Here is a 70,141-nt window from a genome sequence, read left to right on the forward strand (position 1 = left end):
CTTTTGAACTGGACAGTCCAGTAAATGAACTGAGAAAATACAGAATGCATAAATGTCTGGTGTTTTCTAATTAAGTAAGCCCGCTGCAACAGCTGCCGCCCAGCTCCACTCACGCACTTCTTCTTTCCCCTGCAGTATGATAAAGTGGCAGCGCTCCAGCCTACTTCTTCTCCGTTGCAGCCAACAAGGTTTGAAAAGAACCAGATCCACCCTCAGCAGCTCTTGGAGAAATCCTATGGGCTTGGCTGAAGAAAGCTGAAAAGGCTTTCATAGCTGACCAAATCAGCTTCCCATATTAGCTCCAGCCAACGGTGGGGGTAGACAGTGGCAGGATTGAATGTTCTAAAGCAGGGGTGGCAAAGGGTAGCTCTCCAGATGTTTTTTGCCTACAACTCCCATCAGCCCCAGCCAGCATGGCCAATGGCTGGGGCTGATGGGAGTTGTAGGCAAACAACATCTGGACAGCTACCCTTGGCCACCCCTGTTTTAAAGCAAAGGGAAAAGGAGATATTGGGGGGGGGAGTTAATACTGAGAGGAAAAGGCTGAAGAATTTAGAGGCGGTGAGTCCTGCTAAGGGTGCTTGAGAGGCCAGGCTATCTGCCTTGCATTTGTATCTTTTGCACAGCTCTGGTGACTACTGGCAATTTGGAAGGATGGAAGGCTGAGTCAGCCTTGGGCCGGAATCGAACTCAGGTCGTGAGCAGAGAGTTCAGACCACAGTGCTGCAGTACTGCTGCTTTACCACTCTGCGCCACGGGGCCGCTATTATGGTGGGAGGGGCCCAAGGCTGACAAAAGGCATAACACGGCCCTGCAACCCATGTCCTGTTTTCAATGAGGTCCGGCATGGGGAGAGCAGAGATGCTTGAAAACATAATCCAGTGGGTCCCTGCAGCCAATCAGGAAAGAGCAGAGTAAGAGAACGGCCCGGGAAGAACCTGCTAGCAAGGGGACAGAAGAACACTGCATAGCCTTGGCTGGATAGCAAAGGTTTGGTGAATGGAACCGTTTCCCAACAATTGGTTCAACTGCATCAGCCATGCTGATTTAGAGGTGAATATCGGCATGAGGAAATCTTTGGCCACCACTGTCCTCATGGTTTCTTCTCCTCCTTTTCCTTCTCCTCTTCTTCTTCTCCTCCTTTTCCTTCTCTCCTCCTCCTCCATCTCCTCCTCTCCTCTTTCTCCTCCTCTTCTTCTCCTCTCTTTACGCTCCTTCACCTCCTCTTCTCCTGCTCTTTCTACTCCTTTTCCTCCTCTCCTCTTCTCCTCCTTCTTCCTTCTCCTCTTCTCCTCTTTCTGCTCCTCCTCTTCTCCTTCTCCTCTCTTTCTGCTCCTTCTCTTTCTCCTCTTCTTCTTCTCCTCTTTCTGCTCCTCCTCTTCTCTTTCTGCTCCTTCCCCTCCTCCTCCTTCTCTTTAACCAGCAATTATCAAAGCTCCTGTAACATAGTTCTCAGTTTCATGTGGTGCTGAAACCCAGTTCTCTCTCCAGGCCTATCTGCTGGCAAATATTTATTTTAGTATATTTCTATTCTGCCCATTCCCTGTAGGGCTCAGGGCAGAGTACAACATATGATAAAACAATAAAATACAATAAAGCATTTTATAAACGAACAAATCAACAGCACTCAGAAGATTTTCCATATCATCACAATATTTCCCAGCCTGGCCATCTCACATCATGATAAGAGGTTATCCCACAGAGGTGGCAGATGTGATTCCATTTCATAGCGCAGGTGACAGTGCCGGCAGGGGAGGCCAACGAGATCAAGAACAGATCAAGATGAATTGATGGGCCAGACTTTTCCACCATAAACACCAGGCAGGACAATATATAGTTGTAACGGTCAAAGTCCTGATCCTTGGCAGCTGCTAACAGATCTTCTGAGAGAACTAAACATGGGCCCATCATAGTTGTAATCCTGGATGGTATTCTTCAGGATGTCTTCCGTTTTCTTCCTCATTACATGAGCCTCAAATGTTATGTATTGTTCCGTTCTACATGTGTTGGCATACTTGGGCCTCGAAAAGCTAGCCTTGAATCCCAAAAACTCGCTTTTTGCAACATCTGTGGCAGAATCTTCATCTCCTGGATCAGAAGCCACTCGGCTTCATGCAGGGGTGGAATTCTAGCAGGAGCTCCTTTGCATATTAGGCCACACTCCCTGATGTAGCCAATCTTCCAAGAGCTTACAAGGCTGGGTTTTTTTTTTTATAAGCTCCTGGAGGATTGGCTACATCAGGAGGTGTGGCCTAATATCGGGTGGAATTCTAGCAGGAGCTCCTTTGCATATTAGGCCACACCCCCTGATGTAGCCAATCTTCCAAGAGCTTACAAGGCTGGGGGTTTTTTTATAAGCTCCTGGAGGATTGGCTACATCAGGAGGTGTGGCCTAATATGCGAAGGAGCTCCTGCTAGAATTCCACCCCTGGCTTCATGTCCTCCATCTGTAAATTTGCTAAGGCTGCTGTGACGCTCCTTCATCAGGAGGGCCACTATGTTTCTTTGGGCTGTCATGTAGTGGGAAACAGAGATGCTTAGCTTCTTCTTAAGAACATAAGAACATAAGAGAAGCCATGTTAGATCAGGCCAATGGCCCATCCAGTCCAACATTCTGTGTCACACAGCGGCCAAATATATATATATATATATATATATATATATATATATATATATATATATATATATATATATATACACACACACATACACACTGTGGCTAATAGCCACTGATGGACCTCTGCTCCATATTTTTATCTAACCCCGTCTTGAAGGTGGCCATGCTTGTGGCCGCCACCACCTCCTGTGGCAGTGAATTCCACATGTTAATCACCCTTTGGGTGAAGAAGTTCTTATTGTCCATGGCACAACTATACCCTCCCTGTAAAAGCCATAAGGAGGGTGGTGGGTGAGAGAGGTTCCTTCAGCAACAATACAAATGTTTTCAATCGATTGCTGGATTTGAGCATTTGTTGACAGTGGAGGCAAGTCTTTTCCCTCCTGGATCAGTAATTTCTAAACTGAATGGTGTGGGGGCTCAATCTGGCCCAGAAAGCCCCAAATATTGGGTGCAAAAGGGCTGCAATTGTCCATCTGTGAAAAGAAATGCTTCGTGCTGCTTCACAAATTGTAAGGTTCTGCCTTAGCATTCAAAATAGGCTGTAGGACTCACGTTAAATCCTTTCTCTACCCAAATCTAGGATTTTGGGGGGTTTTTTAAGGTTCAAAAGCAATGCTTTCCAAAGCAACAGAAGCAATAGAAATAATTTCTAGAATGTTTGTGTGGGAGGGGGGGAAGGGGGGTTCTAATTAAGACGCTGCTTGAACCACACTGCAGAATAAAACTGCAATGCAATGTATGCGAATCAGGAAAATGAAAGTCAAAAGGACTTCTAAAAAAAGGCATCTTTTTTGTTTTAGTATTGTTGTATGGTAATTTTCTTTCTTTTTTTAAAAAAAAGAATTGCACCACTTCCATAAAACGAACGCACACTTTCACACGTGACCAGGCTGTGGGGGCAGGTGTGAAGTGCACATTTTGAAGGAAAAGAAATATCAGCCAGGAGTTCCATAAGCTTTTCTTGCACAGGTAGTAATCCAGTCTCCTTAAGCAGGAGGCCGCTGTTCTTGCCCATTCTTATCATTACCCTGGTGGGTACAAACCGGTCCGTAGGAGGTAGGTACCGGATTCGCAAGGTAAACTCTACTTTTACGCACTGCAAAAACCAAAGGCTCCCTCTGTTGGTCAGCTTTGCAAAGTGCGCCTTGCTGACATTTTCCATTTCCAGGGATTTCATCAGCAATGCACAGCCATTTGCATCCTCACTGTCAGGCCTGAAGTCACAGGGGAAGGGGCTGTGGAGGACCGGCCCCCCTGACTTCCAAGGAGCCCTCTGGGGTGCAGCCAGTTTGGTGTAGTGGTTAAGTGTGGGGACTCTTATCTGGGAGAACCGAGTTTGATTCCTCACTCCTCCACTTGCACCTGCTGGAATGGCCTTGGGTCAGCCATAGCTCTGGCAGAGGTTGTCCTTGAAAGGGCAGCTGCTGTGAGAGCTCTCTCGGCCCCACCCACCTCTCAGGGTGTGTGTTGTTGGGGGAGAAGATAGAGGAGATTGTAAGCCGCTCTGAGACGCTGAGATTCAGAGTTTAGGGCGGGATATAAATCCAATGTCATCATCTTCTTCTTTTTTGCCATGGCTGAGCCAATGAAGCGTCATCAGCGGCAGCCGGAGCCAGGAGACCAGAGCAGCAGCAGAAGCAACAGGCAGAGAGGAGGGAGGCAGAGGAAGTCACTAGAACTGCCAGGCTCCCGCCATGGAGGGTCCCAAGTTGCCAGCAGGGAGCAGGCCACCGGGGGGGGATCCCTACCCCGGAAGACCCCCTCAGTGATGACATCATCTGGAAGTGACGTCATCACGCTGGGGACGATCTAGGACTCGTGCTAAAAACTCTACGGCACCATTGTTCTACCGCAAATCCTAGAGCATTTCTGGTGTGACGCTCTAGGACTCGCGCTAAAACTCTATGGTATCATAGAGTTTTATCACGCGTCCTAGAGCATCCCTAGCACAATGTCCCTGGAGCCATGACATCACTTTTGGGTGATGTTGTTGCACCACGCACATGAGGAACAAGTCCCCCGCCGCAGCAGAAGAGAGACTTGGCTACCTAAGAAGCCAAATGGAATGGGCTGGAGGCAGGGGGGCAGATGGCGCTGCTGGCTGCAAAGTGTCGGGCTGGGGGAGAGGAAAGTGGAAGGAACTCCCCCACACACACACACACCGCTTGCATGCAAGCTGTAGTCCCTTCTTGATTCCAAAGTTTTAGGGTTGGCTGCCTCGACTTGGCCACTTTCAGAGCCTCCAGCTTTTGCCCATACCCTAGAACAGGGGTGGAGAACCTCCGTCCCGAGGGCCGTATGTGGCCTTTGAGGTCACTTGGTGTGGCCCTCGGGGATTGCTGGGCTGAACCGAGCCACATGGCAGCTTCCCTGGATCGTGGAGCCCAGCTGCGCTGTGCAGCAGCCTCCCCACGGCCAGGCAGGGATCACAGGGCCCAGATGTACCATGCGGCAGCCTCCCTGGGGCCTGGCTGGCCGGCCAAAATTGCTGCAGGGCCTGGAAAAGTTACTGTCATAGTTCAGTTTGCACTTGATTATCACTGAGGGTGTGGCCTAATATGCTAATGAGTGGATGACCTTATATGCTAATATTAGGGGGTGTGGTCTAATATGCTACTGAGTTCCTGCTAGGCTTTTTCTATAAAAAAGCCCTGGACCTATGCATTTGCCTAGGGCGGCGAGCCAGGGGTGTGTGTGTGTGTGTGTGTGCCAGATAAGGCTCTCCCCACATGACTTCAAATAGAAAAACATCTGCATTAATTTTGCTGGCCTGAATCATTCTCCCTCAGTGGAGCACTGTTGTTTAAGTTGATATATTTTTTTATGGCCCACGAATGATGTTATAAATATCCATATGGCCCTTGGCAGAAGAAAGGTTCCCCACCGCTGCCATAGAAAGCTTCTGAGCAGTGGCAAGCCCTGCAGTGGATGGGAAATGTGCTCCTCCCCTGACTTTTAAAATCCTGGCTATGCCCCTGATCACCGTCCTCCTCCTAAAAGCACCAGTCCTGAAATTCTCAGCTCTTTGTCGCTTGTGGTTGTTGTTTTTTCCCCCCAGGCAGTGCGGCAACACCCAGAGAGAACTGCACTTTCGGCATGAGCTCCCCTACTCCTAGTGGCTTTGTGTGGCAGAATCATTGGTTCCCTGTTTCCTGCACCATGCTCAGGCTCAACACCTTGGATCAGATGACCACTTGCTTGAAAAGGAAGCTGATTTACTTCATGGGAGACTCGACCGTTCGGCAGTGGATAGAGTATCTCACGAAGAAAGTGAACAGTAGGTTCTCCTCTAAGCCCAGAGAATGTACATTTGCTCAGACACACATTAGGTGCTCACCCCGAGATCCTGTTTCCTTCCCCATCAACAGCCAAACACCTGCCTCTCAAATATCAGTCTTCCCTTTTTCTAAGGGAGCCAATTCTACTGAACCCAGGCTGTAGCATTTTGCCTATTTGCCCCCATCGGCTCCTATCGTTGCTCCACAGGAGGTGGTGGTGGCTACAAGCATAAACAGCTTCAAGAGGGGATTGGATAAGCATATGGAGCAGAGGTCCATCCGTGGCTATTAGCCACAGTATATTGTTGGAACTCTCTGTCTGGGGCAGTGATGCTCTGTATTCTTGTGCCTGCGGGGGGGCACAGTGGAAGGGCTTCTCGCCCCACTGGTGGACCTCTTGATGGCACTTGGGGGTTTTGGCCACTGCGTGACACAGAGTGTTGGACTAGATGTGCCATTGGCCTGATCCAACAGGGCTTCTCTTATGTTCTTATGTAACACAGAGTGTTGAACTGGATGGGCCATTGGCCTGATCCAACATAGCTTCTCTTATGTTCTTATGTGACACAGAGTGTTGGACTGGATGGGCCATTGGTCTGATCCAACAGGGCTTCTCTTATGTTCTTATGTGACACAGAGTGATGGACTGGATGGGCCATTGGCCTGACGCAACATGGCTTCTCTTATGTTCTTATGTGACACAGAGTGTTGGACTGGATGGGCCATTGGCCTGATCCAACAGGGCTTCTCTTATGTTCTTATGTAACACAGAGTGTTCAACTGGATGGGCCATTGGCCTGATCCAACATGGCTTCTCTTATGTTCTTATGTGACACAGAGTGTTGGACTAGATGGGCCATTGGCCTGATCCAACTTGGCTTCTCTTATCTGGGAGAACCGGGTTTGATTCCCCACTCCTCCACTTGCACCTGCTGAAATGGCCTTGGGTCAGCCATAGCTCTGGCAGAGGTTGTCCTTGAAAGGGCAGCTGCTGTGAGAGCCCTCTCAGCCCCATCCACCTCACAGGGTGTCTGTTGTGGGGGAGGAAGATAAAGGAGATTGTGAGCCGCTCTGAGACTCTTCGGAGTGGAGGGCGGGATATAAATCCAATATCTTCTTCTTCTTCTTCTTATGTGACACAGAGTGTTGGACTGGATGGGCCATTGGCCTGATCTAACATGGCTTCTCTTATGTTCTTATGTGACACAGAGTGTTGGACTGGATGGGCCATTGGCCTGATCCAACATGGCTTCTCTTATGTTCTTATGTGACACAGAGTGTTGGACTAGATGGGCCATTGGCCTGATCCAACATGGCTTCTCTTATGTTCTCCATAACCAAAGGGGCAAAATTTGCACCAGGAGCAAGGCACAGGGGTGTGCACTAAGTCGGCCTACTACTAGGGCTCTCCATCTTTCTGAATTCCAGGTGAGCCGGAATCTGGGCCCCAGTACAATTCCCAAGAGCCTCTGCTCCCATTTTGCAGAGAGACAATGGCTGTCTTGACTGCAAAGAGTTTGTGGGCAATGCTGGCAATTCACTGGCAACACACACACTTCACTGTTTGGCACACAGGCTCCCTTGCTCCTCTCGGTAACTTCATTAAGTAGATTAATTCAAAGACTGATGGTTGCAGTTGTTTAAACTGGTTTGGTTTTGAGTGATACAGACCATTCAGCGGCTCTTTGTGTACAATTTTGCATTAACTATCAGTAAAAATTTTATTTGTGGGCAAAATCCATACAGAACCCTCCTCATACCAGTTCCCACATTAAATTCTCTTCTGGGAAAGTGAACATTTTATTTATTTACACTTATATCCCGCCGTCCCCTGATGGGCTCAGGGCGGCTAACAGCAGTTAAAATAACATAAAATTAAATTGTTACAATAAAATCACAATAAAATCCTTAAAACATCCTTAAAGAAGACGACGACTGCAGATTTATACCCTGCTCTTCTCCCTGAATCAGAGACTCAGAGCGGCTTAATCTCCTATACCTTCTCCCCCCACAACAGACACCCTGTGAGGTGGGTGGGGCTTAGAGGGCTCTCACAGCAGCTGCCCTTTCAAGGACAAGCTCTGCCAGAGCTATGGCTGACCCAAGGCCATGCCAGCAGCTGCAAGTGGAGGAGTGGGGAATCAACCTGGGTCTCCCAGATAAGAGAGCTGTGGCTGACCCAAGGCCATTCCAGCAGGTGCAAGTGGAGGAGTGGGGAACCAAACCCAGTTCTCCCAGATAAGAGTCCACACACTTAACCACTACACCAAACTGGTTCTCTTAAAGTACTGAACATAGTCAATACCTCTACTTAGCAGTACCCACAGAAGGAGATATCTATTCAGCAGCTATCTAAATTCAGACAGACACACGAAGGTCCTTTTGTCTTGGATGAACACTGTTTGTAGAAGGAAAACAATTAGCACAAACACATGCTCACAAAGTTGCCTTAGACCGAATCAGACCCTTGGTCCATCAGGGTCAGTTACTGTCTGCTCAGACTGGCAACAGCTCTCCAGGGTTGTAGGTAGAGGCTTTTCACATCACCTGCTGCCTGATCCTGCTAACTGGAGAGGCCAGGGATTGAACCTGGGACCTTCTGCCTTCAAAGCAGAGGCTCTTCCACTGAGCCACAGCTCCTCTCCATTCACCTGCTCCTACCAGAAGACCCTTGTGGTGGTGACAACACTAGTATGTTGCCCACATCTGGATCATATATGACCAAGTAAACTAATATATTGCCTACATCTGGATCCTGTGACCAAGGCAACTCTAGTGCGCTGCCCACATCTGGATCCTATGTGACCAAGGTATGCTGCCCACATCTGGATCCTATGTGACCAAGACGACTCTAATATGCTGCTCACATCTGGATCCTATGTAACCAAGGCAACTCTAGTATGCTGCCCACATCTGGATCCTATGCAACCAAGGCAACTCTAATATGATGTCCATGTCTGGATCATATGTGACCAAGGCAACTCTGATATGCTGTCAACATCTGGATCCTATGTGACCAAGACAACTCTAATATGTTGCCCACATCTGGATCATATGTGACCAAGACAACTCTAATATGTTGCCCACGTCTGGATCCTATGCGACCAAGGCAACTCTAACATGCTGCTCACATCTGGATCCTATGCGACCAAGGCAACTCTAATATGCTGCCCATATCTGGATCTGACATGTCAGGGAGGTGTTGCAGTCATCAGCATCAGTCTACAACTGAGGTGGGCAGTCACATTAGTTTGTCTATGAGCAAGAGAAAAGAACAAGAGTCCCGAAGCAACTTCAAGACTAACGAAGTTTGTGGCAGGTGAGGAGTGTTTGAGTCACTGCTCACTTCTTCCCTGGCTGATGAGACCCAGGTTCAAATCCTCACTCTGCCATGGAAGCTCACCGGGTGACCCTGGGCCAATCACACATCCTTGCCCTCCCCCACCACATAGCATTGTTGAGGATTAAAAAGAAATGGAGATGGGCAGGCAAACCACCCTTCTCCGTATCCGCTTTTTTCATGAGGGAAAGCAAGAACAGTCCAACACTCTGTGTCACATAAGAGAAGCCATGCTGGATCAGGCCAATGGCCCATCCAGTCCAACACTCTGTGTCACAGAAGAACATAAGAGAAGCCATGTTGGATCAGGCCAATGGCCCCTCCAGTCCAACATTCTGTGTCACATAAGAGAAGCCCTGTTGGATCAGGCCAATGGCCCATCCAGTCCAACACTCTGTGTCACAGGAGAACATAAGAGAAGCTATGTTGGATCAGGCCAATGGCCCCTCCAGTCCAACATTCTGTGTCACATAAGAGAAGCCCTGTTGGATCAGGCCAATGGCCCATCCAGTCCAACACTCTGTGTCACATAAGAGAAGCCATGCTGGATCAGGCCAATGGCCCATCCAGTCCAACACTCTGTGTCACAGGAGAACATAAGAGAAGCTATGTTGGATCAGGCCAATGGCCCCTCCAGTCCAACACTCTGTGTCACATAAGAACATAAGAAAAGCCATGTTGGATCAGGCCAGTGGCCCCTCCAGTCCAACACTCTGTGTCACATAAGAACATAAGAGAAGCCATGTTGGATCAGGCCAGTGGCCCCTCCAGTCCAACACTCGATGTCACATAAGAACATAAGTGAAGCCATGTTGGATCAGGCCAATGGCCCATCCAGTCCAACACTCTGTGTCACATAAGAACATAAGAGAAGCCATGTTGGATCAGGCCAATGGCCCCTCCAGTCCAATACTCTTTGTCACACAGTGGCCCAAAAACCCAGGTGCCATCAGGATGTCCATCAGTGGGGCCAGGACACTAGAAGCCCTTCCAAGCACGAAGAACAGAGCATCACTTGCCCCAGACAGAGTTCCAAGCACTTGTAGATTATGTCATTACCCCATAACATTTATATTGTTCTACTTCCTTTGGCATTAACTTGCACTGATTTTGCGCCTCTTTCCTTGATAGCCCTAAAGCTCTTTGAGTTGCATGAGTCTGGAAAGCTCAAGAACTTGTACGCTGTGGATCTGGACAGAAACATTTGGATCCAGTGGAAAAAGCACGGCCATCCCATAATCACTGTCATAGACTATTCGGTGAAAGATCACAGATACGTTCCTCGGGACCTTGACCAGGTGGCAGGCGACAGAGACACGGCTGTTGTCATCTCCCTGGGCCAGCATTTCCGCCCCTTCCCTATGGAGCTCTTCCTCCGAAGGATGTTAAATGTCCGCGCAGCCGTACGGCGCCTCCTCTTAAGGAGCCCGCACACGAGAGTCGTCCTCAAAGCAGAGAACATCCGGGAGATGAGCGCAGACCCGGAGCGATTTGCAGACATCCACGGCTACACCCAATACCTTGCGCTGAGGGATATTTTTCGGGATCTCAGAGTGGGGTTTGTCGACGCGTGGGACATGAGCATCGCTTTTGGTGTAAACAGTGTTCACCCACAAGAGGCAGTGGTTGAGAATCAAATTCACATGTTTTTGACTTATATCTGTTGAAATGGAAGGCCAACACAGGTTTGCCCGCTTTTGCCTTTTTGGTTTGGACAGTTGGCTACCTGCTTGGTAATTAATTAATATGTTTTTTTAAAAAAAACTTTTCTCTGTTGATATAGGAGGGGAAGGGAAGCAGGATGAAAGGGGGAGTTTTAGGCTATAGACAGCATGTGACCTGGAGCTACATTCCCCAGTTCCCCAGTCCTCGAAGGAGTTCTGGGCTCGTGTCTTCTTCTGTTAAGAAGCCAATCACTCACCCACACAGACACCGCATGCTGCTCTTTTGAAAACGAAGAGCAAAATTTGGAGGCACTCCAAAGGGATCTGCTGAGGCTGGGTGAGTGGGCGTCAACGTGGCAGATGAGGTTCAGTGTGGCCAAGTGCAAAGTAATGCCAAAAATCCCAGCTACAAATACAAGTTGATGGAGTGTGAACTGGCAGAGACTGACCAAGAGAGAGATCTTGGGGTCGTGGTAGAGAACTCACTGAAAATGTCAAGACAGTGTGCGATTGCAATAAAAAAGGCCAACGCCATGCTGGGAATTATTAGGAAGGAAACTGAAAACAAATCAGCCAGTATCATAATGCCCCTCTATAAATCGATGGTGCGGTCTCATTTGGAATACTGTGTACAATTCTGGTCACTGCACCTCAAAAAGGATATTATAGCATTGGAAAAAGTCCAGAAAAGGGCAACTAGAATGATTAAAGGGTTGGAACACTTTCCCTATGAAGAAAGGTTAAAACGCTTGGGGCTCTTTAGCTTGGAGAAACGTCGACTGTGGGGTGACATGACAGAGGTTTACAAGATTATGCATGGGATGGAGAAAGTAGAGAAAGAAGTGCTTTTCTCCCTTTCTCACAATACAAGAACTCGTGGGCATTCGATGAAATTGCTGAGCAGTCAGGTTAAAACGGATAAAAGGAAGTCCTTCTTCACCCAAAGGGTGATTAACATGTGGAATTCACTGCCACAAGAGGTGGTGGCGGCTACAAGCATAGCCAGTTTCAACAGAGTTAGATAAAAATATGGAGCAGAGGTCCATCAGTGGCTATTAGCCACAGTGTGTGTGTGTGTATATATAAAATTTTGGCCACTGTGTGACACAGAGTGTTGGTCTGGATGGGCCATTGGCCTGATCCAACATGGCTTCTCTTATGTTCTTATAGTATTGAAGAGGAGAGGAGACAGGTTAACGCTTAAAGTTCCCCCGGGCATGCCTAAAACAGCTCTCTGGATCCTCTGCCACTCTCAAAAAGCTGCCCCTACAACCTTTCGTTGCCTGATGGTGTCAGTTCAGACAAGTGAGGGTTGTTTTGCACAACATCAGAGCAGCTAGAAGCCACGTTATGTGGGCTCTTGGAGTGACCTTGGCTAAATTATTATTTGTCAAATCCTGCCTCCCTATCTTGTCATTAGGGGAAACACACACACACACACACACACACAGAGGAACTTGGCAAACTGCACACCAGTCGTCGCAACTGTAGCAAACACACAACTGCTAAGCTAAGTGGAAAAGCTAAGCTAAGTGGAAAAGGGACAGAAGAGGAAAAGGGAAAGAAGAAGCTCCAGCTAGAAACAAGAAAGCGGCCATCACTGTTTGGCAGAGTGGCTTTATTCTGTTGCAAAAGAAAGTGCCCAGATCAAACCAGAAGGGACTCTTCAACCACAAACGGTTCTCTCAAAGCAAGCAACTGTGGAGGCTTCAAGGGCCACCGCTCAAACACAGAACAGCCGTTGAATCTGGGACTGGGTCGCTCTGAACCACCTCCGGGGAGCCAGGGAGCGGACGGAAGCTGTCATCTTGGATGGGCCTGGAGTCTCAGACTTCTGCAAAGGAGCTAAGAGGGTGACGAGATCAACTGGTGGGGTTCTCGTTGTCACCGTTTTCCACCAGCTTCCTTTTCTTTTCATCTGTTTTCCTCTTGAAGATGCTGCCTCTGTAGAACTGAAGCTCCTTGATGCTCTCCCGGATATCGTCAAGAGCTCTGAAGAGAATTACAGAGAGGTTGCATGCATGCGCGTTTGTGTGTGTACTTCATTGTCTCTCAAATACTCACACAGGCTAAATACGGTATCTCAAGGGAGTGTCTTGGCACAATCTGGACCCAAATTCCTGCATTCTCGCCCGGCTTGTTTACGCCCTTCCCTGATGAAGACCCTCCTCTGGAGGGTGGGGGGACAGCCAGCATGTCAGTCACCTGGTATTACAGTTATTATGCCGTCCTCCATCTCTCCTGGTGTTTGTGGGTGGGGAGGGAGTTAAATTAGATTTAACTGCATTAAAGGATGGTTTCAATTGAGAACCGTAAGCCACAAGAGAAAGGTGGGGTATAAATAGTTTAATAAATGAATGCATCGTGGGGGCAGGGGGTGGGGTGGGGAGAATGCTGCAATGCAATGAAAATGTGTTCAAAGTAGCCTGGTGGTAACTGCGGGATGCTTCTTGTAGCATCAGACCTGCGATGCCTCATGTCCACTTTGACTGACCACCAGGGCTTTTCTTGTAGCAGGAACTCCTTAGCATATTAGGCCACACCCCTCTGATGTAGCCAGTCCTCCAAGAGCTGACAGCAATGAAGGTCCTGTGAATTTAGGGGGAGGTGTTTGTGAGTTTCCTGCATTGTGCAGGGGGTTGGAATAGATGACCCTGGAGGTCCCTTCCAACTCTAGGATTCTATGACTGTTAGAGCGATTCCTCAGTGGAACAGGCTTCCTTGGGAGGTGCTGGGCTCTCCTTCCTTGGAGGTTTTCCAACAGAGGCTAGATGGCCATCTGACAGCGATGAGGATCCTGTGTATTTAGGGGGAGGGATTTGTGAGTTTCCTGCATTGTGCAGGGGGTTGGGCTAGATGACCCTGGAGGTCCCTTCCAACTCTAGGGTTCTATGATTCTCCTTCCTTGGAGGTTTTCCAACAGAGGCTAGAAGACCATCTGACAGCAATGAGGATCCTGTGAATTTAGGGGGAGGGGTTTGTGAGTTTCCTGCATTGCGCAGGGGGTTGGGCTAGATGACCCTGGAGGTCCCTTCCAACTCTAGGATTCTATGATTTTCCTTCCTTGGAGGTTTTCCAACAGAGGCTAGATGGCCATCTGACAGCAATGAGGATCCTGTGAATTTAGGGGGAGGTGTTTGTGAGTTTCCTGCATTGCGCAGGGGGTTGGGCTAGATGACCCTGGAGGTCCCTTCCAACTCTAGGATTCTATGATTCACAAATCTTGAGCAGCAGAAGACACTTATTTCTTATTTTTTTTAATGCAAAGGCTAAAGGGACTGAGACAAATTTTGCAACTGCTAGAGTGTTCTTAGGATCCTAATCGTTGAGCAAAAGAGCCAGGGTTTCTGGAGCATGGAGGAACAATGGGTTGAATAAAAATTTAATATAGCAATTCCTCATAATCTCATAGAATCTGCATTCCAGCAGAGCACAAAAGGATGTAATCAATCCTGTTAAAGCCACAAGGGCAGATTCTAAACACTCAGCAAGGACCCAGGCAGGGAAATCTCCCCCACCACCTTTAAGGTCAGAGGAAGCGGACCGGACTCTGACACTTTCCACAAGCAGAACAGGTGCCTCCCTGGAATCCCAGTGGAGCCTCTAGGAGGTGGTCTTTAGCATGCAGCAGGAGGCGGGGAAAGACCCGTTCCTCTGTGCCAGAAAAAGGTCATTCTTGTACGAGTCCAAATCCAGAGAAGGAAGCAAAAAGAATGGGTTCTATGATAAAATCTTGGGAGGAAAAAGATGGCCACAGAGCAAACAACAAAACCCTGCCCTTTTCCCGTAGATAGGAGGTTTTCTAAAAGTGGCGCTGAAATGGTTCTAGCTAACAAAAAGATGCTTCCATTTTTCAATGGGTGAATTTCCTGCAGTTATTGCTGGGTCGCCACACGGTGGCGCCTTTGTCAAAAAGCCGGAACCAGAGACCGGAATCTTTTTTAAAACCGTTTTCGACTAGCGCAAGTCATAACAAAGTTCACAACCACTCTAAATAAGAAAGAACTTTAAAAAATCAATTCCCAGACGCCAGCTCCCCCACACTGGGGTTTTATTATTTAAGAAACGGATTCTTTTCAGTGATACATGTTCCATGAACTGTTTGGGCACCTTTACGAATGCCATTTCTTGGTAAATAGAGGGGTTCCTTGGCCTTATGAAAGGAACCCTGTGCTTTTAAATTAATTTATTCATTTATATCTCACCTTTCTCTCCGATGGGGACCCAGAGTGACTTACATCATTCTCCTCCCCGGTTTTATCCTCATGAGAACCCTGCGAGGTAGGTCAAGCTCTGCACGGAGATGCGATTCATCTCAGAGAAAAAACTTACCTGTGAGAAGCAGCCTTCTTTGGGGCAAACTTGTAATCCTCCGGGAACCAGCGTCTGCACAAACACATGCAAAGAATTGCAGATCTATCGATCGGTTCTCAACTCTCTGCACTCCAATCAGATACCAAGCGCAGGGGACTCACTGTGGGCTTGAAGGAAGTTCCACCATAGTGCAAATGTGCTTCCTCCATCCCACAGAAGCCCCGCAATCCCCTGCTGGAAAGCTTGGCATCCTGAAGTGGTTGATTTTCATACAAAAACAAATAAAACACAGTTCCGGCCTCTGAAGAATGTGGGTTGTTTTTTTAAAAATATATATTATTGCAAAACAAACTACAGAATGAATTATGTGAATATAAACAAGCATGTGGCAAAATAATTTGCATCACTTGTAACAGCAAAACCTGAATTAAAGGAAGTCTCCAGTTCTGACCACGGGTCTTCCGGGAACATATCCCACAAAATGCCTGCAAGATCACCTGACTCTCCATTGGCCAATATTCTCGGGGCAGGCTTGCTAGTCATAGAATCATAGAGTTGGAAGGTACCTCCAGGATCATCCAGTCCAACCCCCTGCACAATGCAGGAAACTCACAAACACTTCCCCCTAAATTCACAGGATCTTCATCGCTATCAGATGGCCATCTAGCCTCTCTTTAAAACCTCCAAGGAAGGAGAGCCCACCACCTCGCGAGGAAGCTTGTTCCACTGAGGAACTGCTCTAACGGTCAGGAAGTTCTTCCTGATGTTGAGCCGGAAACTCTTTTGATTTAATTTCAACCCGTTGGTTCTGGTCCTACCTTCTGGAGCCACAGAAAACAATTCTGCACCATCCTCTATATGACAGCCCTTGAAGCACTTGAAGATGGTGATCCTATCACCTCTCAACCGCCTCCTCTCCAGGCTAAACATCCCCAGCTCCTTCAACCTTTCTTCATAGGACTTGGTCTCCAGACCCCTCACCATCTTTGTCGCCCTCCTCTGGACCCATTCCAGCTTGTCTATATCCTTCTTAAAACGTGGTGCCCAAAACTGAACACAAGACTCCAGGTGAGGTCTTACCAGAGCAGAGTAAAGCGATACCATCACATCACGTGATCTGGACACTATACTTCTGTTGATACAGCCCAAAATTGCATTTGCCTTTTTAGCCACCGCATCACACTGTTGACTCATGTTCGGCGTATGGTCCACTAAGACCCCTAGAACCTTTTTGCACATACTACTGCTAAGACAAGTCTCTCCCATCCTATAACCATGTATTAGATTTTTCCTACCTAAATGCAGAACTTTACATTTATCCCCCCACCACCCCCCATCTCCAGCCCCTTTCTCCCTTCTACACCCACAACACCTTGCCCAGTTCTGCAAGGCCGGTAAGACCGCTCTCTTCCGGTTGGCGTTTAATTGATGTGGAGCTTATACTGTAGGAAGCTGAAGAAATACCGTCGCCACTGGAGAAATATGTATTACCAAAGAGATTAGCACCAAAATAATTTGATTTTTTTAATTACAGAATATGTTTTATATGTAATGTAATTTTATAATGTTTTGATCCGTACAGCATCTCATCTGAGCATGGACACCGGTACCAGAGCTTGCAATAAACCCAAGTGCCAACTTTGCTGCCACAGACACCCAGACAACACAGTCACTGGGCCTAGCAACATTAACTACACGATCTCAGGCTCATTCACTTGTTCATCTTCCAACATTATATATGCCATTAAATGCCAACAATGCCCTTCAGTTCTCTACATAGGGCAAACAGGACAAACCCTACGCCAAAGGAGAAATGGACACAAATCTGACATTAGGAATCAAAGAACTGAGAAATCTGTGGGAGAACACTTTAACCTTCCAAAGCATTCAATGGGTGACCTTAAGGTAGCAGTTTTACTGCAAAGGAACTTCAGGAACAGAATGGAGAGAGAAATTGCTGAATTACAAATTATTGCTGAATTACAAATTAAGAACCAGCTGACTATCCCCGGGCCAAGGGAGGCAAAACGTCAAAATACTCGTACACGGGCCTTCTCTATTGCAGCGCCACACCTTCGGAACCAGCTCCCGGAAGAAGTGCGGGCCCTGCGGAGACTTGAACAGTTCCGCAGGGCCTGCAAGACCATCCTTTTTAAGATGGCCTTTGCCGATTGAATGATCGAAGGATTTGCTTAAAGTGACTTGCCATCATATTTGCTGATAGAATAGCACCAGAAATGTTGATTTTTAACTTATAACTAGAATGTTTTAAGATTAATGTTGTTTTTAATACCCATTGTATAACTTAGTGTATGAAATACCGTTAGCCGCCCTGAGCCTGCGGGATATAAATAAAATGTTGTTGTTGTTGCTATTATTATTATTATGAAACTTGGAACAAACACCTCCCCAGGACTGAACAGGGATATTGGTTTTTTATCTCATTACAAATGCTAAACCCACTCTCAGTGAGTACAGCTATACATCCACAGTATTCCAATGTGTTTCTCTTTTTAGAATTGTGTATCAGTATAATTATTTGTATTGACATACTCAAAATAGGGATATTGGTTGTATATCTCATTACATATGCTATACCCATTTTCACTATATTTTATTGTATTCCTTTTTCCTATGGCAAACTAGAATTATGTTTACATGTTAAAAGGTAAATTAGGTGGACAAGAACATCACTGTCCAATGTATTTCTTTTAGCTGTATTGACACATTCAAACAGGGACTTTGGTTGCTTATCCCATTACATATATTGAACCCATCTCCCATAGTTATTGACAGACAATCTCACATTCTGACATACTACTGTTTTGTTGCTTTCGCATGCTCATGCTCCTCAGATCAAAGGTTTACACCATTTGTTAAGTTTACTATTCTGTCGTTGTACCATTTTACCTTCTAAACCACTGCCTACCAGATAATTTTACTTCACTGTCATTGGTTCTTAAATCTGTACCATGTTGCATTCTGGGCCACTGCCTAGCAGCTCTGTATGGCTCTGCTCAGCTATGTATGGCTTTGCTCACTGTGCCGGGGTTTCTCGTCTGATGAAGTGTGCTTAAGAGCACACGAAAGCTTCCATTCTAAATAAAAATTGGTTGGGTCTTAAAGGTGCCACTTGACTCCTGCTTTGTTCATATATTGAACCAATCTCCCATTGTCATTGACAGACAATCTCACATTTTGACATACCACTGTTTTGTTGCTTTCGCATGCTCATGCTACTCAGATCAAAGTTTTGCTCAATGTGTTAATTTTACTGCATACTGCTGTTTTGTGCTTTCGCATGCTCATGCTACTCAAAGGTTTGCTCAATTTGTTAATTTTACTATTCTGTCATTGCATCATTTTACCTTCAAAACCACTGCCTACCAGATAATTTTACTTCACTATCATTGGTTCTTAAATCTGTACTATGTTGCATTCTGGGCCACTGCCTACCAGCTCTGTATGGCTCTGCTCAGCTATGTATGGCTTTGCTCACTGTGCTGGATTCCTCGTCTGATGAAGTGTGCTTAAGAGCACACGAAAGCTTACGTTCTGAATAAAACTTGGTTGGTCTTAAAGGTGAAATTTGACTCCTGCTTTGTTCAGCTGCTTCAGACCAACATGTTTTATCATATGACCACAACCAGTTTGAACTCTTAAACAAACTGCATGTATTTCAGCCGACAATACCTGATCCCCTCGCCTGCTGAAGTGTGCTTAAGAGCATACGAAAGCTTACGTTCTGAATAAAACTTGGTTGGTCTTAAAGGTGCCACTTGACTCCTGCTTTGTGCAACTGCTTCAGACCAACACAGCTGCCCGCTTGGATTGATCCACTGTTTGTTTGTGATTTTATGCTGTGAGCCGCCCTGACCCTGCTTTGGCGGGGCGGGGGGGGGGGGATATAAATCAAATAAAATGAAAATGAAAAATGAAACACACAGAGAGCTTTCTGATGCTTCCAAGCCACCGACTGGGGTCGGGAATCCCCTTCGCCAAATCATCATTCCCTGTCAAGGCTCCAAGCAGCGGCAGGGGGAAATTAAAATAAAATATAAATATTTTTAAAGCCCACTAACGTCACCAGTGCAATGACATCACTTCTGGGGAACACCAGGTAGCAACAGGAGTAGCTCTAGGAATCAAAGATCTCAGGTTTTCACGGCTGGCATCATCATTAGGGTTTGTAGAATCTTTCGGGCTCAAGTGCCGTGTTCTACTGGAGAAAGTTTTTCTTCCAGACGTTTCGTTCTCAGCTGCGGAGAACATCCTCAGTGGCGTTGCAGTCAGAACGCCTGCTCCGGCTGCAACGCCACTGAGGATGTTCTCCGCAGCCGAGAACGAAACGTCTGGAAGGAAAACTTTCTCCAGTAGAACACGGCACTTGAGCCCGAAAGATTCTACAAACCCTAATGAGCTCTAGGAATCTCTGAAAACTCTACGGCAAAGCCACAGAGTATGCAGCCATCCCCAGAGCGACTGCTGTCGCTTCCAGTTATTCCTCATAAGTGATGCCACTGGGCTGCTAAGACAACTCCACACACACACACCCCATATTCTTCTCTCCCCACCCCCCTAGCTGTCACTCACCTGCACAACTCTTTGACGGTGCTCACATCAATGATTCGGTAATGAAGATGCTTCATGAACTGTGGCATGTGTTTGTCGAGGAACTTCTTGTCCGCATGAACTGAGTTTCCTGAAACACATGCAAACACACCAGTGAGGTCAGACCCCAGTAGTCCATGGGCAGCATTACCCACCCAGCCACCCACGAACTCCTGGACTCTGCAGTTTTATGCTGTACCTCTGTGGAGCCACTGTCTTCCAAAGTCCCCTGACCCATATTAAACCCCCTAAGCAGAACATCCAAGTGCAGAGATTCTGCAGATCCTGAATATGAGCTCCCTTTAAAGACCCAGGCACATCAGGAGGGTGAAAGACCCTCAAATTGGGAGAGAGCAGGCCTCAGATTCAGTGGGAGCTCACAGGAGCGCATCTCCTGAACCTTCCTGAGAGTTCCACCTCCTCCTTCTGAGAGTCCCATCTCCTTGTCCATTGAATAAGCAGGTGCAGCTGCATAACAATCCCTGGATGAGCTCCACCACCTATTTTTCTACAAAATGATGGCTGGGAGAAAGAGCTGCATTTGCTAGAGGGCTTGGGAGTTCAACCACTACATCGCCGTGCTTGCTTTTGGCAGCTGATGCTACAAAGCTTTGGAGCTCACAGAGCCAAACAGATGTTCCCCGGGCAGGCCTGAACAGCAGGGCTGGTGGGCAAAATGCCTTGCAAGGCTGAAGCCCCCCAATGCATAGATTCGTGCTGCCTAAAATCAGTAAACAACAGCTGTGCCAGTCCAGGCACTGATCTTCAGGGCAGTGGCTCGTGAAGTCCGAGAGGAAGTCTACTAGCCTATCTAGTGAACCAGCATTCACAGCTCTTAATGAACTGTCATTAACTGCCACATAATAAACAATATTAGGCACTTTATCATGCCAATATTCCACGCTCTTCAATGCAGTATGATATCTCCCAGCTGCATTTGGGGGGGGGGTGTAGAATGAGGGCCCCCAGACTATGCTTTGCCCCAGGTGACCTCTAGGTGGCACTGCTGGCCCAGAGCCAGAAGCTGAGCTCTCCAAACTGCCCACCTCCTACAACACAAAAGTCAGGCTTCATCCCTTGTATTATTTCGGTTTTGTTCCCCGCTCCGTGGCGCAGAGTGTTAAAGCTGCCGTACTGCAGTCTGAACTCTGCTCACAACCTGAGTTCGATCCCAGCGGAAGCTGGTTCAGGTAGCGGCCCGAGGTTGACTCAGCCTTCCATCCTTCTGAGGTCGGTCAAATGAGTCCCCAGCTTGCTGAGGGGAAAGTGGAGAAGACTGGGGAAGGCAATGGCAAACCACCCCATAAAAAGTCTGCCATGAGCCCAAGGTTGACTCAGCCTTCCATCCTTCTGAGGTCGGTCAAATGAGTCCCCAGCTTGCTGAGGGGAAAGTGGAGAGGACTGGGGAAGGCAAGGGCAAACCACCCTGTAAAAAGTCTGTCATGAACCCAAGGTTGACTCAGCCTTCCATCCTTCTGAGGTCGGTCAAATGAGTCCCCAGCTTGCTGATGGGAAAGTGGAGAAGACTGGGGAAGGCAAGGGCAAACCACCCCATAAAAAGTCTGCCGTGAACCCAAGGTTGACTCAGCCTTCCATCCTTCCGAGGTCGGTCAAATGAGTCCCCAGCTTGCTGAGGGGAAAGTGGAGAAGACTGGGGAAGGCAATAGCAAACCACCCCGTAAAAAGTCTGCCGTGAAAACGTTGTGAAAGCAACGTCACCCCAGAGTCGGAAACGACTGGCGCTTGCACAGGGGACCTTTCCTTTCCAATAAACAATATTAGGCACTTTATCATGCCAATATTCCATGCTCTTCAATGCAGTATGATATCCCCCAGTTGCATTGGGGGGGGGGTGTAGAATGAGGGCCCCCAGACTATGCTTTGCCCCAGGTGACCTCTAGGTGGCACTGCTGGCCCAGAGCCAGAAGCTGAGCTCTCCAAACTGCCCACCTCCTACAACACAAAAGTCAGGCTTCATCCCTTGCATTATTTCGGGTTTTGTTCCCCGCTCTGGAGTGCTGGAACCTGGCCAAAGCAGCAACTCGCTGATTGTCCAGTGTGGGGAACCCACCAGGCAAGGGGTTCACACAGACCTCCACTTCCCCTAAGAAAGAAGCAAAGTGTATGTGTGGGGGGGTTAGGGACAGACCCCCCCCAACACCTAGACTATGAAACTTGTCTCCTAGCGAGGCCTACGTTGAAAGACCAGAGGTGCTTGCTAAAAATGCTTGGAGACCTCCACAACAGATGCAGAGAGGAAACGTTGTGCATCACCAGGGGTTTTTTTCTAGCAGGAGCTCCTGTGCATATTAAGCCACACACCCCTGATATAGCCAATCCTCCAAGAGATTATAGGGCTCTTAGTACAGGGCCTACTGTAAGCTCCAGGGGGACTGGCTACATCAGGGTGTGTGGCCTAATATGCAAAGAAGTTCCTGCTACAAAAAAAAAGCCCTGCAACAAGTGTAGCCAGATGAACCAGCAATGCAGGAGAGCACTGCAGAGCACAAGCGTCAGAGAGCCAGTCTGGTGTAGTGGTTAAGTGCACGGACTTATCCGGGAGAACCGGGTTTGATTCCCCACTCCTCCACTTGCAGCTGCTGGAATGGCCTTGGGTCAGCCATAGCTCTTGAAGAGCTGTCCTTGTGAGAGCCAGTTTGGTGTAGTGGTTAAGTGTATGAACTCTTATCTGGGAGAACCGGGTTTGATTCCCCACTCCTCCACTTGCAGCTGCTGGAATGGCCTTGGGTCAGCCATAGCTCTTGAAGAGCTGTCCTTGTGAGAGTCAGTTTGGTGTAGTGGTTAAGTGTATGAACTCTTATCTGGGAGAACCGGGTTTGATTCCCCACTCCTCCACTTGCAGCTGCTGGAATGGCCTTGGGTCAGCCATAGCTATCGCAGGAGTTGTCCTTGAAAGGGCAGCTTCTGGGAGAGCTCTCTCAGCCCCACCTACCTTACAGAGTGTCTGTTGTGGGCGGGGGGAAAGATACGGGATATTGTAAGCCGCTCTGCGACTCTGGTTCAAAGAGAAGGGTGGGGTATAAATCTGCAGTCTTCTTCTTCTAAGTCCACTTTTAAAGGAATCGACAGTTTCCCGACGGCCAACTCGAACTAATGAGCAGGACAGCTGCAGGTGTTTCGGTCCAGGGAAGAGCAAAGAGAACTCCAGAAGAGAAGGCTGTGGGACAGCTGTACGTGGAGCAGGAATGTTCCTGGCATCAAGGAAGAGGCGCACTCCAGCATCGGTAAAGAATGCTAAGAACGGCCTAGCAGGACCCAAGAGATTTGGGGAGGAAACCAGCATTTCAGTTGTAGGGGAGGATAGAGGGCTCAGCCCTGGGCAGAAGTCCAACTGGAACAAATGTCCCAGGCTTGGAGAGAAACGGAGATGAGTGAGAGGCGGCATTCCTGCCGAGCCACCGTCAAGCAGGACGGAAGCCGACGGAAGGGTCAGCGGAACACGCCCCCTTTGCCTGCCAATCAGGGTGCTTTCCAGACCCACCAAAGCAAGGGCTCCGCAGATCACATCACAGAGCCAAAGTGTCCTGCCTTGTCATTTATCAGTCCAGGAACCCGCAGGGTCACCCTGGTCCTTAGGGTCAACATAAGAGGGGTTATTCCTAAACCCAAAGCTGACGACGTTACTTGACTGGACGAGGAAAAGGGATCGCTTTTACGCAAAACCGTTATCTACAATTCCAGCACAAAACTGCTGAACTAGAATTCACCTCCGGGGTGAAAGTGCAGAATATGAACTAATCCTTCTTCGGCCAAAGAACTTCTCAGAGGTGGAACTCAGCAAGAAAGCGATGCATAAGAATTCATCAGGGTGTGTGTTTCTATTTCGGGAAATCTGGGCCCGAGTTTGCTGTGAGCCCCTCTATTTCGTGACCATCAGTTGCTTATTTCCTCACTTCTGCAGAGTTGGCCTCCCACCAGGGGTAGAATTCTAGCAGGAGCGCCTTTGCATATTAGACCACACATCCCTGATGTAGCCAATCCTCCAAGAGGTGACAAAATCGAGCCCTGTAAGCTCTTGGAGGACTGGCTACATCAGGGGTGTGTGGCCTAATATGCAAAGGAGCTCTTGCTAGAATTTCACCCCTGCCACCCACTAGCCCAGAATCCAGGAGACGACAAAGCTGTTTCCATTTGACTACTTAGGAACAGCGAGGGCTATATAATCCTGCAAACAGCATTTGGAGGCAATGCCACAGAGGGACGCGACAAGAAGGGCTCAGCTCTTTGCCAATTTGGCTTTGATAAGCAAGCCAGAAGTTATGCATCACACAATCCTCCCCAGAGTTCATGGAGATCTATAACACATGCTCCATTTCCTGGCCAATACTGAGGGACAAAGCTAAAGCTTGTGTTTGTCACTTGTTGGCCAATACATCTCATTTCAGAGTTATATACAGTGCCTAAAATTAAGCTATTTCAGGAGATGCAATGGTTCTTACGAAATGGTTCTTACGGAAATTCTCAGATAAAGCAGTTTTCCTTGACAAGGACTAGTCTGATGAAGCCAGCAGATCGATTCGGAGCGATCCTGCATTGCAAAGCGCCCCGAGTCCGTTCGTCGGGAGAGCAGGACAGAAATCAAATCAAGAAATAAAATCAATGAAACCATGACAAATGCTATCCTGCGAAAAGGAACGAGACCGACAAACCGCTTGCGTATAAACGAACGGGGGGCTGGGGGGGGGGGGCAGGATTTTATTTGACAACTTTGATGGGGAAAGATGCTAAAAACGACAGTGAAGCAAAAGTGGAAATCATTGTGTTTTGTGAGGGCCCTTACGCTTCTTTGTTAACAGGAAGAATTTGTACTGAAATTCAAGGAGAAGCTCCTTCATAGCTCTGGGTTCTGACACACATCCGCGGCCGACTTCCTTTGGCCTTTCCTCCCACCGCTCCACTCTCCTCCCATCTTCTTCTTCCCCCCCTTAACTCCTTCCCTCTCCATTTACTCCACATGCGCAGAAAGCGGAGCTCCTCCATTTGTGGGCATTCAACCCCCCTCCATTAGAGGAGCCCCGTGGTGCAGGCAATGGGCATGCTGTCTAGGTCAGGGCACAGGTGCGCTACACATTACAAAGCAATCAACACACGGAGGTTCTTTCTAAGAACGAAACGCCTCTTACCTGCAAGAGGGCAGAGTCCCGGCGGCGTCTGCTGCCGGACGAAAGACAGAAATTCGTACTCCGCCTGCTGCAGAGATATTGCGCTTTCTTTCACCGCCTTGGTAAGGCCAGACTGCAAGAAGGAATCAGCCAACATTAGAAGACGACGACGACGACTGCAGATATATACCCTGCCCTTCTCTCTGAATCAGAGTCTCAGAGTGGCTCACAATCTCCTTTCCCTTCCTCCCCCACAACAGACACCCTGTGGGGTGGGTGGAGCTGAGAGGGCTCTCCCAGAAGCTGCCCTTTCAAGGACAACTCCTACAAGAGTTATGGCTGACCCAAGGTTGTTCCAGCAGGTGCAAGTGGAGGAGTGGGGAATCAAACCCGGTTCTTCCAGATAAGAGTCCACTCACTTCACCACTACACCAAACTGGCTCTCTACGAGAGCTATTACAAGTTGATGGGGTGTGAACTGGCAGAGACTGACCAAGAGAAAGATCTTGGGGTTGTGGTAGATAACTCACTGAAAATGTCAAGACAGTGTGCGTTTGCAATAAAAAAGGCCAACGCCATGCTGGGAATTATTAGGAAGGGAATTGAAAACAAATCAGCCAGTATCATAATGCCCCTGTATAAATCGATGGTGCGGTCTCATTTGGAGTACTGTGTGCAGTTCTGGTCGCCGCACCTCAAAAAAAATATTATAGCATTGGAGAAAGTCCAGAAAAGGGCAACTAGAATGATTAAAGGGCTGGAACACTTTCCCTATGAAGAAAGGTTGAAACGCTTGGGACTCTTTAGCTTGGAGAAACGTCGACTGCGGGGTGACATGATAGCGGTTTACAAGATAATGCATGGGATGGAGAAAGTAGAGAAAGAGGTACTTTTCTCCCTTTCTCACAATACAAGAACTCGTGGGCATTCAATGAAATTGCTGAGCAGACAGGTTAAAATAGATAAAAGGAAGTACCCAAGGCCATTCCAGCAGCTGCAAGTGGAGGAGTGGGGAATCAAACCCAGTTCTCCCAGATAAGAGAGCTATGGCTGACCCAAGGCCATTCCAGCAGCTGCAAGTGGAGAAGGGGGGAATCAAACCCGGTTCTGCCAGATAAGAGAGCTCTGGCTGACCCAAGGCCATTCCAGCAGGTGCAAGTGGAGGAGTGGGGAATCAAACCCGGTTCTCCCAGATAAGAGAGCTCTGGCTGACCCAAGGCCATTCCATCAGCTGCAAGTGGAGGAGTGGGGAATCAAACCTGGTTCTCCCAGATAAGAGAGCTATGGCTGACCCAAGGCCATTAAAGCAGCTGCAAGTGGAGGAGTGGGGAATCAAACCTGGTTCTCCAGATAAGAGAGCTATGGCTGACCCAAGGCCATTCCAGCAGCTGCAAGCGGAGGAGTGGGGAATCAAACCCAGTTCTCCCAGATAAGAGAGCTATGCTGACCCAAGGCCATTCCAGCAGCTGCAAGCGGAGGAGTGAGGAATCAAACTGGGTTCTCCCAGATAAGAGAGCTATGGCTGACCCAAGGCCATTCCAGCAGCCACAAGAGGAGGAGTGGGGAATCCAACCCGGTTCTCCCAGATAAGAGTCCGCACACTTCACCATTACACAAAGTGGCTCTCTAGGGAAGGGCCACACTTCCAAATGCTGCTTGTGATTTAAAAGAAGATGTCAATCAAAGGGGATACCAGTCAATAACTCCCCGAGTCACGTGAGAGATGGACTTCCGGGGGGAAGGGACTGTTCTAGAGGTGACTTTGCCACTCTTACACATGAGCCCCACATGGAGGAATGCATAAAACCAGGGCAGTCGAACAGGTAACCTGAATGAGGAAGACCCCCTCCCCCGCCCGCACACACATGGTAAGGGAGGGGAATGGTGAGTCGGGTGCAGTTTCTGACATCAGCACGGGGGGCCAGACGGAGGCCTGGCTGGAGGGCCAAGGAGCTCCCACAAGATCAGGAACACAGAGATCAGCTCTGCCAGGAAAACAGCCCCAAAAAATGGAGGCAGGAGGGCCACCCAGGAGGAGAATTCCTCGGCCTCCGGGAAGTTCCCAGACAAGTATATCTAAATCTAACAGGATGCTGGTCGGTCCCTCGAGTTCAGCACAGGGAGGGGCAGTTGCTCAGTGAAGAGCCTCGGCTTGGCATGCAGGATGTTCAGTCCCTGGCAGCATCTCCAATTAAAAAGGCTCAGGCAGGAGGTGATTCAAAAGACTCTGACTAAGTCCCTGGACGATGCTGACTTTATGGACCAAGGGACTGGTTCAGTTAAGGCAGATTTCTGGTATATCCATGTATTCTCGCTGCCTACAGCAAGAGCTGGAAAGGAAGAAGAGAAGGAAGGGGGTGACGTTGCTTTCACGTTTTCATGGCAGACTTTCTACAGGGTGGTTGCAAGGTCATCTACACTTTCCCCCCAGCAAGCTGGGTACTCATTGACTGACCTCGGAAGGATGGAAGGCTGTCATCCTCGAGCCAGCTACCTGAAAACCCAGCTTCCACCGGGGATCGAACTCAGGTCGTGAGCAGAGGGCTCCGACTGCAGTACTGCAGCTTTACCACTCTGTGCCACAGGGCTCTCAGTGGCTATTAGCCACAGCATATTGTTGGAACTCTCTGCCTGGGGCAGTGATGCTCTGTATTCTTGGTGTTTTTTTTTGGGGGGGGGGGGCAAAGTGGAAGGGCTTCTAGTCCCACTTGTGACTCTCCTGATGGCACTTGGTTGGTGGGGTTTTTTTTTTTGGCTACTGTGTGACACAGAGTGTTGGACTGGATGGCCATTGGCCTGATCCAACATGGCTTCTCTTATGTTCTTATGTGACACAGAGTGTTGGACTGGATGGGTCATTGGCCTGATCCAACATGGTTCCTCTTATGTTCTTATGTGACACAGAGTGTTGGACTGAATGGGCCATTGGCCTGATCCAACATGGCTCCTCTTATGTTCTTATGTGACACAGAGTGTTGGACTGGATGGGCCATTGGCCTGATCCAACATGGCTCCTCTTATGTTCTTATGTGACACAGAGTGTTGGACTGGAGGGGCCATTGGCCTGATCCAACATGGCTTCTCTTATGTTCTTATGTGACACAGAGTGTTGGACTGGATGGGCCATTGGCCTGATCCAACATGGCTCCTCTTATGTTCTTATGTGACACAGAGTGTTGGACTGGAGGGGCCATTGGCCTGATCCAACATGGCTCCTCTTATGTTCTTATGAGTGCCAGACAGATTTGCACTAATCTTGATCATAGAACATTGTTGAACTAACCTGCCTTAACTCTAATCACAGAACCTGCCTTAATATACATGACATAGGCCTATAGTGGTCTCTGCATTAAGCCTTTGAGAACAAAGAGAGAAAGCACATTCCATATTAGAAAGCAATGACAAACCACCCCGTAAAAAGTCTGCCCAGAGTCGGAAACGACTGGTGCTTGCACAAGGGACCTTTCCTTTCCTTCCTCTAGCAAAAGCACGTTATCAAAGTATGTTCTGTAAGCATCTTCTAGGAGAAAGTAAACAATTCTGCTATCACCAGGGAAAAGAGCAGAATGGCCCCACGCAGTAGAGATTTCGCTTACTAACACATTTCCTGGAACCAAGCCAAAAAATCTAAAATGAAAAACTTGCACAACATCCCTCGGCCATCCGCACATTCTTACAGGAACACCTAACCACAGAGTTCCATCTAGACGCTAGATGCCAGGAAGACAGGAGATCGGGGGTAAAGATCATGAGAATTATTGCATCCTGAGTAATCTCCTCCTCCCAGAACAGAGATAGGTTTCTTTGAGCCAATAGGGAAAGGCTAAAACCTAGAAGCGAGAACTTTGTAATCAATTCTCAGACCGGTCTTTGTTATCAAAATTGCATAAGTGGTATGGCTTTGTAAAGATGGCTTTGAGGAAAAACGCAGGAAGGATGTTAGTACAGAAAGGGAGAGAGTGTTGCTTTTCCTCCTGCCACCGGTGGTAACAAAGGAATCTCTAGATCAACCCACTTGGAGTTCTGGCTGCTGAGTCTCTTGAAATTGGGCTGGGGACTCAACTCTTTGCACTGACGGTGTGTGCAATGTGGCTCATCCAGTCCAGCACTCTGTATCACATGGTGGCACTCTGAGAGCCACAGCGGCCAAGAAAGGGGCACAGACCTTGAGAGGGAATGTGATGGGGAGAAGAATGCATAAATCAGGTGGGAGAGACTGCGGGTGGACAGAAGGAATGGGAGGCATGAGGGGGGACATGGAGGTGGGGGTGAAGGGACCTTGAGTATTGTCTGCACCCAAAACACGGTCCCCCCCTCCACTGAGATAGACAAATTCATCCACAGCCCCACCCCAACCAGCAAAAGACCTAACGCTGTGACAGAGAGGCAGAGCATTCCCAAGTTTTGCCCCCACCATAACAACACCCCCATAACGTTGTCTCGGGGAGGGGCAGCGCCTCAAAACTACAAACTCCTAGCTCCTACATATACAACATGTCTACTCTCCCCACCCCCCCAAAAAGGACTCCTACCCAAGGCCTGCAGCTGTTTCTTCAAGGCAACAAATTAAAGTTTAGAGCTGGACAAAATGCCTGAATTCTGCCTTTTGGAAAGCGGAAATGTGAGGCCAAAAACAATGTTCAGCGGCTGAGCCAGAATTGCGCAAACAGTTGGCGTGCTTGCACGAATGCCATCAAGAAACACACTTCGTTTTCCAGATGACAGTCTGAGAAGGCAACAGGAAGGCGGAAATTCAACAGGAAGATAAGCCTGGTACTTAGAGGAGTCGGAATACGCGTCCACAGGGGTGGCAATGTTAGAATACAGGCAGGTGCTTTTAAAGCGTGGGAGGGATGCAAAGTGACAATCCCCCAGGCCTCCCTCACGACGCGGGTGACACAAACAACAGTGTCATGTTCTGGTGCCTTGGAGCAATTAAATACTTTTCTTCCCCAGCTGGTCCACACCCACAGCCAACAGGAACACTTTCTGGCTTAGCCCAAGTACTGAACGTGGCAGGCATATGTCAATCTGGAAACCTTAAGGCTGAATTCTGGCTCTGACTGCCTTCCCCTTGGGAAGGTCACCGCACCTCAAAAAGGATATTATAGCATTGGAGAAAGTGCAGAAAAGGGCAACTAGAATGATTACAGTTTTGGAACACTTTCCCTATGAAGAAAGGTTAAAACGCTTGGGGCTCTTTAGCTTGGAGAAACGTCGACTGCGGGGTGACATGATAGAGGTTTACAAGATAATGCATGGGATGGAGAAGGTAGAGAAAGAAGTACTTTTCTCCCTTTCTCACAATACAAGAACTCGTGGGCATTCGATGAAATTGCTGAGCAGTCAGGTTAAAACGGATAGAAGGAAGTACTTCTTAACATGTGGAATTGACTGCAGCTACAAGCATAGTGGTGGCGGCTACAGGCATAGCCAGCTTCAAGAGGGGGTTAGATAAAAATATGGAGCAGAGGTCCATCAGTGGCTATTAGCCACAGTGTTTGTGTGTGTGTGTATGTGTGTATATATATATATATCTTTTTTTTTGGCCCCTGTGTGACACAGAGTGTTGGACTGGATGGGCCACTGGCCTGATCCAACATGGCTTCTCTTATATTCTTATGATGTATGGAAGGAGTGGAGACAACTGATACCACCAACTGCAGAATTAGTGTATGTTTTTAGACTGTGATATTGCCAGTTTGGTGTAGTGGTTAAGTGTGTGGACTCTTATCTGGGAGAACCGGGTTTGATTCCCCACTCCTCCACTTGCACCTGCTAGCATGGTCTTGGGTCAGCCATGGCTCTGGCAGAGGTTGTCCTTGAAAGGGCAGCTGCTGTGAGAGCCCTCTCAGCCCCACCCACCTCACAGGGTGTCTGTTGTGGGGGGAGAAGATATAGGAGATTGTGAGCCACTCTGAGGCTCTGATTCAGAGAGAAGAGCAGGGTATAAATCTACAATCTTCTTCTTCTTTTAGATTGTATATTGTTTTATTATATGGATCTGATTTTAACCTTGCATTATTGAATATTGTTACCCACTCAGAGCCCATTTGGGAAAGGGCGGGCTACAAATTGAAAATAATAAGTAATAATAAATAACTTCATTAGGGTTTGTAGAATCTTTCGGGCTCAAGTGCCGTGTTCTACTGGAGAAAGTTTTTCTTCCAGACGTTTCGTTCTCAGCTGCGGAGAACATCCTCAGTGGCGTTGCAGCCGGAGCAGGCATTCTCACTGCAACGCCACTGAGGATGTTCTCCGCAGCTGAGAACGAAACGTCTGGAAGAAAAACTTTCTCCAGTAGAACACGGCACTTGAGCCCGAAAGATTCTACAAACCCTAATGATGTTGCCAGCCGTGAAAACCTGAAATCTTTGATAATAAATAACTTATCTGAAAAAGTGGGCAGTGACTCACAAAAGAGCCTCCCGCCCACAAATCCTGTTACTTTTGAAGGTGCTCCTGACTATTATCTTTTCTACTGCTACAGACAAACACGGCTACTTATCTTAATTCTTTGTGACAGAATCCCACTAAATGGATGTCCAAAAACCCACTCAAAGCAGAAGGGCCACGTTTCCTGACAGCGCGGCTGTATTTTGCAAACGAATCCCCTCCCGCAATTGAGACATAAAATCTTTAATAAAGAACTACTTAAGAAGACGAAGAAGAGATCGGATTTATGCCCCGCCCTTCAGAGTGGCTTCCGATCTCCTTTCTCTTCCCCGCCCCCCAACAGACACCCTGTGACAGGTGGGTGGGGCTGAGAGAGCTCTGACAGAAACTGCTCTTGAGCAGAACAGCTCTGAGAGAGTTATGACTAACCCAAGGTCACTCCAGCAGCTGCACGTGGAGGAGTGGGGAGTCAAGCCCAGTTCTCCCAGATAAGAGTCCACGCACTTAGCCAGTCCACCAGATTGGTTCTTTAAATAGAGATGAAAAGTAGATTTTTTTTTAAAAAAAATATCATATATATGTTATTTTTTTCCATCTTGGAAAAAATATTGGCTCAGTAAAAAAGTGGGAGCGCTAATGAGCATCCACCACCCTTCCCTGCAGCTGTAAAAAGGGCCTAAAGACCAACCATTTCTCTGAAGAGCCCTAGAAGAAGCTGTAGCTCCCCCACCCCTTTTACCTTCCCATGATGCTCTTTGCACCAATCCGACATGCCGTCCAACAGCTCATCCGGCTGGTTTATTATCAGGTTGGGACCCTGGCAGTGAGGAAGAGACAAAAGACAAGAGACTGCATCACGGCCCTCCAGCAGAAGAATCGCACGCTAACCCCTCAAGTGCCACTTTGCCCAGGACAAGGAAATATTTCGAGGGACTTCTGAGCATGGCTTGGAGCCACAGCTCAGTGGCAGAGCATCTGCTTGGCATGCAGAAGGACTCAGGTTCAATCCCCGGCATCTCCAGTTAAAAGGACCAGGTAGGAGGTGGCGGGAAAGACCCTTTTCCGTCTGAGACCCAAGAGAGCGGCTGCCAGTCTCAGTAGACAAAACTGACTCTTGATAGAATTGGTTCAGTGAAGGAAGTTTTATGTGCGTTTATGCACCAAGTGCCTTCCTTTGTCACAGAAGTTCATCAGTGGCTCCTGCCATAGCTGCTCTCTGGCCCAGTATTCCAGTACCAACCCCCAGATGCAGACCCCCTCCCCCAAATGCCTGCCAGGCCCTAATGCCTTCACGCCAGCTCAATTTTGTCACTCCTGGTGAGCACAGGGTTAATTTTTCTTCCCCCGTTGCCATGTCAGAAATCACTCATTCGATTGCAGAACAAAGTTTGAGTCCAGTGGCACCAAGTTTTATTTGAATGTTTAGCCTAAAGCAGGGTTGTCAAACATGCGGCCCAGGGGCCAAATCAGGCCCCTGAGCAACTGGCTGTCATCTGCTTCCTTCTCCCTTTCTCTTGCTTCCCTTCTGCACAACAAGTTTGCTTTGCAAGGTCTGCTCAATCGCACAGGAGCTACAGAGCAAAACCTCTATTTTCTCCATTGGCTGAGGCTCCTCCCCTGGGAAGGCAGGCGGGGGAGGGAGAGCTTGTTTTCCCGCGCTCTCTCAATCGCACAGCAGAGCTACTGAGTCAAGCTTCTCTTCCTTCTTTTGGCTGAAGCTCCTCCCCCTCCTGGTCCCTGGGGAAGGAAGGAAAGAGCCAGTGCTTCCTTTGCCCAGTTCCCTGGATCCCATGGGAGAGATACAAAGAAAGCACCTTTAAGACCAACAAGTTTTAAGCATGCTTTAAGGTTGTTGTTTTTTTTAAAAAAAATAATTGTGTTTGTCTGCGTCCTTTATAAAGTTTATATCTCTGCTACCTAATCTTAAATAGGTATACACATGGCCTGGCCCAGCCCAACAAGGTCTCATTTATATCAGATCTGTCCTCACAACAAATGAGTTCGACAGTTTCAAACTATTTCCAAGAAGGTTGCCGAAAGGCCTTTTCCCGTCCTGCAAATAATGAAATGCTAAGTGGCATAAATATTCATAGCAAATGGAAACCATTACCGGATTATTTGAAGAACAATTATCTCAAGAAGTGTTGCACGCCCACGAAAGCTTACACCCAGAATTAAACATTGTTGATCTTAAAGGTACCGCTGGACTCAACCCTAGTTGAGTCCAGAGCAAAACCTTCCTAGAGCCCCCTTCCTAGAGCGCCGCGACCTAGCAACAGTGATCCATGCTACGGTCACCTCGAGACTGGATTACTGCAACGCCCTCTACATGGGGCTGCCCTTGTGCCGAATTCGGCGGCTGCAGCTGGTGCAGAACGCGGCGGCTAGGCTGTTGCTGGGGCTCCCAAGGTGGGAGCACATACAGCCGGGGCTGCGCGGACTGCACTGGTTGCCAGTGGCATACCGAGTTCGCTACAAGGTGCTGGTTATTACCTTTAAAGCCCTATATGGCCGAGGACCTACCTACCTAAGGGACCGTCTCTCCCCATATGAGCCCCAGAGGGCACTGAGGTCATCTGGGAAAAACCAGCTGAATATCCCTGGGCCAAGGGAGGCCAGACTGAAAGCCACCCGGGACCGGGCCTTCTCTATTACTGCTCCATTACTGTGGAACCAACTCCCTGAGGAGGTGAGGGCCCTACGATGTTTAGAGGGATTCCGTAGGGCCTGTAAGACCCACCTTTTCAAGATGGCCTTCAACTAGCGGAAAACTGTGACAAATCTAGATATGCTGCTAGAAATGCTTTTATTCTTGAAATGTTTTTACTTCTGAAATTTATTGAAACCTGTTTATAACGCCATACTGTTATGTTAATTTTAATACTCTGTAATTATTTTAACTATGTTTTATAAGTATAATTGATGTAATGTATGTTTTATGTTGTGAGCCGCCCTGAGCCTGCCCCGGCGGGGAGGGCGGGATAGAAATAAAAAATTATTATTATTATTATTATTATTATTATTATTATTATAGTTCTGTTGTTTCAGACCAACATGGCTACGTGCTGGAATTGCTTTCATTCAGGCACACCGGAATTGCTTTCATTCAGGATCTGACAGGCAAGGCCCCAAATGATAAACCCATGCACACTTAGTTACGCACCACAAAGTGAATTGCTATAAAACATCTGATTGGGTGCTGAGCTTCACTGCAACAGCCTGCAGCCATCATCTTCTGAACCCACCGAGTCATTTCCCAGGCTGCAAACATCTGGAACTGGAATGGCCAGAAGGGGCTTTCAAACAGCCAGCTGTTTGGGAAACCGTTCAAACTAGCCTGCGTGCCCCCCCCCCCGACCCCGCCTGCTGTGAAGGCAAACCCTCCCACATCCTGAAACCCGCCAAGAGGGAAGGCAGGAGGGAGCTGCCACGTACTTCAGCCAAGATGTTCAAGTCAGAATCGGTGATGAGGCAGGCCATCTCAATGATCTGGTCTTTCTCAATGTCCAAGCCGGTCATCTGGAGGAAAGGCAGAAAGTTAACAAGGGTTACAAGTCAAGGGATCTTTTTGTTCCACCGGCTGGAAAGAAAGTGCATTTTAACAAACCTGAGTCCCTTTGCTGTGGCTCACAGATGAAAGAAGATGAAGAAGATATTGGATTTATATCCCGCCCTCCACTCCGAAGAGTCTCAGAGCGGCTCACAATCTCCTTTACTTCCCCCCCCCCCACAACAGACACCCTGTGAGGTAGATGAAGATATTGGATTTATATCCCGCCCTCCACTCCGAAGAGTCTCAGAGCGGCTCACAATCTCCTTTACCTTCCCCCCCCCCCACAACAAACACCCTGTGAGGTAGATGAAGATATGGGTTTATATCCCGCCCTCCACTCCGAAGAGTCTCAGAGCGGCTCACAATCTCCTTTACCTTCCTCCTCCACAACAGACACCCTGTGAGGTGGGTGGGGCTGAGGGCTCTCACAGCAGCTGCCCTTTCAAGGACAACCTCTGCCAGAGCTATGGCTGACCCAAGGCCATGCTAGCAGGTGCAAGCGGAAGAGTGGGGAATCAAACCCACATAAGAGTCTGCACACTTAACCACTACACCAAACTGGCATACAGAACCAGTCTGTAAGCACAGGGAATTCATAGGGGGGAGGAAGCCCTCCAAAGTGTTATAGCAGACTCACAAACTGCCCACAAGTGTAGTGATGTCGCTCCAAAGACCAGTTTATTCCATAGAATCGTACAGTTGGAAGGGACCCCTAGGGTCATCCAGTCTGACCCCCCTGCAAAATGCAGTAAACTATTTTTAAAAAACACAGGTGACAACAACAGCGAGTGCGACATTTGCGCACCTCGCAATCTTAAGGAATCTATTAGCGTATCTGTGTCAATCGTGCTGCCACTGGGAAAATCCAAATGGGTAACAAACGAAGCACCAACACAGTATATTACAGACCAAGATCAACACCACCGTGTATATAAACAATAAAGAATTCATAAACCCGAAGAATCTTTTCTTATTTTACAAAGATACCTTATACACAGTACAGAAAATCATTCAATGGGGGTGGATTCCACAACACAAATTTCTAACCAATTTTATCACCACTGCTCCAAATTGTATGGTGTTGATTTTGGCCACTGGGAAAATCCACAGGCTGAACGACGGACTTCACAACAGCTGTAATATCCACCAGGTGAGCACGAGCAGGTGCCTGCCAAAGGCTACAGGAAAGAAAGGTCCAAAAGCCTCCAGGTTCAGAGGCAGTATATCCTCAACTCCCAGCTGCTATGGACAGGCGACAAGACATGGTTGTCACTCTATCATGTCCCACCTGGCTGCCCCCTCTTGACGCCCCACAGCCGGATGAGGGGCTAGATCCTGCAGATCTGTGGCTACGCTCTCCTCTGCCACAGATGCAAGGCCAGGCTCCTCTGGGGAGAAGAAAGCTGAACAGACTTTGGGGATCCAACTTGTGGTGGCTGGAGATCTCCTGGATTACAACTGATCTCTGAGGCACTAGACCAGGGGTGGCCAAACGGTGGCTCAGGAGCCACATGTGGCTCTTTCACACATATTGTGTGGCTCCTGAAGCCCCCACTGCTCCGCCAGTCAGCTTGGAGAAGGCATTTGTCTCTTTAAATCTCTTCTCCAAGTCAGCTGGCAGCTTGGAGAATGCATTAGAGTTAAAGCTGCTTTCTTTCCACCTCTTACTCCCTTCTCCCACCCCCATCTATTTTGCCTTCCTTCCTTCCTCCCTCGTCTCAGGTCTCAAGCATCTGATGTCCATGTCTTGCGGCTCTCAGACATCTGACATTTATTCTATGAGGCTCTTCCGTTAAGCAAGTTTGACCACCCCTGGACTAACCCTACTGAAGTCCCTCCCCAAACTCCACCTGCCTCGGGCTCCACCCCCAATCCTCCAGGTTTCTCCCAACCCAGAGCTGGCATCCCTAATGCTTTCCGAGTTCAGACTTCTCCTCTTTCCCCATATGCTACACAAGCTTAATCAGGCTGCCACCTTTCACGAGACCACAGTCTCTTCGGTTGTATTATGGGATGGAGCGAGAGTTACCAGCTCTGGGTGGAGAATTGGGGGTGGGGCCTGAGGAGGGCGGGGTCTGGAGGGAGACTGCAACAGAGAAGGGAGGCCAGAGAGTCTACCTTCCAAAAGAGAAGAAAATATCAGATTTATATCCTGCCCTATACTCTGAATCTGGCTCACAATCTCTTTTACTGTCTTCCCCCACAACAGGTGGGGCTGAGAGAGCTCTGTCAGAAGCTGCCCTTTCAAAGACAACTCCTATGAGAGCTATGGGTAACCCAAGGCCATTCCAGCAGCTGCAAGTGGAGGAGTGGGGAATCAAACCCGGTTCTCCCAGATAAGAGTCAGTGCACTTAACCACTACACCAAACTGGCTCTCAGGTCCACCCTGTGAGGTGGGTGGGGCTGAGAGAGTTCACCCAGAACCTGCCCTTTCCAGGACAACTCCTGTGGGAGCTATGGCTGACCCAAGACCATTTCAGCATGTGCAAGTGGAAAAGTGGGGAATCAAACCTGGTTCTCCCAGATAATTGTCAGTGTACTTAACCACTACTCTAAACTGACTCTCAGGTCCACCCTGTGAGGTTGGTGGGGGTTGAGAGAGCTGTGACAGAAGTTCCCCTTTCAAGGACATCTCCTATGAGAGCTAAGGCTACCCCAAGGCCATTCCAGCAGGTGCAAGTGGAGGAGTGGGGAATCAAACCTGGTTCTCCCAGATAAGAGTCTGCACACAACCACTACACCAAACTGGCTCTCACAAGGGCAGCTCTGCCAGAGCTATGGCTGACCCAAGGCCATGCTAGCAGATGCAAGTGGAGGAGTGCGGAATCATTATCAAACCCGGTTCTCCCAGATAAGAGTCAGTGCACTTAACCACTACACCAAACTGACTCTCAGGTCCACCCTGTGAGGTTGGTGGGGGCTGAGAGAGCTGTGACAGAAGTTCCCCTTGCAAGGACATCTCCTACGAGAGCTCTGGCTGACCCAAGGCCATTCCAGCAGCTGCAAGCGGAGGAGTGGGGAATCAAACCCAGTTCTCCCAGATGAGAGTGCCTGCACTTCACCACTACACCAAACTGGCATTGCTAACCGGGGGGGGGGGGGATTTCTCTCTGTCCTCTTGCGATCCACTTTAATTCCGGGAGATCTCCCGGCCCCACCTGGAGGTTGGCAGCCCAGCCCCTCCCGATGCCCCCGCCCCATCTGGCGACACGTGGCGGGGACGGCGCCCTCGGCTCACCTCCAGGTCCACCCAGACCATCCTCTGCCCCATGGCACCGGCCGCCTCCGCCATGGCCCCCCAGCCCCGCCGCTGCCGCCCCGCCGCACGCCAGCCCCGCTGCACCCACCGCCAGGCCCGCCCGGCCCCGACGCGCATCGCGCACCACAACTCCCGGCAGCCACCGCGCCGCCCCCGCCTCCACTGCCACGCCGCCTATGCTGCGCAGCCTGCCGGGAGGCGAAGTTCGCGGCGAAGACAGAGGGAGCGGGCCCGGAGGGGCCGCGGGGCATGCTGGGGGCAGTAGTCTCTGCTCCCTCGGCTGCAGCTGCGGCTCAGGGGCGCCTCTCCGAGCCCCGCTAGACCCCTAAGCCAACCTCCAGGTGGGACCTGGAGATCTCCCGGAATCACAACTGATCTCCAGGGGACCAGAAGGCAGGCTGCTGGCCCTCTCTTGGGGGGGGGGGGGGGAACTAATCTCTATGATTATTTTAAAAATGTTCTCAATAAATTATTATTTATTAAACTTGATTAATTGCCCCATCCTGGCTCAGGCCGGGCTCTGGGCGATGGAGAACATACGTTAAAACAATACAAAAGTTAAAAACTGCGCAACTAGGGTTGCCAATCCCCAGGTGGGGGCAGGGGATCCCCCGGTTTGGAGACCCTCCCCCCCCTTCAGGGTCGTCAGAAAGCAGGGGGGAGGGGAGGGAAATGTCTGCTGGGAACTATTATTCCCTATGCAGATTTATTCCCATAGAAAATCATGGAGAATTGATCCGCGGGTAACTGGGGTTCTGGGGGGGGGCTGTGTTTTGGGGTAGAGGCACCAAATTTTCAGTATAGCATCTAGTGCCTCTCCCCAAAATACCCCCCAAGTTTCAAAAAGATTGGACCAGGGAGTCCAATTCTATGAGCCCCAAAAGAAAGTGCCCCTATCCTTCATTATTTCCTATGGAAGGAAGGAATTGAAAAGGTGTGCCGTCCCTTTAAATGTGATGGCCAGAACTCCCTTGGAGTTCAATTATGCTTGTCACAGCCTTGATCTTGGCTCCACCCCTAATGTCTCCCAGCTCCACCCCCAAAGTCTCCTGGCTCCACCCCCAAAGTCCCCAGACATTTCTTGAATTGGACTTGGCAACCCTATGCGCAACAAATGATTAAAATTACATTAAAAATCTCAGATGGCACCCTATTAATTTTCCCTGCATTCTGGACTGCCAGGGTGCCCTGTGGGATGGGATCATGGGGATGCGGGGAAAACAGACGTGCCAGATGAATAACAAACTGGGCTGTCCTCAACCAAAATGGAGATTTTTTTAGAACATTTTGAAATAATATAGAGATCAGCTTCCCTGCAGAAAACTGCAGCTTGGGGGGCGAGGGGCAGACTGTATAGCCATATGCCCTGCTGAGGTCTCTTCCCTCCCAGAGCCAGATCAACAATTGGGCCAAATAGGCAGTGGCCTATGAGCCCCCACTCCTTTAGGGGCCCAGGGCTGGCTTCTCCCCCTGCTTCCAGCCCTCCCAACCTGCAGGCGCAGCCAGCACCTGAGACGCTCTTTGCCCAACTTGCGTGGTGTGGCTACTGCTGGCGTCATCTCCAAGTTTGCCTCTCTGCGCCTCTCCCCCGCAGCTTAGTCGAAGGTGCTTTTGAGAAGAGGCCTCCAGGCTGCAGCGGGGGCCATGGGTGGTGGGGTTGGTGCTCTGACTCTGAGAATTTGCAAAGCCCCCCCTCCCCCCAAAATTTTGACCGCTTAGGGGCCTCCACAGGGTTTAATCCAGCACTGCTCCCTCCCGAACTCCACCCTCCCCGAACTCAACTCCCAAATCTCCAGGACACAGTGGCCAAGTTTGCAGATGACACTAAATTGTTCAGGGTGGTGAGAACCAGAGAGGATTGTGAGGTACTCCAAAGGGATCTGTTGAGGGCGTCAACATGGCAGATGCGGTTCAGTGTGGCCAAGTGCAAAGTAATGCACATTGGGGACAAGAATCCCAGCTACAAATACAAGTTGATGGGGTGTGAACGGGCAGAGAGTGACCAAGAGAGAGATCTTGGGGTTGTGGTAGATAACTCACTGAAAATGTCAAGACAGTGTGCGTTTGCAATAAAAAAGGCCAACGCCATGCTGGGTATTATTAGGAAGGGAATTGAAAACAAATCAGCCAGTATCATAATGCCCCTGTATAAATCGATGGTGCGGTCTCATTTGGAATACTGTGTACAATTCTGGTCGCCGCACCTCAAAAAGGATATTATAGCATCTCCCACAAAGATGTCAGGCAAGACCTCAACAGTATCAGGCAGCACATTTAAACTGAGTTGGGATTTGAACCCAGAGCTTCCTCTTAAATATGCTTAAAAGCGATGGGTCATCATGGGCTTTTGATTGAGGACAACCAAGGAATATCAAGTTGTGGCTGAAAAAACCGAGGGACGATGACCCTAAAAGGGTCCTTTTTCATAAGGACTTGCTCACACAGGGCTTGTACGGTTGCCAACCTCCGGGAGATGGGCATTCAGTTCTTCCAGACTTAGTCGTGTATTCAGCTGATATCCCACTCTTCTCCCCGCCCCTTCGCACAACCAGGACTCAGGGCAGCTTCCAAGAGATATACAATAAAATCAACACATTACAATTTAAAAATTCAACATTACAAGTTAAAAACGTCACAGTCAATCTGCTGTATCAGATCGTGGCCCAGCAACCCATCACAGGTGGGCAACTGGGGAGCAGAGAAATTCGGCCAACAGTAGCTGGAAAAACAGGCTGTAGAAAAAGGGCAAGGAAGGGGAAGGCAGGAGGGTAAGATCAAGACAAGAAGTAGAAGGGAAGAAGGGAAATGAAAAACAAGAAAAGGGAGAGTAGGAGGAGGCCAGCTGCCCTTGATCATATACCCGGTGCAACATCTCAGTTTTATAGGCCCTGTGGAACTGAACCAAGCCCTGCAGGGACTCATTGTTCCACTAGACTGGGGCCAGAACCGAAAAGGCCCTGGTCAAGGACAGCCGGACCGCTTGGGCGCCAGGGCTTACCAATAAGTTGTTACCAGATGACCATAATGCTCTCTCTGGGACACGTAGCACTGATCTCTGGACCAGTGAGTCAAGTTCTCACTGAGAGCCAGTTTGGTGTAGTGGTTAAGTGTGCGGACTCTTATCTGGGAGAACTGGGTTTGATTCCCCACTCCTCCACCTGCACCTGCTGGAACGGCCTTGGGTCAGCCATAGGTCTGGCAGAGGTTGTCCTTGAAAGGGCTGCTGCTGTGCGAGCTCTCTCCAGCCCCACCCACCTCACAGGGTGTCTGTTGTGGGGGAGGAAGGTAAAGGAGATTGTGAGCCGCTCTGAGACTCTTCGGAGTGGAGGGCGGGATATAAATCCAATATCTTCTTCTTCTTCACTGATGAAGATGGCTGCTTTGGCGGGTGGACTCTATGGCCCTATACCTGGTTGAGCTCCCCTCTCTCCCTGCCCTCCCCAACCTCCATCCTCACCTCCAGGAATTTCCCAAAGAGGAGCTGACAACCTCTGATGCCAACCCTCTCTTTTGAAACTCATTTTTTTATAGTTGGAAGGGACCTCTAGGGTCATCTAGTCCAACCCCCTGCACAATGCAGGAAACTCACAAACACCTCCCCCTAAATTCACAGGATCTTCATTGCTGTCAGATGGCCATCTAGCCTCTGTTTAAAAACCTCCAAGGAAGGAGACTCATAGAACTCTAAAGTTGGAAGGAACCTCCAAGGTCATCTAGGCAACCCCCTGCACAATGCAGGAAACTCACAAACACCTCCCCCTAAATTCACGAGTTCTTCATTGCTGTCAGATGGCCATTTAGCCTACGTTTAAAAACCTCCAAGGAAGGAAAGCCCACCACCTCCCAAGGAGGAAGCCTGTTCCACTGAGGAACCGCTCTAATGGTCAGGAAGTTCTTCCTGATGTTGAGCCGGAAACTCTTTTGATTTAATTTCAACCTGTTGGTTCTGGTCCTACCTTCTGGAGCCACAGAAAACAATTCCACACCATCCTCTCTAGGACAGCCCTTCAAGGACTTGAAGATGGTGATCCTATCACCTCTCAGCTGTCTCCTCTCCAGGCTAAACATGCCCATTTGAACTTACAGACGTCCATGTTTCCCCTTGCTATCCAAAGCTTGCAGGAGAAATGTGGGATTTGCATGCTCTGGAGGGAGATCTGGAACCCCAGCATCCCTCCATTCAGTGACCACTGTCAAGATGTCTCTTGCCATATATATAATTTGTTCTTTCTTGTCTCTGCTTCGGCTTGCCACTGTCTCTAACAGCTACCACATTCATTTCTGCCTGGTCTCAAGAGTTGCCAAGGTCACTCTTGCTTGATTACGTGCGCACTTGCGAGGGGCCTGAGGAAGATTTTGGGGGGGAATCTCTCCTTCCCACTTTCCTTTGAAAATGTAACAGTTTATGCCTCACCTCACCTGGAGTTTTGTGTTCAGTTTTGGGTGCCGCATTTTAAGGATACAGACAAGCTGGAACGGGTCCAGAGGTGAGCGACAAAGATGGTGAGGGGTCTGGAGACCAAGTCCTAGGAGGAAAGGTTGAAGGAGCTGGGGATGTTTAGCCTGGAGAGGAGGCGGCTGAGAGGTGATATGATCACCATCTTCAAGTACTTGAAGGGCTGTCATATAGAGGATGGTGCGGAATTATTTTCTGTGGCCCCAGAAGGTAGGACCAGAACCAATGGGTTGAAATTAAAGCAAAAGATGATGATGATGATGATATTGGATTTATATCCCGCCCTCCACTCCGAATCTCAGAGCGGCTCACAATCTCCTTTATCTCCCACCCCCACAACAGACGCCCTGTGAGGTGGGTGGGGCTGAGAGGACTCTCACAGCAGCTGTCCTTTCAAGGACAACCTCTGCCAGAGCTATGGCTGACCCAAGGCCATTCCAGCAGGTGCGAGTGGAGGAGTGGGGAATCAATCCTCACACTTAACCACTACACCAAACTGGCTCTCCAGTTGAGTTTCCGGCTCAACATTAAGAAGAACTTCCTGACTGTTAGAGCGATTCCTCAGTGGAACAGGCTTCCTCAGGAGGTGGTGGGCTCTCCTTCTTTGGAGGTTTTTAAACAGAGACTAGATGGCCATCTGACAGCAATGAGGGTCCTGTGAATTTAGGGGGAGGTGTTTGTGAGTTTAGAGTGGTTCCTCAGTGGGTCAGGCTTCCTCGGGAGGTGGTGGGCTCTCCTTCCTTGGAGGTTTTTCAACAGAGGCTAGATGGCCATCTGACAGCAATGAAGATCCTATGAATTTAGGGGGAGGTATTTGTGGGTTTCCTGAATTGCACAGGGGGTTGGACTAGATGACCCCAGAGGTCCCTTCCAACTCTATGATTCCATGTCAGGACTATAAGAGAAGGGCAAAAGCCCGCCAAAGCCAGTTTTTGCAAAGTCCATCCTGCCTTGGACTGTCATGCATCGATAAATACTCGTTCTTGAAATGAGCTGTTTGTGATCTCACTGAACTGCTGGGGGCTTGACAACCATCAGCTTCAAGAATTGACATTACCCTTGAGCAGCACTCAAGAGCAGATCAGGCCCATCGACAGGGAGAGGCAGTGTAAAAAAAACAAGGTAAAGGTAGTCCCCTGTGCAAGTACCAGTCGTTTCCGACTCTGGGGTGACGCTGCTTTCGCCATGTTTTCATGGCAGACTTTTTACGGGGTGGTTTGCCATTGCCTTCCTTCCCCAGTCATCTACACTTTACCCTCAGCCCCCAGCAAGCTGAGTACTCATTTTACTGACCTCAGATGGATGGAAGGCTGAGTCAACCTTGAGCCAGCTACCTGAACCCAGCTTCCACCGGGATCGAACTCAGGTCATGAGCAGAGAGTTTCAACTGCAGTGCTGCAGCTTTACCACTCTGCACCACAGGGCTCTTGGTTAGTGAAGAGGGGGGATTCTAGTCCAGGGGTGGCCAAACTTGCTTAAGGTAAGTGCCACATAGAATAAACGTCAATTGTTTGAGAGCCCCAAGGCTTGAACATCAGATGTTTGAGAGGTGAAAGGAAGGAAGGCAAACAGATAAGAGGAGGGGGAGAGGGAGGTGGAAAGAAAGCAACTTTAAATGCATATTCCAAGCTGCCACCTGGCTTGGCTACAAGAAGTAATTTAAAGAGACAAATGCCTTCTCCAAGCCAGCCATTGGGGTTGTGAGGGCTTCAAGAGCTACACAATATGATGATGATATTGGATTTATATCCCACCCGCCATTCTGAATCTGAGTGGCTCACAATCTCCTTTATCTTCCTCCCGCACAACAGACACCCTGTGAGGTGGGTGGGGCTGAGAGGGCTCTCACGGCAGCTGCGCTTCCAAGGACAACTCCTGCGAAAGCTTTGGCTGACCCAAGGCCATTCCAGCAGGTGCAAGTGGAGGAGTGGGGAATCAAACCCAGTTCTCCTGGAGAAGAGTCCGTGCACTTAACCACTACACCAAACTGGCTTTCAATGTGTGAAAGAGCCACAGTTTGGCCACCCCTGTTCTAGTCCAACACTCTAACCCCAACGTCACACTGGTGTCAGGCCAGAAAATTTAGAATCCTGACCAGGCTTAAACTGACCACTACGACAAGCAAAAGCGAAACGGGAGCCATCGTGCACCCCAGGAAGTCTCCGGTCCCAGCGTGCTCGGTCACGGATGGTGGGAGGCTGCTGGAGAACTATCTTCCTCACTTGCGTCGGCAGGTGTGTCTTGTTTAGAAGCTTGCAGGGCATTTTCATGTCGCCTGCCCAGAGTAGGACCGAAGAGACCGCTTAGGACTAAACTGCATTCTGGGATGCCAGACCTGGATACTGCAACTGCCTGCCAGGAGGCTGCCAGCCATAAATTTAGCCCTTAGGAAACTTTGCTTACTCAAAAATTTGATTTAAGAGTAAGAGTTTATTCTTCGTTGAAATATATACAGCCTAAAGCAAGCGCATTGTTTAATGCTCAGAACAGTATTGCTTGGTAACGTTTTGAATAGTATAAATATTTTTGAACAACATAAACATTTCTAAACCAACCGACATTTTTTTTTTTTTTAATCATCAATGCTGTAAGAATAACACTGAGCGAATCACAGCGTTTTGGGGGGGGGAACCTGTCACACTGGTATCTGTTCAACAAAAATACTATAAATCGGGAATCAAGACAACCCTCGAGGCACGCAATGCGAGGGGGCCTTCCCGCATCAACAGACCTCACAGCGCAGTCCTGATGGATGGTAGGGGCAGAAATCCCCTGGTCTGAGAAGCAATGGCAGCTGCATGGGGTGGAACAAGTCACACGGGGCACATTTCAATACTCTTTTGTGTCATACAAATTGGTGCCAGTGGAAGACAGCTACAGAACAAGACCCGGATACTTTTGACCGCTGAAAAACACAATCACAACATGACGTCAAAAAAACCAGTGTGTGCGCTTTTTTTGAAGGTAACAGTTAAAGCCACTATCCAAACAAGGTATTCAGATACTCTTAAGGGCTACTGACACAGCTAATGTTCAAAAGAAGGAAGGCCTAGCAAAGCACACCGGAGCCATCAGAAAGCTTTACTCCGGATTTTTTTTTTCTTTTTAAAGAAACTGGCACCCGAAGGGCTATAATTCTATGCACGTATCTAGGAAGTTAATCTAAGTCAACCTATATCCATCGCTACAGACCAAGCAGAGATGTTTCAGAAAAGGGAGATATCATAGTTTTTAACTTACACATGCAACTCTGTGTGTGTGTTAGTTCAAAAGTCTGGCTGTCACTGTGTGACTAACAGCGCAATAGTAAGAAAAGTTACTCCGGTCTAAGCCTCTTGGTTTCAAAGGGTTTAGACCAGAGTGATCCCGTTTAGAATGCACAGCGAATGGCAAAATGCCTGGTCGCAAACTCCCATGCATTTCGAGACAAGGGAAACTGCCACAAAATACTTACATTAAATAAAGATCATATTTCTCTGCTTTGTCATACAAACAGGTTCTTTTTATTTTAAATATAGAAAAGGGACACACAGAGGGGGATGCGATCATTTCCTGAGATATTTCTTTTAAAAATCATTACATTAGTTGGGGAAAAAAGTCTTCTAGGATACTGCAGGCTCGTTCGATTTAAAAGTCAAGGGACTCCCGATAAAGCAGCTTGGGAAATGATTTAACCCCTCCTTTAGGACAGGTTCTCAAACCCGCTCCTCCCACCTCTCTGAGCGAGCCAAATCTTTAATACGACGACTGTTCAAAAGCAACATTTTCATTCCAGCAGGAAAACACTGACTCCAACATTTCGACAGTCCACGGAAGCTTCTGCTCCGTGGGGCTCTGTCGCAGCATGCCTACCCGTACCAACGTGGGCGCGCGCTCCGTTCAGAGGCTACAAAAATACCAAAATCAATTTTAAAATGTAACCAACCAGGCAGAGCTGTTTTCTTTCGATATAAAACTACAATGATTTTTCTTTTTTAAAAAAAATTTCACGTGTCTTCTTTTTTTAAAGTGTAGCACACCCTTTTTTGTCTCTGCCTAAACCCTGAGGGTAAGGTTAATACGATTAGAATAAAGCCACTGCTCTTGAAACCATACTGCAGTTGATATTTGTAAAAAAAATGACTTTAAAAAGGTAACTCCTGAAGTTACTGTCTACGTGTTTTCTGGGGGGAGGGGGGAACAAAAACAAAACAACTACTTCTTAAAAGGAAATAAGAACCCAAACTTTCCCGAGGGAAGTTATTTAAAATCCACTCTGAATACTACTTAGTGACGTGAGGGGCGCCATTTGCCGTCTCTGCCGCTTTCCCTCCGGTTATCATAGTCATGACTCCACTCTCCATAGTTCCCGTCATCCTGGCAATACTCCTCCCGGGTGCCTCGGAAGTGATGCTCGGACCCACAGTCGCTGAGCCGTGGGTGCTCCCGGCTGTAGTGCCGGCTGTCGGCCTGATACGGGTGGGGGCTGACCCGGTTCTTGCGCTGCGCTGATGCTCCCTCCGGGCGCCACGGCATTTGAGAGGCTGGCGATGGGCTAAAGGTGTAACTCGGCTGGTGCCCGGGTGAAGCAAGGCCCGATAGCTCCGAATGTGGGGAGCTGTGCCTTCCGCTATACAGCGACTGCTGCCACAAAACACTGTTCATCTGGAAAGAGAAGTGCTCACGTTAGGAAGGGGCCTCCAGCCACTCGTCCGGCTGCCCAGTTAACACCAGAGCCTGCAAAGCCTGCCGAGGCAGGCTGCACCCGCAACAACACCACCTCCTTTCCCTTCACAAGGCACTAAACATGAGCAAGTTGCCGAAAGATTGCATGCCAAACCAGATCGCAAACAAAGCACCTGACTCCCGGTGTCTTCACAAGGTTTCATAGTCAGAATGAAAGATCCCTTGTCTAGCTTACTTTTTTGGTTTGGCAGCAGTTTCAAGAAAACTTTAAAAATCCCTGTATTCTAGGACATATTTTGTTTTTTTTTTGCCATCAAGCTGCAGCTAACTTTCGGCAACCCCGTAGGGTTTTCAAGGCAATAGATGCCCAAAGGTAGTTGGCCACAGCCTGCCTTCACACCCTGACCCAGGTATTCTTGGCAACTCTGCCTACTCAGACGGCTGAGTAGAGCAAACTTACAAACAACGAAGTATTTATTACACAGTGTAACAGATGACAATTACAAACAAGGTAGGTACACAAAGATGCTAAAATCCAACCTACAGAAATTGTACGTCAGCTCCCCAGAAATTTGGGGAGGGACGGTGGCTCAGTGGTAGAGCATCTGCTTGGTAAGCAGAAGGTCCCAGGTTCAATCTCTGGCATCTCCAACAAGGGTCCAGGCAAGTAGGCGTGAAAATCCTCAGCTTGAGACCCTGGAGAGCCGCTGCCAGTCTGAGAAGACAATACTTTGATGGACCGAGGGTCTGATTCAGTATAAGGCAGCTTCATATGTTCATCTCCAACTAAAAAGGGTCCAGGCAAGTAAGCATTAAAAACCTCAGCTTGAGGCCCTGGAGAGCCGCTGCCAGTCTGAGCAGACAATACTGACTTTGATGGAGTGAGGGTCTGATTCAGTAGAAGGCAGCTTCATATATGTTCATAAATATATATATATATAACTGAACATGAATCACAGAAGAAAATATCTCATAAGAGGCCACTAGGCCAGCCGCATTTCAGCTATAAGAGCTTACTTGGCCTAAAACCAAGTAGCTCACATTGCTAAACTGTGTAATAAATACTTGTTATTTTTAAGTTTGTAATACTCAGCACGGTTTCCATGGTTGGGTTTCTCTTCCCCTCCCCACCTATTTCTTCATTCTTTGGTGGTCTCCCATCCAAACACTGGCCAGGGCTTAGCTTTTGAGATCTGACAAGATCAGATTAGCCTGCACAATCCAGGTCAGGGGCAGTGTTCCCTCTGAGTTAGTGTGTATATTATATATTTGTGTGAGCTAGCTCAGTTTTTTAGCTTCCGGCTCACACATTTTTGTCTTAGCTCAGGAAAAATGGCCCCTGAGGAAACTAATTTATGCAGTAGCTCACAACTTTGATGTCAGTAGAATTCTTGCTCACAAGACTCCACAGTTTAGAGGGAACACTGGTCAGGGGTGGATATATTTATATCCCAAACCAAATTCTAATGCATCCTGGTGTAGAAAAAAAGTGATGGTAACGAAATATGCAATTCCTTTACACCCAGGAAACACGCTTACATGATGCAGAAAATAAGTGCACTAACGTTAAACATTGTAAAGAGTGTTGTTGGTCTAGGGTAGTTTTCTGCCCCCACCTCCAAACAACTCTCTCTGCTGCGAGGAAAACGTTCTCTGAGTCATTAAAGGGTCAGGAGATCAGTTATCCTTTGCCCAGTTCCCTGGATCCCATGGGAGAAATACAAAGAAAGCACCTTTAAGACCAATAAGTGCTAACGTTTTAAACATGTTTTAAGTTTTTTTAGAAGTATCTGTTTCTTTGTGTTCTTTATACAATTTATATCTCTGCTACCTAATCTTAATTAGGTACAAACATGGCCTGGTCCAACAAGGTCTCTTTTATGTCAGATCCGGTCCTCATAACACCCCTGAATTGTGTCACATGAATGTATCTGCTCTGCTTCGGTTCTTTCTGGGGGCTCCAGACTTTTACAACCCTCATGCGCTGGTTACTGCATGTCTCATTTTGTGGACTGTACTGACTCCCTCTGCGTAATCCACCTTGGAAAGGAAAGGTCCCCTGTGCAAGCACCAGTCTTTTCCGACTCTGGGGTGACGTTGCTTTCACAACGTTTTCACGGCAGACTTTTTACGGAGTGGTTTGCCCTTGCCTTCCCCAGTCATCTGCGCTTTCCCCCCAGCAAGCTGGGGACTCCTTTTACCAACCTCGGAAGGATGGAAGGCTGAGTCAACCTCGAGCTGGCTACCTGAAAACCCAGCTTCCGCTGGGGATCGAACTCAAGTCGTGAGCAGAGCTGTATTACAAAACCCAAGACAAATAGGATATTAACATCCATGTTCCAAACTGAGGTACTGTGCTGGCAATGAGTGTGACTTACCTGTGCCATCAAAGCTTTGCTGCACACCTGGGTGACTGGCTGCTCACTGCAAGTTCTCATCACTGTCTTTGGGATGACGTTAAGCAACATTTTCACAGCAGACTTTTTAGGGGGTGATTTGCCATTGCCTTCCCCAGTCATCTACACTTTCTCCCCAGCAAGCTGGGGTCTTATTTGACTGACCTTGGAAGGATGTATAAATCGATGGTGCGGTCTCATTACTGTGTACAGTTCTGGTTGCGCACCTCAAAAAGGATATTATAGCATTGGAGAAAGTGCAGAAAAGGGCAACTAGAATGATTAAAGGGTTGGAACACTTTCCCTATGAAGAAAGGTTGAAACGCTTGGGGCTCTTTAGCTTGGAGAAACGTCTCCTGCGGGGTGACATGAGGTTTACAAGATAATGCATGGGATGGAGAAAGTAGAGAAAGAAGTCCCTTTCTCCCGTTCTCACAATACAAGAACATGTGGGCATTCGATGAAATTGCTGAGCAGGCAGGTTAAACCGGATAAAAGGAAGTACTTCTTCACCCAAAGGGTGATTAACATGTGGAATTCACTGCCACAGGAGGTGGTGGCGTCTACAAGCATAGCCAGCTTCAAGAGGGGATTGGATAAAAATATGGAGCAGAGGTCCATCAGTGCCAATTAACAACAGTGTGTGTGTGTGTATTTTGGCCATTGTGTGACACAGAGTGTTGGACTGGATCCAACATGGCCTGATCCAACATGACTTCTCTTATGTTCTCTGGCATGCATCAGGACAGGTTGGGCAGAGTTGAGAATGAGTCTATGAATTGAGAATATATATATGAGTTGAGAATATAATTTTTTGGGGCCACTTTGTGACAAAGAGTGTTGGACTGAATGGGCCGCTGGCCTGATCCAACAGGGCTTCTCTTATGTTCTTATGTGACACAGTGTTGGACTGGATGGGCCACTGGCCAGATCCAACATGGCTTCTCTTATGTTCTTATGTGACACAGAGTGTTGGACTGGATGGGCCATTGGCCTGATCCAGCATGGCTTCTCTTATGTTCTTATGTCACACAGTGTTGGACTGGATGGGCCATTGGCCAGATCCAACATGGCTTCTCTTATGTTCTTATGTGACACAGAGTGTTGGACTGGATGGGCCGCTGGCCTGATCCAACAGGGCTTCTCTTATGTTCTTATGTGACACAGAGTGTTGGACTGGATGGGCCACTGGCCTCATCCAACATGGCTTCTCTTATGTTCTTATGTGACACAGAGTGTTGGACTGGATGGGCCGCTGGCCTGATCCAACAGGGCTTCTCTTAGGTTCTTATGTGACACAGAGTGTTGGACTGGATGGGCCACTGGCCTGATCCAACATGGCTTCTCTTATGTTCTTATGTGACACAGAGTGTTGGACTGGATGGGCCATTGGCCTGATCCAACATGGCTTCTCTTATGTTCTTATGTGACACAGAGTGTTGGACTGGATGGGCCATTGGCCTAATCCATCATGGCTTCCCTTATGTTCTTATGATGGAAGGCTGAGTCAACCTCGAGTTGGCTACCTGAAAACCCAGCTTCCGCCGGGGATCAAACTCAGGTCGTGAGCATAGAGTTCAGACCTCAGTACTGCTGCTTTACCACTCTGTGCCACGGGGCCGCCTAATCCACCTTGAGCCCCTGAGAAAAAAGGCATCCTCTGACCTCAGCTTTGTAAGCTGCTGCTGTTGCTCCCGGCAGCTCTTGCCCCCTCCCCTCCCCCGCCCATGTGCCCCTTGGCTGCTGCTTTAACTGTTCTTGTAGTCGATTTAACCATTTCTGTCGCTCTCACCACTGCTTGCCGATGAAAGTTATCAGGAGATGAGAAGGACCTCTGCACTGCTGGCAGCCCCACCGACCCGCTGTCCACGCTCCTTTCGTACCTACAAAGTAAAGGCAGCAAATCAGTCTCCCTGCAGCTCCCAAGCGCTTCTTGCAGTCAAGCTTCACACATCCACACCAGAATGTCAGGAAGGGCCCGTCTCTCCCTGTATGAGCCCCGTAGGTCTTTATTATCAGCAACCCAACAACTTGTACCTGGCCCCAGAGACATCCATCTGACCTTGATGACGGCCAGGGCCTTTTTGGCCCTGGCCCCTGCCTGGTGGAATGAGCTCCCCCTGGAGATCCAGGCCCTGTGGGATCTCCTCCAATTTCACAGGGCCTGTAAAACAGAGCTCTTTTGCCAGGCTTTCAGTTGAGGCAGCGGACGTCACGTGTTATCGGCCTCCTCCCTCCATTCCATCCCAGTGCTAGAAGATGTGCTGGACCTGGATAGTAGGCCATGACTCTGATGCAGAACCTGCCATTTTAGTCTCTGCAGTTGTAGATTTTATGGCTTTTAAATAGTTTTTTTTTTACGGTTGATTGTTTTTATGATGCAACCTGCCCTGAGCCTGTTCTACGGGAAGGGCAGGCTAAAAATCAAATAAAATAAATTAAAATAAATAAAATCTGGTGGCAGTTTTATCCAAGAGCTGCCAATTTCTACTGATTCCCCTCTCCTGCTCTGGACCATCAGGCTGCCCCTATGCTGTGTAGGGATCACCCTGGGAAATTAATTATCATACGGCAGTGTGTGTAGTAGGCTGGAGATCCTAACCTTGTCCGGCAGCCAGAAGTTCTAGCTCTTTTTTGTTGTTGTTATGCACCACTAGATGGTGAGCTGGACTCATTTTTAAGGCAAGGGATATTTTAGAGGTGGTTTACCACTGCTTGCCCCTGAATCACTCTCTTGGTATTCCCTGGAGGAACAGCAAATACTAGAGAGGCCCTCTCCAAATACTAGAGAGGCCCAACTTTGCTTAGCTGAAATCGGGCTAGCCTGGGCCATCCAGGTCAGGGTGGCCACAGCAATAAAGCAACTTTAAAAAACGGATTAGACAGAATAAGTTTATCGATGGCTACTAGCCATGGTGGCTGAGGGGAACTTCCACATTCAGAGGTAGCACTCCTCTGAATCACAGACCGAGGAGGCAACATCGGGGAAGGCCTCAGCCTCTATGTCTTGTTGCTGGCCCTCCAGGGGAACTGGCTGCCCACTGTGTGAGACAGGAGGCTGGACCAGATGGACCCTCACTGGTCTGATCCAGCAGGGCTCTTCTGATGTTCTCAGGGGAATGCCTCGGCCTCTCAGCCCTGTTGTGGGCCCTCCAGAGGAACTGGTTGGCCACTTTGTGAGACAGGAGGCTGGACCAGATGGACCTTCACTGGTCTGATCCAGCAGGGCTCTTCTGATGTTCTCAGGGGAAGGCCTCGGCCTCTCAGCCCTGTTGTGGGCCCTCCAGAGGAACTGGTTGGCCACTCTGTGAGACAGGAGGCTGGACTAGATGGACCCTCACTGGTCTGATCCAGCAGGGCTCTTCTGGTGTTCTTCTCAGGGGAAGGCCTTGGCCTTTCTGCCCTGTTGTTGACCCTCCAGATGAACTGGGTGGCCACTGTGTGAGACAGGAGGCTGGACTAGATGGACCCTCCCTGCTGACCCAGCAGGGCTCTTCTGATGTTCTTCTCAGGGGAAGGCCTCAGCCTCTCTGCCCTGTTGTTGGCCCTACAGAGGAACTGGCTGGCCCCTGTGTGAGACAGGAGGCTGGACTAGATGGACCCTCACTGGTCTGATCCAGCAGGGCTCTTCTGATGTTCTTCTCAGGGGAAGGCCTCGGCCTCTCTGCCCTGTTGTTGGCCCTTCAGAGGAACTGGCTGGCCCGTGTGAGACAGGAGGCTGGACTAGATGGACCCTCACTGGTCTGATCCAGCAGGGCTCTTCTGATGTTCTTCTCAGGGGAAGATCTCGGCCTCTCTGCCCTGTTGTTGGCCCTCCAGAGGAACTGGCTGGCCCCTGTGCGAGACAGGAGGCTAGATTAGATGGACCCTCACTGGTCTGATCTAGCAGGGCTCTTCTGATGTTCTTCTCAGGGGAAGGCCTCGGCCTCTCTGCCCTGTTGTTGGCCCTCCAGAGGAACTGGCTGCCCACTGTGTGAGACAGGAGACTGGACTAGATGGACCCTTCCTGGTCTGACCCAGCAGGGCTCTTCTGATGTTCTTCTCAGGGAAAGGTCTCGGCCTCTCTGCCCTGCTGTTGGCCCTCCAGAGGAACTGGCTGGCCACTGTGTGAGACAGGAGGCTGGACTAGATGGACCCTCAGTGGTCTGATCTAGCAGGGCTCTTCTGATGTTCTTCTCAGGGGAAGGCCTCGGCCTCTCTGCCCTGTTGTTGGCCCTCCAGAGGAACTGGCTGGCCCCTGTGTGAGACAGGAGACTGGACTAGATGGACCCTCCCTGGTCCGATCCAGCAGGGCTCTTCTGATGTTCTTATGTTCCTGAGGATCTGCTGATACCCAGGAACAAAATTTCAGGAGGCTCAAGTGGGCTGCAACAGAAGGAAACAGGAAGGTCCCACCAGACTGAGCATGCACTGGTATCTTACAAGCATTTGTGCATGGCTGCTCTCCCACAGAAAAGAGTACGGAACTATTTTGAAAATAATCAGAGAGAAAAACATGGCAAAAACTGGCACGATGAACTATAAAATATGTATTATAATAAAGAGGGAAGGAAGGGAGGGACTGCTTGCTTCCGCTTGGAGCCTGAGCTGAGTGGAAAAAAGAAGGGTAAAAGTCCGTGCATGAATAAAGCAGTACGGCTTCTGCACACAAACTATGGAACGGAAACTGTAGAACCTTTAATCTCCTCAGATCCTTCTGTGTACTCTAATTAAATCAAATGTCTCAGCTGTCTCAATATCACCTTTTGATTCTAAGACAACCTGAATAGTCTGATTTCAGTTTGATTTATCTGCTAATACGTCTCTCCTTTTGGGAGAAGGGGAAGGGCTGACATGACAGTTTAAGCCTCAAGCACCAGCAACTCCATCATTTGTTTTTGCTCATTTTTACATTTTGCATTTTTTGCAAAATGTGCCCCCTTTCCGCAATCTAAAAATATGAAAAGGCCACACAATTCAAACGCCATTATAAGTCACATATGCACTTAAGGCAACATACATGAATCTCTAGAATTGCCTTCTGGTCTCATTCCGTAACAGCCTTTCTTTCTGCACACCCCTGCTTCCCCCCTACACACACAACATCTTCCACTTATTGGAGTCCACCTCTTCATGCTTCGGATAACGTGGGCTCAGCCTTCCATAAGCTTCCACCACAATGAATTTACTAGACAACGAATTTACTAGACAATGAATTTACTAGACAACGCTCCTGCACACTATACCCAATACATATTAGGAAGGGAACTGAAAACAGATCGGCCAGTATCATACTGCCCCTGAATAAATCGATGGTGCGGTCTCATTTGGAATACTGTGTGCAATTCTGGTCACCGCACCTCAAAAAGGATATTATAGCATTGGAAAAAGTCCAGAAAAGGGCAACTGGAATGATTAAATGGTTGGAACACTTTCCCTATGAAGAAAGGGCTCTTTAGCTTGGAGAAACGTCGACTGCGGGGTGACATAATAGAGGTTGACAAGATAATGCATGGGATGGAGAAAGTAGAGAAAGAAGTACCGGTACTTTTCTACCTTTCTCACAATACAAGAACTCGTTGGCATTCAATGAAATTGCTGAGCAGTCAGGTTAAAATGGATAAAAGGAAGTACTTCTTCACCCAAAGGGTGATTAATATGTGGAATTCACTGCCAAAGGAGGTGGTGGCGGCTACAAGCATAGACAGCTTCAAGAGGGGGTTAGATAAAAATATGGAGCAGAGGTCCATCAGTGGCTATTAGCCACAGTGTGTGTGTGTGTGTGTGTATGTGTGGCTGATTCTGAACAGGGTTCAGTCAGTTCCCCCCTCCTGCAAGGAAACCAGCTCATCGACCCATACACTATTTGAGAAGCAAAGTTTCACAAGTGCTGTTCCGGAACCCTTTTTATGTCGGCCCACAGAAAATCACACTCTTTTCTACCACTTGTATTATTTCTCAAGTCATTTTCATCCCACTTTGGGGCAGAGAACTGTCAGGAAGGAAAAGGTGGCTCACACACACCAACCTGTGCAGACAGCAGCCACAGTATGTTAACACAGCTCACTGCACCACAAAAAACATACCTGTTGCAACTGGGCGGCAACTGCGATGCGCTGGAGGGACTTCCATTAGTGGACCCATACTGGGAATAAAGTGAGCCACCATCCTGAGAGGCGTGACTACTCCCTAAAGATGAAGGACACTGGATTAGAAGAAGACGACTGCAGATTTATACCCCACCCTTCTCTCTGAATCAGAGACTCAGAGCGGCTTACAGTCTCCTTTATCTTCCTCCCCCCACAACAGACACCCTGTGAGGTGGGTGGAGCTGGAGAGGGCTCTCACAGCAGCTGCCCTTTCAAGGACAACCTCTGCCAGAGCTATGGCTGACCCAAGGCCATTCCAGCAGCTGCAAGTGGAGGAGCGGGGAATCAAACTCGGTTCTCCCAGGTAAGAGTCTGCGCACTTCACCACTACCCCAAACTGGCTCTCAGTTTTTTGGGGTTTTTTGTTTTTTTTAAAAAAACAATAACTCACACAAGTTTCTTATGCCCTGATGAAGAAAGAGCTGACGGAAACCAAGGCAAACCACTTAATTGGCTGTGGATGATACAACCAGAGAACCTTTACAGCACACCAACGGCGTTCCAAAACAAGTGTGCAGCCACCCAGAATACCCAGTGGTGAAGATGCAATCGAGATGCAACACCGTTGGACAGGAAGGCCAGCAGTTAACTGCAATCATGTGCCAGAGGAATCAGAGCTCCTCGGGTGGAAAAGCCGAGTATTCCCAACACACTGTCTAAATAATCCCAATGCAGCAGAGACAAGGTGTTGCAAAGAGATGAAATCCGGCAGTTTGCAGGGAGTGATTCATGTGCTCAATGTAATCCAGGGCTCAGCCCCAGAACCTGCTTCAGTTCTCAGGCTCAGTTCAGAAGCCACTCAAGTAACACAGAATGATTTGGGCCACGTGCAGAGTGTATTTCTTTATCATCAGAGAATTTCAGAACGCGCTCTCTCTTGCTTCTAAGTAAACAGGGTGGGTTAGCCTTCCCCAAAACACCTACTTTCGTCTAAAGGCTTTAAGAGCCATTCCCACTGAGTGCATTTCAGCACAGTCACACAGTATGTAAGAGCCAGCAAAAACCAAAGATGGTTTTATTTAGGACTGCATTTGATTAAGTTTAGTAGCATTCCTAAACTGGGGGAGGAGATTAATGTATCTAATGCGTTTTAGCCATGTTCGTAGGCCAAGGAAGAAAGGAAAAGCAGGAAAGGTCCCCTGTGCAAGCACTAGTCGTTTCCAACTCTGGGGTGATATCGCATCACAACATTTTCACAGCAGACTTTCAACGGGGTGGTTTGCCATTGCCTTCCCCAGTCATCTACACTTTCCCCCCAGCAAGCTGGGTACTCATTTGACCGACCTCGGAAGGATGGAAGGCTGAGTCAATCTCGAGCCGGCTACCTAAAAACCCAGCTTCCACTGGGAATCGAACTCAGGTTGTGAGCAGAGCTTAGGACTGCAGTACTGCAGCTTTAACACTCTGCGCCACGGGGCTCCTATGTTTTAATGTTTTAAATAAATAAATACAAATAGAATTCACACTGGTAACACACAGACCAGAACTTTAAACATCGAACAAGTTCTGCCCGTTGCTGCTTTAAGCATCCCACAGATACCTGATCGAAACTGAATTTTGAGAGGTCTTCCAAACAGCTTGATCCCGTTGAGCAGACTCATGCCGTAGGGGACAGACTCTTCATGCTTGAAATTCACAAATGCAAACATCTTTGGTTTCCCATCCTTGTCCTTCGGGATCTTTACTTTAATGACCGGGCCTGCCTGAAACCCAAGGAAGTAAACATGGCTTTTTTTAAAAGAAAGAAAGAAAAAGAGAGAGAGAGAGAAAGGTGGGGTATAAGTGAATTAAGCAGGGTTGTGGGCTAATATGCAAAGGAGCTCCTGTCACAAAAAAAGCCGGGAATTAAATAAATAACTTTATTAAGCTGCATGCACCTGTGTTGAAAAGAAGAACTATTTGCTTGCAAAAGACGCAGATCACCACAGCTTAATGGTAATTTCAAGCTCAATGCTTGGTATTTGATAAACCTTCTCCCCAAAACTGGAGAAAACAGTCCCACCCTCCCCACTGGGGCAAAAGAGGTGCTGTCACAGGCCACACACGTAAAAAGGTGTCACCTGAAGTGGGCACACGGAGGACACAAAAGCCCACACTCTCATATGAACCTGTGACTGTAAGCAGAAGGAAGCACAGCTTTGTCCACAGCAAACAGACAGAAGGGTGATGAGAATGTAAGAGAAACCATGTTGGATCAGGTCAATGGCCCCTCCAGTCCAACACTCTGTGTCACACAGTGGCCAAAAAACCCAGGTGCCATCAGGAGGTCCACTAGCAGGGCCAGGACACTAGAAGCCCTTCCACTGTTGCCCCCTCAAGCATGAAGAATACAGAGCATTACTGCTCCAGGCATAAGAACATAAGAGAAGCCCTGTTGGATCAGGCCAATGGCCCATCCAGTCCAACATACTGTGTTACACAATGGCCAAAAAACCCCAGGTGCCATCAGGAGGTCCACCAGTGGGGCCAAGACACTAAAGCCCTTCCACTGCTGCCCCCCACCCCCAAACACCAACAATACAGAGCATCACTGCCCCAGACAAAGAGATCCAACAATATGCTGTGGCTAAGAGCTACAGATGGACCTCTGCTCCATATGTTGATCCAATCCCCTCTTGAAGCTGTCTCTGCTTGTAGCCGCCACCACCTCCTGTGGCAGTGAATTCCATGTGTTAATCATCTTTTGGGTGAAGAAGGACTTCCTTTTATCCCTTCTAACCCGACTGCTCAGCAATTTCATTAAATGCCCACGAGTTCTCGTATTGTGAGAAAGGGAGAAAAGGACTTCTCTCTCTACTTTCTCGATCCCATGCATAACCTTGTCAACCTCTATCATGTCACCCTGCAGTCGACGTTTCTCCAAGCTAAAGAGCCCCAAGAGTTTTAACCTTTCTTCATAGGGAAAGTGTTCCAAACCTTTAATCATTCTAGTGGCCCTTTTCTGCACTTTTTCCAATGCTATAGTATCTTTTTTGAGGTGCAGTGCCCAGAATTATACACCATACTCCAAATGAGGCCGCCCCATCGATTTACAGAATCCTAGAGTTCAAAGGGACTTCCAGGGTCATCTAGTCCAACCCCATGCACAATGCAGGAAACCCACAAACACCTCTCCCTCAATTCACAGGGTCTTCAACAGGATTTCTGAAGAAGTCGTTCTTTTTATGCATTCTCACCAGACTGCACAGCAATTTCATGGAGTGCCCGCGAGTTCTTGTATTGTGAGAAAGGGAGAAAAGGAATTCTTTCTCTACATTCTCCATCCCAGGCATAATCTTGTCAACCTCTATGACGTCTCTGCAAGCTAAAGAGCCCCAAGCGTTTTAACCTTTCTTCATAGGCAAAGTGTCCCAACCCTTTCATCATTCTAGTGGCCCTTTTCTGCACTTTTTCCAATGCTATAATATTTTTTTTTGAGGTGCGGTGCCCAGAATTGTACACAGTATTCCAAATGAGGCCGCCCCATCGATTTATAGAATCCCAGAGTTGGAAGGGACCTCCATGGTCATCTAGTCCAACCCCTTTCACAATGCAGGAAACCCACAACCACCTCCCCCCCCCCCCTCAATTCGCAGGATCTTCAGCAGGATTTCTGAAGAAGTCCTTTCTTTTGTGCATCCTCGCACCCGACTGCTCAGCAATTTCACTGAATGCCCGCGAGTTCTTGCATTGCGAGAAAGGGAGAAAGGCACTTCTTCCTCCACTTTCTCTGCAATGCACTGGTGAGCAGAAACCCGCGGGAGCTGCCTCCTACTGAATCAGTCCCTTGCCCCACTGAAGTGGGCATCTGCTCTGCTCGTTCCCAGGCCGCTCCAGCCATTGCGAAATCTCTCAGAGCCCTTTTAGCCAATTGCATGTCAAAAAAGAGACAGAAATGTCTCCTGCAGTTTAAGATTGGAGAATGAAGGCGCTTCTGCAGCCCGCCTCCCTCTCCCGCCCTTCAAGGCCCGTCTTGTGGCGGGGAGTTCCGCCGGCCCAGGGCCTTCCTCCTCCTCGCTCCCCCCCCCGGCCGGGCCGGGCCTGACCTGGTGGAAGAGCTCGAAGAGGAGCTCCTCGGTGACTCGCGGGTCGAGGTTTCCCACGAACAGGGTCCGATCCGCCTCCGCCGCCGCGGCGCCCATCGCCAACCCGGGCCAGCCGTCGCACGGCGCATGCGCGGCGGAAGCGCCGGGCCGCTCGCGGGCCGCTTTATGCCCTCACCGGCTCGAAGGCGCACGCGTGGCTCGCCGCGGTGCGCACGCGCAGCTTGCCGGGCCCGCCCGCTTCACTGGCTTCGCTCGCGGTGCGGCGCGGCGCGGCGCAGGCGCGTCCCGCTCCTCGCGTGCAAAGGGCGCTCCCTCCCGGTTTCTGCGCGCGGGTTTGCAGGGAAAGTGTGGGTCTAGGAGCTGTTGTGCATTTCCCTCTCTTTTTGTTAGAGAAGGAACAGAAGAGAAGCCATGTTGGAACAGGCCAATGGCCCATCCAGTCCAACACTCTGGGTAGGGTTGCCAAGTCCAATTCAAGAAATATCTGGGGACTTTGGGGGTGGAGCCAGGAGACTTTGGGGGTGGAGCCAAGATCAAGGCTGTGACAAGCATAATTGAACTCCAAGGGGGAGTTCTGGCCATCACATTTAAAGGGACGGCACACCTTTTCAATTCCTTCCATAGGAAATAATGAAGGATAGGGGCACCTTCTTTTGCGGCTCATAGAATTGCACCCCCTGGTCCAATCTTTTTGAAACTTGGGGGGTATTTTGGGGAGAGGCACTAGATGCTATTCTGAAAATTTGGTACCTCTACCCCAAAAAACAGCCCCCCCCCAGAGCCCCAGTTGCCCACGGATCAATTCTCCATGATTTTCTATGGGAATAAATCTCCATAGGGAATAACAGAGTTCCCAGCAGACATTTCCCTCCCCTCCCCCCGCTTTCTGACAACCCTGAAGCGGGGGGAGGGCCTCCAAACCGGGGGATCCCCTGCCCCCCGCCTGGAGATTGGCAACCCTAACTCTGGGTCACACAGTGGCCAATATGTGTGTGTGCACACACACACTCACTCTGTGGCTAATAGCCACTGATGGACCTCTGCTCCATATTTTTATCTAATCCCCAAGGACTTCTCCAGGGCTTTCTCTTGCCCATATACCAGAATTCTAGGGTTGTCCATACAATACAATCCCACCTTTATTGGCATAATGGAAAGAGATACGCAGAGACTTGCCAACCAAATAACAGATATGTCTGTTCAAAGCCTAAAAGGCTAAACTAAGATTTTTTAAGATCGCAATAAAAGCTGCTTAGAAGAATTTTGAACCATTTCAGCCAAGAATTTGGCAACAGCTTTTGTGACATTATGTTGTCATTTAATAGGAAACGGCAATCAATCCTATTTTCCTGAATGTAGGACGGTAAGGAAAGACTATCTAACAGAACCTTCCGGAGATTAGTATACAGTTGGCAGTTCAATAAAATATGTTGGATGGAATCCGGTGAGCTTGACCTGCACAGACAGTGTCTCTCGCTAAAGGGGACTTGAAGAAATCTCCCATAGAGAACATTGGAGGGAAATGCATTAATGCTAGCCAGCATAGAAGCTCTCCGATGTTGCAGATTATCTAGTTCAGATAAATATTTGGCCATTTTCCTGGCTGTCGGATCAAGTCCAAGTGAGGCAGGAGAGCAGGTATAAAACTGGGCAGGACACAGTTTATGAGATTCTAGATCTAAGATTCTCTGTTTGATAAATCTAAAATTATAAGATTCATCAGATAAAAATAGATCGTCAATTGCAATTCCCATGTGTTTGAGCTTCAACATGATTCTGGTTCTAGGATTATCAATCCCCAGGTAGGTGAAAAATGGGAAAGCACTGTGTAACTTAAATACGTCGAGTAAACATGCTTTACAAGTTTTGCTTGTGCTTAGCGCAAATTCTTTTTTTATTATTTAAAATATAAATTTATTCTTCAAAAATAACAAACCGTCTACAAACTCAAAACTTATAGCCGTCCAGAGATATAAAACATTTTGTATACAGAGGTCTGTTATAGATAACACATTTTATGCAAATAAGGATTAGAGGGGAATATTTTGGCAGCAGACAAATATTCCACAATAGGAGACCACAGTGCAATAAATTTCTTTTGTCTACCAAACTCTATAGTAATTATCAAAGATTTCAGGTTTTCACGGCTGGTAACATCATTAGGGTTTGTAGAGTCTTTCGGGCTCAAGTGCCGTGTTCTACTGGAGAAAGTTTTCCTTCCAGACGTTTCGTTCTCAGCTGCGGAGAACATCCTCAGTGGCGTTGCAGCCGGAGCAGGCGCTCTGACCTTCTTGGCTGCTGTGCATTGAGTGGGGCCAGGGCTGCTGGAGAGCTGCTATTTCTAGGCTGGAGGGGGTGTGGTGAAAGGGCAATTGGTTTGTGGATGTGCCCATTGTTTATAGTAATTGATGTATTACTGATTTTTCCCATTATAAAAAGGTCCCTTAATTTCTTGCCCTATTGTTCAATTGTAGGTATTGAAGCGTCCTTCCGCTTTGCTGCAAGTAAAAGTTTAGCAGCTGCTAACAGAATCTATTTTATCTAGTTGTAGGGCAGGCCAATATTCTAAAAGAAATATTTCAGGTATATTATCTAGATGGGCCCCTGTGATTTCTTCTACTTGGGAAAGAATAAGGTCCCCAAAAGAGCTCATTATATTCTTAAACAAACACTCTTTGCCAAATTTATGCCACTCAACAAGAGTTCAAAGTACACTCAATAGTAATTCAAATGAAATCCAATCCTGGATGCTGCAATGCAAGGTAGGTGCCAACGCCTGCTGTCTTCAAATCCTCTTACTGGCAGACACAGGCTGTAGAGGAGATAACTTGACATTTGCTGAGGTAGTAGTCCTCAACCGGTGCGGCTCATTTACTACTTCCACTGGTTGCGAAAACTTCATACAGGACCCCGTGCTAAGGCAATGGCTCGCATATGCACTGCTTAATCTCTGGTTTGCACTGTGGAGAAACGCCATCTGAGAGTGTTGGTGCTTCATCCAAAAAGGCGGGGATCAGTAAATCCATTCAGCAGGCTTTGTAGCCTTCCCCTCACTCCCCCCCTCCCTTCCAGAGCCAAACCAACAACGCTAGGGGGAAAGTCTCCTAGAGAGGCAGGAAGGGCTGTTGTTCTTGCCATGTGCTAGGCAGGAAGAGTTTCTCAGTTTGCAGCAGGCGCTCGGGAAGGGAGGCTGCTTGCCTGTGGGCTCCTGCCTGGGAGGCTCCAGGCAGTAAGACAAAGTAAGTCATTCTCTTAGGCAGATCAAGTATAGACCAGGGACAATACGATGCGTTTAAAAACCACCTTTATTTTGTTATGCTGTTTGCTGAGCTGTGTTGTGCTGTACTAGGCTGTGTTAACTTTTTAAAGGCAACTGTTTTTGGTTGGTTTTCCTTTTCCTATCTTTTTCTCTTTTTAAATAAATATATTTTTACTGTTTAAATGCTGGCAATCAATCTCTGTACCACCTAGATCCCCAGACCGCTTTAGACCACGCTGTTTTGAGAAGGGGGCCCCGGGGAAGGGGGAAGGCATGCAGTTGGATAAGGTGCCAATCCTCCAGGGGTGCCCCAAAGAAGCGCTGAGGTCTCTGTGAAACCCAAGTGCAGGGTGGCAGAGGACCTTGAGGCCTAGCCTCATAGCAGGAGAGGGGGATTGGGAGTCCTGTTCCTCTCAATCTGAACCCCGGGACTGAGCAGGTGGTGGCAGCGAGCCCAAGGGGCAGGAGGAGACATAGCTCCCTCCAGGAGTTGGCGACTCCATAGGGAGCTGACGGGACCGGGTCTGAAGGCAGAATCGGGCCGGTTCCGCCACATGCACGAATGGTTCTCATGAGCAAATTTCAAGTTATCTCCTGCATCTGCCAGCAAGAGGATTTGAAGACAGCAGGAGTTGTTAAATTGCATTGGTTCCTCTGGCTCTAACTTGCTGCCGAATTCCAGGGCCTTTACTTGTGAGGTTTGCCATTGCTTTCTTCTGCCAAGAGTTATTTGAAGGTTTCCCAACTACCAACAATGCTTAGCTTCCAATCCCTGGTAAGATCAGGCCACCCCTTGCCTTCCTGTCCCTGCCCAATACACAGAGGAGGCAAAATGTCTTTCCTGGCCCCAGACCTGGCTGGAAAAAAAGGCCTGGCAAAAAACAGCGACGCTGCAACAATTGGGTGGTCTGCCAGCTCCCACTCTTGTTCTCATGGCACACGCTTTGGGGAATTGCTCTCCTTTTGGCTTCACTGGGTGATGCTGATTATTGAAGTGTGCAAATGGGCAGAAGCATAGTGGCAGCAAGCATAGCAACGGTTCTAAGGGGATAAATACTTGCTGTGTTTTTTCAAGGCAAGACAAGCACCATCCGTGTACTTGCCAGCAATTAGTTGTGGGTAAGCTGCCAAAAAAGAGCCCCGTGGCGCGGAGCGGTAAAGCTGCACTACTGCAGTCTGAGCTCCCTGCTCACGACCTGAGTTCGATCCCGGCAGAAGTTGGGTTCAGGTAGCCGGCTCGAGGTTGCCTCAGCCTTCCATCCTTCCGAGGTGGGTAAAATGAGGACCCGGCTTGCTTTCATTTGAATTACTATGGAGTGTACTTTGAGCTCTTGTTGAGTGGCATAAATTTGGCAAAGATGACTGGGGAAGGCAATGGCAAGCCACCCCGTAAAAAGTCTGCTGTGAAAATGTTGTGAAAGCAACGTCACCCCAGAGTTGGAAACGACTGGTGCTTGCACAGGGGACTACCTTTATCTTTTTAAGCTGCCCAAAATATTCCCCATTTCCCCCAACGGATTCCTCTGGCTCTAACTTGCTGCTGAATTCCAGGGCCTTTACTTGTGAGGAAGCAGCACACAAGCCCCACTAACCTCTGTGGCACTGAGGCCAGGATTTCATGTTTGGTGGGGCCCACAGCAGGGTTTATTGTTCGGGAAGGGGCCACCCGGTTTGGCAGTCCAGGGCTCTCAGCACTTTAAGCTGCCTTGAGTTCCAGAAGCTAACCCCCCCCCCCCTTTTGCCTGGACACAGCAGTCACAGCAGCTTGGCTCTCCCACCCCTTTCAGAGAGACAGAGACCTCCTGACTCCCCCCCCCCCCCATTTGCTCTGCACGCTGTGTTGGGAAAGGGGAGAGAAAAAGTGAAAAGACCAGCAACAAGGCAAATACTTGTTCAGAGCGGCGGTGAGCAAGGGGGACAGATGGGGGACTGATTGTATTTAGGCAGAGTCCCCTTTTTCCCAAACTTCAGAGGTGCAGGAGAGTCGGTATGCAGATCTTTTTTATAGTTTTCACATTAATGTGGGAAGAAAAACAGCCCTTCACACCCCCTTTCCTTTGTTCTCCTTGGAAATCCTTCCCCATAGTCTAGGGTTGCCAAGTCCAATTCAAGAAATATCTGGGGACTTTGGGGGTGGAGCCAGGAAGAAGGGTGTGACAAGCATAATTGAACTCCGAGGGAGTTCTGGCCATCACGTTTAAAGGGACAGCATACCTTTTTAAATGTCTTCCTTCCATAGGAAATAATGAAGGATAGGGGCACCTTCTTTTGGGGCCCAAAGAATTGGACTCCCTGGTCCAATTGTTTTGAAACTTGGGGGGGTAATTTGGGGAGAAGCACTAGATACTATACTGAAAATTTGGTGCCTCTACCTCAAAAAAACAGCCCCTCCCAGAGCCCCCGAAACCTCCAGATCAATCCCCCATTATACCCTATGAGAATCGATCTCCACATAGGGAGGTCTGAGTCTATTACTCAGCTTAGAGGGAACGCTAACAGCAGTGCTGATTCTGTGACTTTCTATGAATTTAGGCAGATCGTGAGAGGGAGGGCAAGAAGGGTTGAACCAGCGTTTGGTTCTTGTGGTCCCTTCTTATACGCCCAGGGCAATGCGGATGGCCACTTTGGGGTCAGGAAGGAATTTTCCTCTAGGCAAGATTGGCCCAGGGATCCTGTAGGGGTTTTTTTTGCCTTCTTCTGGGCACCAGGGGACTGGGGGGTAGCTGGAGGTTGGACTAGTTGACCCTCGGGGTCCATTACCCCTCTGTGTTTCTGTGTTGACCCTCCCTGCCACGAATTTATCTCATTCCCTTTCATTGCCAACAATACTTGGTGCCTCTTTAGATAGAGGTTGCCTTTACTTAACATCGAAGGAAGGATTTATCCTCCATGAATCTGTCTAATCCTATTTTAAAGCACTCCAGGCTTCAGGCCACCACCACATCCGCTGGCGCTAAATCCCACCATCTAATTACATGTTGAGTAAAGACAGATTTCATGTTGTTTGTTCTGAGTCTATTGCTCCTCAACTTCATGGGGTGCCCAACTTTCTTGTGTTTTGGGGACGTGAGGGAAAGCTCACTCTATCCACACTGTATACCAGGAGTGGCCAAACTGTGGCTCTTTCACACACATGTGGCTCTCAAAGCCCACCCCCCATCCCCATCAGCCAGCTTGGAGAAGGCATTTCTTGCTTTAAATCACTTCCCCAAGCCAGCCGGCAGCTTGGAGAATGCATTTAAAGTTAAGAAGAAGTTGGATTTATATCCCACCTTCCACTCCGAAGAGTCTCAGAATGGCTCACAATCTCCTTTACCTTCCCCCCCCCCCCACCACAACAGACACCCTGTGAGGTGGGTGGGGCTGGAGAGGGCTCTCACAGCAGCTGCCCTTTCAAGGACAACCTCTGCCAGAGCTATGACTGACCCAAGGCCATGCTAGCAGGTGCAAATGGAGGAGTGGGGAATCAAACCCAGTTCTCCCAGATAAGAAAGCTATGGCTGACCCAAGACCATTCCAGCAGGTGCAAGTGGTGGAGTGGGGAATCAAACCCGGTTCTCCCGGATAAGAGAGCTATGGCTGACCCAAGGCCATGCTAGCAGGTGCAAGTGGAGGAGTGGGGAATCAAACCCGGTTCTCCCGGATAAGAGAGCTATGGCTGACCCAAGGCCATCTCAGCAGGTGCAAATGGAGGAGTGGGGAATCAAACCCAGTTCTCCAAGATAAGAGAGCTCTGGCTGATCCAAGGCCATTCCAGCAGGTGCAAGTGGAGGAGTGGGGAATCAAACCCAGTTCTCCCAGATAAGACAGCTCTGGCTGACCCAAGGCCATGCTAGCAGGTGCAAGTGGAGGAGTGGGGAATCAAACCCAGTTCTCCCAGATAAGACAGCTCTGGCTGACCCAAGGCCATTCCAGCAGGTGCAAGTGGAGGAGTGGGGAATCAAACCCGGTTCTCCCGGATAAGAGAGCTATGGCTGACCCAAGGCCATCTCAGCAGGTGCAAATGGAGGAGTGGGGAACCAAACCTGGCTCTCCCAGATAAGACAGCTCTGGCTGACCCAAGGCCATTCCAGCAGGTGCAAGTGGAGGAGTGGGGAATCAAACCCGGTTCTCCCGGATAAGAGAGCTATGGCTGACCCAAGGCCATGCTAGCAGGTGCAAGTGGAGGAGTGGGGAATCAAACCCGGTTCTCCAAGATAAGAGAGCTCTGGCTGACCCAAGGCCATTCCAGCAGGTGCAAGTGGAGGAGTGGGGAATCAAACCCAGTTCTCCCAGATAAGACAGCTCTGGCTGACCCAAGGCCATTCCAGCAGGTGCAAGTGGAGGAGTGGGGAATCAAACCCAGTTCTCCAAGATAAGAGAGCTCTGGCTGATCCAAGGCCATTCCAGCAGGTGCAAGTGGAGGAGTGGGGAATCAAACCCCAGTTCTCCCAGATAAGACAGCTCTGGCTGACCCAAGGCCATGCTAGCAGGTGCAAGTGGAGGAGTGGGGAATCAAACCCAGTTCTCCCAGATAAGACAGCTCTGGCTGACCCAAGGCCATTCCAGCAGGTGCAAGTGGAGGAGTGGGGAATCAAACCCGGTTCTCCCGGATAAGAGAGCTATGGCTGACCCAAGGCCATCTCAGCAGGTGCAAATGGAGGAGTGGGGAACCAAACCTGGCTCTCCCAGATAAGACAGCTCTGGCTGACCCAAGGCCATTCCAGCAGGTGCAAGTGGAGGAGTGGGGAATCAAACCCGGTTCTCCCGGATAAGAGAGCTATGGCTGACCCAAGGCCATGCTAGCAGGTGCAAGTGGAGGAGTGGGGAATCAAACCCGGTTCTCCAAGATAAGAGAGCTCTGGCTGACCCAAGGCCATTCCAGCAGGTGCAAGTGGAGGAGTGGGGAATCAAACCCAGTTCTCCCAGATAAGACAGCTCTGGCTGACCCAAGGCCATTCCAGCAGGTGCAAGTGGAGGAGTGGGGAATCAAACCCAGTTCTCCAAGATAAGAGAGCTCTGGCTGATCCAAGGCCATTCCAGCAGCTGCAAGTGGAGGAGTGGGGAATCAAACCCAGTTCTCCCAGATAAGACAGCTCTGGCTGACCCAAGGCCATGCTAGCAGGTGCAAGTGGAGGAGTGGGGAATCAAACCCAGTTCTCCCAGATAAGACAGCTCTGGCTGACCCAAGGCCATTCCAGCAGGTGCAAGTGGAGGAGTGGGGAATCAAACCCGGTTCTCCCGGATAAGAGAGCTATGGCTGACCCAAGGCCATCTCAGCAGGTGCAAATGGAGGAGTGGGGAACCAAACCTGGCTCTCCCAGATAAGACAGCTCTGGCTGACCCAAGGCCATTCCAGCAGGTGCAAGTGGAGGAGCGGGGAATCAAACCCGGTTCTCCAAGATAAGAGTCCGCACACTTCACCACGACACCAAACTGGCTCTCCTAATTAAAATTGCTTTTAGAACCCGTCAGCATATCGTTAAAGTCAGGATTTTTTGTTCCGTTATCCAATGGCTGGCGCTGATGGGAGTTGTAGGCAAAAAACATCTGGAGAGCTACCATTGGCCACCCCTGTTGTAATGGACTCGCCCAACTGAGAGAGATCCTCTTGTAGTTCTTCACCATCTATCTGGTTTCTCACCATCTTGAGTAGGCAAACATGGCCACTACACTAATCAGCCCCAAATTCCAAATTATTTATGAACAAACTAAATAGCACCACTCCCAGCGCCGACCCTTCGTGGACCCCACTGCTGAGTTTCCTCCACTGTGAGAACTGTCCATTTATTCCTGCTCTCTACTTCCTGTAATCCAACTAATCCCATTAGAGGATAGTTTCAGGCTGGTCTGCAGAAGAACAGTTAGATTCAAATCCAGTTGCATTTTAGGGACCAGCAAGAGTTTCAGAATTTAAGCATTACAGAGTTGCAGGGAGGTTCGACTCTCAAAAGCTTATACCTTAAAACTTTTCTTGGTCTGTTAACTCTGGACAGACAGGGTTTAGAAGTTCAGTGTTCCCTGTAAGCTGCAGAGTCTTGTGAGCAAAAATTGTACTTTGTGAGCCACTGGCATTAAAGTCCTGAGCTGCTGAATAGATTATTGTGCTCTGGAGCTATTTTTTTCTGAGCTAAGATAAGAATGTGTGAGCTGGAAGCTAAAAATCTGTGAGCTAGCTCACACTAACTCAAAGGGAGCACTGGTCACTACCCTTCTAGGGTTGTCAGTTCCAGGTTTGGGAATTCGTAGAGATTTGGATCTGAAAAGGGTAGAATTTGGGGAGTGGAGAGACCTTGGGGGAATATGTTACCACAGAGCCTACCTTCCAAAGCAGCTGTTTTCTCCAGGCAAACTGATGTCTCTTGTCTGGAGTTCAGTTGTAATTCTGGGGAATCTCCAGGCCCCACCTGAAGTTTGGCAACTTATGGGTTGCCAGTTCTGGATAGGGAAATACCTGGAGATCTGGGGGAAGGGTGTGTGGAGCAGGAGGAGGATGGAATTCGGGGAGGGGAGCGACCTCAGCAGGGTATAATGCCCAGGGCCAGTGCGTGGGAGTACAAAGTAAGCAGTCGTCTAGGGCGCCACCTGGCCTAGGGGCACCACTGGCACCCTTTCCCTGATGCATGGACGACTCTGGCTCCGGATCACTGTCCCCTTGTCCTCTCTCATCACCAAGCTGCCCTCAACAAAGCCAAGCCACCCCCCTCTCCCCGATGTGCGACTTGGCCTCCCAACTCATCCTATCCCGCCATCCTCCTACCTGGCGTAGCCAGCAAGCACTTATTCCCACAATTCTTTAAATAACTTATCACATTTTTTTAAAAAAAATTAAAATGAAAAATCAGTAAATTAAAAATGTGAAAAGTTTCAAGTTTGGCGCTCTTCATTTTCCCTATATTTTTAATAAGTGTGGGGGGGGTGCTAGTGGGTGATTCGCCTAGGGCCCCCGAAAGCCTCGCACCGGGCCCTGATAATGCCATAAAGTCCAGCCTCTGAAGCTGACATTTTCTCCAGGAGAGCTGATAGGCTTGCCAATCCCCAGGTGGGGGCAGGGGATCCCCCGGTTTGGAGGCC

General features: G+C 48.8%; 3 protein-coding genes and 1 non-coding gene across 4 annotated transcripts; 1 reads left to right on the forward strand and 3 right to left on the reverse strand.

Annotated features, from left to right (window-relative positions):
* The first annotated feature begins 846 nt into the window (after positions 1 to 846).
* Positions 847 to 10,914, forward strand: LOC132580671 (NXPE family member 4-like). Its single transcript, XM_060251649.1, has 3 exons — positions 847 to 914; positions 5,683 to 5,897; positions 10,370 to 10,914. The coding sequence occupies exons 1-3, from the start codon at positions 847 to 849 to the stop codon at positions 10,903 to 10,905; spliced, it is 819 nt and encodes a 272-aa protein (XP_060107632.1). The 3' UTR covers positions 10,906 to 10,914.
* TRNAS-UGA (transfer RNA serine (anticodon UGA)) lies at positions 8,467 to 8,543 on the reverse strand. Its single transcript has one exon. It is a non-coding gene; the product is annotated as a tRNA-Ser (tRNA).
* A 1,589-nt stretch (positions 10,915 to 12,503) lies between the features above and the next one.
* Positions 12,504 to 38,276, reverse strand: REXO2 (RNA exonuclease 2). Its single transcript, XM_060250780.1, has 7 exons — positions 38,139 to 38,276; positions 34,782 to 34,865; positions 32,086 to 32,163; positions 24,972 to 25,083; positions 19,810 to 19,918; positions 15,235 to 15,288; positions 12,504 to 12,894 (listed from the first exon to the last, which is right to left on the reverse strand). Exons 1-7 carry the CDS (start codon positions 38,274 to 38,276, stop codon positions 12,765 to 12,767), a joined length of 705 nt encoding a protein of 234 aa, XP_060106763.1. The 3' UTR covers positions 12,504 to 12,764.
* Positions 38,277 to 46,095: 7,819 nt separating this feature from the next.
* Positions 46,096 to 59,984, reverse strand: RBM7 (RNA binding motif protein 7). The gene is made up of 5 exons (XM_060251035.1): positions 59,830 to 59,984; positions 57,345 to 57,507; positions 55,742 to 55,844; positions 51,469 to 51,559; positions 46,096 to 47,259 (listed from the first exon to the last, which is right to left on the reverse strand). The coding sequence occupies exons 1-5, from the start codon at positions 59,923 to 59,925 to the stop codon at positions 46,882 to 46,884; spliced, it is 831 nt and encodes a 276-aa protein (XP_060107018.1). The 5' UTR covers positions 59,926 to 59,984; the 3' UTR covers positions 46,096 to 46,881.
* Positions 59,985 to 70,141: the final 10,157 nt, after the last annotated feature.

Source organism: Heteronotia binoei, chromosome 12 (genome assembly GCF_032191835.1).
Source record: "Heteronotia binoei isolate CCM8104 ecotype False Entrance Well chromosome 12, APGP_CSIRO_Hbin_v1, whole genome shotgun sequence".
In the NCBI taxonomy this organism is placed as follows: domain Eukaryota; kingdom Metazoa; phylum Chordata; class Lepidosauria; order Squamata; family Gekkonidae; genus Heteronotia; species Heteronotia binoei.

What these genes read in the sequence shown, in the direction of transcription:
- RBM7 (XM_060251035.1), bottom strand. Translation starts at nt 59,925, where the DNA reads ATGGGCGCCGCGGCGGCGGAGGCGGATCGGACCCTGTTCGTGGGAAAC. An exon ending in TCTTCGAGCTCTTCCACCAG is followed by an intron (nt 57,508 to 59,829) that starts GTCAGGCCCGGC and finishes CTTGGGTTTCAG; the next exon opens with GCAGGCCCGGTCATTAAAGT. An exon ending in ACTTTCATCGGCAAGCAGTG is followed by an intron (nt 47,260 to 51,468) that starts GTGAGAGCGACA and finishes TTCTCTTTCCAG; the next exon opens with ATGAACAGTGTTTTGTGGCA.
- LOC132580671 (XM_060251649.1), top strand. Translation starts at nt 847, where the DNA reads ATGGGGAGAGCAGAGATGCTTGAAAACATAATCCAGTGGGTCCCTGCA. An exon ending in GCCAATCAGGAAAGAGCAGA is followed by an intron (nt 915 to 5,682) that starts GTAAGAGAACGG and finishes CCCCCCAGGCAG; the next exon opens with TGCGGCAACACCCAGAGAGA. An exon ending in TCTCACGAAGAAAGTGAACA is followed by an intron (nt 5,898 to 10,369) that starts GTAGGTTCTCCT and finishes TTTCCTTGATAG; the next exon opens with CCCTAAAGCTCTTTGAGTTG.
- REXO2 (XM_060250780.1), bottom strand. Translation starts at nt 38,276, where the DNA reads ATGCGCGTCGGGGCCGGGCGGGCCTGGCGGTGGGTGCAGCGGGGCTGG. An exon ending in GCAAAGAGCATCATGGGAAG is followed by an intron (nt 25,084 to 32,085) that starts GTAAAAGGGGTG and finishes TCCTTCTTGCAG; the next exon opens with TCTGGCCTTACCAAGGCGGT. An exon ending in AAGAAGGCTGCTTCTCACAG is followed by an intron (nt 12,895 to 15,234) that starts GTAAGTTTTTTC and finishes AATTCTCTTCAG; the next exon opens with AGCTCTTGACGATATCCGGG.